The sequence below is a fragment of the Bubalus bubalis genome, chromosome 18 (genome assembly GCF_019923935.1).
Source record: "Bubalus bubalis isolate 160015118507 breed Murrah chromosome 18, NDDB_SH_1, whole genome shotgun sequence".
Lineage (NCBI taxonomy): Eukaryota > Metazoa > Chordata > Mammalia > Artiodactyla > Bovidae > Bubalus > Bubalus bubalis.
In genome coordinates, this window is record NC_059174.1 from 61,445,190 (window position 1) to 61,506,137 (window position 60,948).

General features: G+C 51.1%; 2 protein-coding genes and 1 long non-coding RNA gene across 6 annotated transcripts; 2 read left to right on the forward strand and 1 right to left on the reverse strand.

The window, feature by feature from the left end:
• Nucleotides 1-19,141: 19,141 nt before the first annotated feature.
• LOC102398188 lies at nucleotides 19,142-30,268 on the reverse strand. The gene is made up of 3 exons (XR_006640278.1): nucleotides 29,993-30,268; nucleotides 29,348-29,752; nucleotides 19,142-19,525 (listed from the first exon to the last, which is right to left on the reverse strand). It is a non-coding gene; the product is annotated as an uncharacterized LOC102398188 (long non-coding RNA).
• MYADM (myeloid associated differentiation marker) lies at nucleotides 29,720-38,117 on the forward strand. 4 transcript variants are annotated; one of them, XM_044930898.2, is made up of 3 exons: nucleotides 29,720-29,738; nucleotides 33,796-33,873; nucleotides 35,756-38,117. In XM_044930898.2, exon 3 carries the CDS (start codon nucleotides 35,758-35,760, stop codon nucleotides 36,724-36,726), a length of 969 nt encoding a protein of 322 aa, XP_044786833.1. In that variant the 5' UTR covers nucleotides 29,720-29,738; nucleotides 33,796-33,873; nucleotides 35,756-35,757; the 3' UTR covers nucleotides 36,727-38,117. The 4 variants fall into 4 exon arrangements, with proteins under 4 accessions (XP_044786833.1, XP_025125399.1, XP_006063925.1 ...); XM_025269614.3 differs by lacking the exon at nucleotides 29,720-29,738 and adding an exon at nucleotides 30,421-30,494; XM_006063863.4 differs by lacking the exon at nucleotides 29,720-29,738 and adding an exon at nucleotides 31,666-31,798.
• A 3,060-nt stretch (nucleotides 38,118-41,177) lies between these two features.
• Nucleotides 41,178-60,619, forward strand: PRKCG (protein kinase C gamma). Its single transcript, XM_044930899.2, has 19 exons — nucleotides 41,178-41,402; nucleotides 41,498-41,705; nucleotides 42,082-42,113; nucleotides 43,110-43,192; nucleotides 47,304-47,415; nucleotides 47,580-47,711; nucleotides 48,502-48,658; nucleotides 49,273-49,407; nucleotides 49,696-49,783; nucleotides 50,287-50,316; nucleotides 53,683-53,835; nucleotides 54,135-54,323; nucleotides 55,355-55,446; nucleotides 55,543-55,605; nucleotides 55,741-55,879; nucleotides 56,869-56,949; nucleotides 58,072-58,179; nucleotides 59,487-59,627; nucleotides 59,724-60,619. The coding sequence occupies exons 1-19, from the start codon at nucleotides 41,219-41,221 to the stop codon at nucleotides 59,910-59,912; spliced, it is 2,316 nt and encodes a 771-aa protein (XP_044786834.2). The 5' UTR covers nucleotides 41,178-41,218; the 3' UTR covers nucleotides 59,913-60,619.
• Nucleotides 60,620-60,948: the final 329 nt, after the last annotated feature.

Below are 60,948 nucleotides of genomic sequence, written 5' to 3' on the forward strand. Positions count from 1 at the left end.
ATCTTAATTCCTCAGCCAAGCATCAAAGCCGCAGATTTTTGGCCACTCGATGAGGCGTATGAAGTTTTTTTAATACACTGATAAGTATCATACAATTTTTAAGCACTTCCTCCTGAAACACAGTACTGTGGTAAAAAAATGTGCTGCTAATCTGATTTCCTTTCCCTTCTAAATTAACTCGATCTGTTGCTCGGATGTGCAAATAATTATTTTCCCCTAAAAACACAAATGAATAGTTTTCCTAGACTGTGAATTACTGACGAGTCTTCTTGGCCAATTTCCTACTTACACACTTGGCTCTTCAATTTCAAATTCTTTCTTTCAGGAAAGTTGGTTAGATTATGGTTTGTATTACTTGTTCTGTTCCATTGTTTGGGTTTTCTTCTTCAGCTATTTCTATTGTGGTATTTCAGGTCTTCTCTGTGTCTCACTCATCCCTATAACTTTTCATCTCCATTCAAACCAGATTTTTTTTTCTTCTTTCCATCATCAATTTCACTTGCTCTGTTTTCTGTGAGTCTGTTCATTCTTAAGCTTAACTGGCATTTTGTAAATGCCTTTTTTTTTTTTAAGTTTCTAATCCTTTTTTGACCCTTGTCAGCTCTTTACATGTCATCTTTTCCCTCATTCATCTCTTTTCTGAGATTTCCTAACTTTAGATGTTGGTTGGTTGGTTGGTTTTTCTTTTTTTGGCTGTATGCAGCCTGTGGGATCTCAGTTCCCCAACCAGGGATCAAACCTGCGTCCCTTGCATCGGAATTGCAGAGTCCTAGCCACTGGACCCCCAGAGAAGTCCCTGTTTGTTGTTCGTTCATACAGCTTTTGTTTTATTACTGTGATTTAGAATAAGAAATATATGTTTGGTTGAGCCCATCTGGTTGTATTCTAGGGTTCCCTGGGATTCACTTAGTTTTACCAAGAGTATTGTCTGTAGGTATTTTTCATTGCTGTATTTGCTGGGTGGGCTCTTTTGTGGGGAGAGTGGGGGTGTTTAGTTTGTGTTTGGTTTTAAATAAAGGAATTAAGGAGATTCTAAAACAAGTCATCCTTACTTTTAAATATTTTAAAATTATCGAAATACGGTTCATGTATAATATTGTATTAATTTTTGCTGTACAGCAAAGTGATTGAGTTATACATTCTTTTTCATTATTGTCCATTATAGTTTATCACGGGATATTGAATGTGGTCCCCTGTGCTGTACAGTAAGACCTTACTGTTTATCCATTCTGCACATAATAGCTTACATTTACTCATCCCAAACTCCCAGTCCGTCCCACCCCTTGGCAACCACCGAGTCTATTTCTGTGAGTGTGTTTACATTTCATAGATAAGTTCATTTGTGTCATATTGTAGATTCCACCTATACGTGATATCATATAGTATTTGTCTTTGTCTGACTTACTTCACTGAGTAGTATCTCTAAGGGGACTTCCCTGGTGAGAGACTCTCGCTCTCAATGCAGGGGCGACCAGGTTCAATCTCAGGTCAGGGAACTAGATCCCACAGGCCACAACTAAGACCCGGAGCAGCCATGACAATATTACAAAAATGAATATTTTTAAAATAATAACCTCTAGGTCCATCCATGTTGCTGTGAGTGTCGTTTTTAAAAAGTCGCTCTTACCTCTCTCTAAATGTATTCATTATTCCTCGAAAATGTATTCATGATTTCCATTCATCCATTCAATTGTTTATTCATCAAATGCCCGTGAACCTACCACATGCACAGACGTTCATATAGACACATACGATTCGATCGACAGGCATTCATGTAGACACGTGTGATTTGATCAACAAGTCTGTATCAGATGCTAACAAGACCGAGCCAGGAGCTGGGAACATACAGCAGATGCTGCCTATACATTGCAGAGCAAAACAATTACTCATGTTTTCTCATCAAATCAAAGGCCCGGGAAGAGGAGTATAAACAGTTGGCACGTGGTTCCGCTCTTTCTAGAGCTTTACTCACAGTGCATTTTGAACATCTGGGTGTTGAGTCAGCCAGTTATATCAGATTATATGGCTCCCTCCGAAGTCCATCCCATTTGTATCCACCCCCGTCTTCCGTTGCAGGGTCTGGAACAAGAAAATCTACTGAACCAGGAAACTGTTTAATTAATCCACTGTTAACTGGGGGAAATAAGGCTTTGCATTTTGCTCTGAACCAGAGTTTCTTGGCTTCCCAGGTGGCTCAGTGGTGAAGAATCCGCCTGCCAATGCAGGAGACATGGGTTCGATCCCTGAATCAGAAAGATCCCCTGGAGGAGGAAATGGCATCCCACTCCAGTATTCCAGCCTGGAGAATCCCATGGACAGAGAACCCTGGTGGGCTACAGTCCATGGGGTCAAAAAGAGTCGGACACAACTTAGAGACTAAACAGCAACAAAATCTCCTTAGGCTGCCTCACTTGTCCCCTCCCATGGAAACCACAGTAAGGACTCTGCCCCCTCATCGTGTCCTCACTCCTCTCTGCCTCCTGGCTGAGCTGGTGCTGCCCTGGAGCATGGTGGGCTCCCCCTTCTTAGGATCTGAGAATGTAACCCTGCTGTTTTCACTGCCCGCATTTCTGACACCAAACATGTGTTGTTGTTTTCCCTCACCAACCACCAGTTCTCCGATCCTCCAGACCCCTAATGAGTGCCCCCAGGCACCCATCATCTTACCATCATTAACATACAGAAAGGCATTCTCAGGACTCTGGAGATTCCAGGGTTTTCTGAGCTATCTTGGATGAAGACCAAATATTGAAACAAATGATGCTCTTCTCACTTCCATCACTCAGGAAATGACAAGCGTTTCAGAAACTCTGTCAGAAACTGGGGACAAAGATCAAATACATATTTCTTACTGCATAATAAACATACTATAATAATAAACTATGTTTTCAATGGCAGTGGTCCCCTGATCTGGTGGCTTCACCATACCTGCTGCTGCTGCTAAGTCACTTCAATCGTGTCCGACTCTGTGTGACCCCATAGACGGCAGCCCACCAGGCTCCCCCGTCCCTGGGATTTTCCAGGCAAGAACACTAGAGTGGGTTGCCATTTCCTTCTCCAATGCATGAAAGTGAAAAGGGAAAGTGAAGTCGCTCAGTCATGTCCAACTCTTAGCAACCCCATGTACTGCAGCCTACCAGGCTCCTCCATCCATGGGATTTTCCAGGCAAGAGTACTGGAGTGGGGTGCCATTGCCTTCTCCTCACCATACCTGGATAATAGCAAAGCCTCTATTTTTAAAACAAGGAGCAAGGACTTCCCTGGTGGAGCAGTGGATAGGAATCCACCTGCCAATGCAGGGGACACAGGTTAGATTCCTGGTCTGGGAAGATCCCACATGCCGCAGAGGAACTAAACCCATGCACCACAGTGACTGAGCCCACACACCTAGAGCCCGTGGTCCTCAACAAGAGAAGCACCGCAATGAGAAGCCCGCAAATCGCAAAGAGTAGCCCCACTTGCTGCAACTAGGGAAAACCCAGGCAAAACAGCAAAGACTCAGCACAGCCAAAAATAAATTAAATGAAGGAAGTTGCTAAGAGAGCAGATATTTAAAAAAAAGGGGGGGGGGGGACAAAATTATCCTCAGTTGAAAAACCATTGTTCTAAATTTGCCTGTCAAAGTCATTTACTTATTTTAAACACAGAATAGCTTTGCAAGGAAGAATGACATTATATATGTTCCAAATTCTAAAATAATCTATGCAGGCTTCCATCCTGATACCTGTTAGAGTCATTTATTTATTTTATGCACAAGGTAACTTAGCAGGGAAGTGTGACTTTATATTTGTTCCAAATTCTAAGATAATCTATGCAGTCTTCTATACCAGTTAAGATACTTACAACTATATAGCAGGATTATGTAACAATCAGTGGTTCATTATCACAAGCTTGTTTAGGAAACTTTTCTCCATTTCAAAAACATGGTTTGCAGCTTTCCATCAGCAGAATTTTTCACCACAAACATACTCACATAGTTGCCTGTTACTAACCACTCCAGTGTTCTTGCCTGGAGAATCCCAGGGACGGGAGAGCCTGGTGGGCTTCCATCTACGGGGTTGCACAGAGTCAGACACGACTGAAGCGATTTAGCAGCAGCAGCACCAACAGTCATCATTTCAAGTTTATAAACCTCAAAACTATTTAAAATGATTTAAAGATGTTGTAAAAGTGTTATCTTTTGTGATGGCGGTTTATGGAGGAAATGTGTTTGGACTCTAATTTTAAGACACTTAGTGTGTAAATATCTGCTGACTTTTTTTCTTTGCTGTCCACACAAATGACTATCCCAGTGTTCACGTGGGTCACCCATTTCTGTACTTGGAAACTGTCTGCCAAATGGGGAAAGAATCTGGAAAACAGTGGATGTATTACTCTGGGTGTGGCCATGAAGGTGTTTCTGGGGGAGATGAACATTTGAACCAGTAGTCTGAGAAAAGCAGATTGCCCTCTGTAGGGTGGGCCTCATCCAATAGGGTGAGGGCCTGGCTAGACCAAGGCTAAGTAAGAAAGAATTCCTTCTGCCTGCCTGCCTTTGAGCCAGGACATTGGTGTTTTTTTCCCTGCCTCTGGACTCAGATTAAAATATTGGCTCTTCCTTGGTCTTGAGCCTGCCAGCCTTTGAACAGCCTCTGGGGGCTTCCCTGGGGGCTCAGATGGTAAAGAGTCTGCCTGCAGTGCTGGAGACCCAGGTTCAATCCCTGGGTTGGGAAGATCCCCTAGAGAAGAAAATGGCAACCCACTCTGATATTCTTGCCTGGGAAATCCCAAGGATAGAGGAGCCTGGAGGGCTACAAGCTATGGGATCGCAACAGAGTAGACACAACCTAGTGACTAAACAACAACACACCGTGTTATCGTCATCCTAAGAGCTATGTCCACCGGATGAGCAACCTTTCAAGCGTAACAGCACAAACTCCCAAATGAGTTCGTCTGCTTCCCAGAACACCTCTAGCCCAGATACCCTAGCTGTGTTCACTGGCTCTCCAGAAGATCCACAGATGAGCCCATCTTCCTTTAAAGTATATATTTGCATGCCTCCATAACAATGATTTAATAACCCTAAGAAGAACAGTGCCTTTCCTCTAACCTTTTTCCTGTGTTCCAGGCATTCTTCCAAACCTTTCAGAGGCTGAGTTCTGACCTCTGAACGGGAGCTATGACTCTATCACTCCCAGTCTGGAATGTAGAGCGTCTGAGTCCACGCCCACGGGAAAAACCTCTCTGAGATTGTAGCAATCCATTTCTCAAGAGCATATTGACCAGACCCAGGATTTTACGATAGTATAAATGAGTAAGTCAACCTGTTCCTGTTTCATGGACGCTGATGAGAGATAAGAGACTCCTGGGTCAGAGACAAAAAGACGTATCGCTCACATCACAGCAGGCAGCAGGCACATCATGTTCACGTCCGTTCTTGTCCCCAAATCCCGCCTGGGCGACACAGAGGGGCCCACCTGGATTCCACACACACAGTCGTTTGTGTCATAACTGAAGGACACTGAGCTCGGGGGACTCCACCTCTATTCAAGCAACCCTGCTCTTTGTTTGAGAAGGAGACGTTCCCTCATCCTCTGAGGTTGCTTGAGGCAAATGCCAGCCTAAGAAATGGCCAGGTAACGAGAGGCAAGTCCTTGGATTCCTGACATACCCAAAGGCAACACGTGGGGATGTTCAGGTTCACAACGGATTGCTCTTGGGAGAGCAGTGGAACAACACTGTCTTCCTTGTGTGTGTGTATGTGTGTGTGTGTGTGTGTGTGTGTGCGTGTGCATTCAGTCGTGTTGTTGCAGAAACCAAACCACACTTGAACTCAGGTTTATTATGCCAGCGGGCCTGGAGGAGTTAACACTCCAAGCTCTGAGCCCTGAACAAAGGGATTACAGAGTTTTTATAGACAAGACTGTAGTGGGCAGCACTAGCTGTTAATAGGCTGGTTTAAACTAAGGGGTTTCGTGCGCGGGAACAGCAGTCAAGATGGGGAGGGGGATGTCTGACCTGGACAGGCATGATTAGGCAGGTTTGCAGGGGCCGGGTGATTGCAAAGAGCAGGACAAGGGTGCGTAAGATAAACTCCAGTTCCTACACTTTTTGAGACTACGTAACCTACGTGATCTAGACTTTGCAAAGGGCAAGCTGAGTTACAGAGGCAGAAGGAGAAGAAGGTTATGTAAAGTTTTAACTTTTCAGTGTCTGACTCTTTGCAATCCCATGGACTGTAGCCCACCAGGCTCCTCTGTCCATGGGATTCTCCAGGCAAGAATACTGGAGTGGGCTGTCATTTCCTCCTCAAGGGGATCTTCCCGACCCAGGGGTTGAACCCGCTTCTCCTGCATCTCCTGCATTGGCAGGCAGATTCTTTATGAGTGTGCCACCTGAGAAGACTGTTTTATCTTCCCTCGTTGCATAATGTCTTTGCTGATTGTCCCAGGCTCTCATTTTCTTTGTGGTTTTATGTGCAGAGCCCATCACAGGGCACAACAGACTCTATAAATATGGGGGGAGTAAAAGAATCTCCTGTCAGCTCTCCATCCCCTGCAACCATCCACCGACATCTTTCCCCAAGACCTCAAAGCCTTTCCCCCACGTCTGCTCTGACTCCTCACCTGGCTTCCTTCCAGGCTTCAGCATCACCACTGTCTTTTCTCCACCCAGAAAGACTCTCAGAGCACAGAAATCTGATGATTTCATTTCCAGTTTTAAAAGCATCTAATCGCTTCCCCTTCCTCTCTGAACAAAAGCCAGAGTCTTCATCATGTTCTAAAAAGGCCTCAGGTCATCTGGCTCCTGCCAGCCCGGGATGCTTCATTTCCTGCGTCCTGGTCCATTGTCCCTCCAAATCCATGACCCTAGCCTTGGGGCTGTTTTTCATATACTTAGGTCTTTTAATTTGGGTTGTGGTTGTTGTTTAGTCACTCCATCAGGTCCGGCTCTTTGCAACCCCATGGACTGTAGCCCACCAGGCTCCTCTGTCCATGGGATTCCCCAGGTAAGAGTACTGGAGTGGGTTGTCATTTCCTCCTCTGGGGGATCTTCCCAACCCAGGGGTTGAACCTGCATCTCCTGAGTCTCCTGCATTGGCGGGCGGGTTCTTTACCACTGAACCACCATGGAAGCCCTCTTATATAGGGTCCTCGTGCTGATTCTCCCTGTGTTTTAAATGTCCAGACTCGCTTAGGATCTGTGGGGGGGCTGGCTCCTCCTCCTCCTTCAGTTCTCAGCTCAGATTCACTGTCTCAGACAGGGCTGGTGCCTAACCTGGTCAGTCTAAAGAGGGGCTTCCCCCACCCCCCAGCTCCCTGGACCCACATGCATCCTTACATTTATTGAAATTTTCATATTTGAGAGCATTTTATTCATGTCTTTGCTTAGGTATTGTCTTTCTGTCTCCTTGGAATGCAGCCCCTGATGGACTGTGTCTTTTTTTTGTCCTTCTAGTTCTATTGAGATATAATTAACACACAGCACTGTGTAAGTTCAAGGTGAACAGTATCATGATTTGACTTCCATACACCATGAAGTGATTATCACAATAAGCTTAGTGAACATCCACCGTCTCCCATAAATGCAAAATTAAAGAAATAGAAAATAATTTTTCCCCTTTAGTGAGAACCCTTAAGATTTACTCTCTTAACAACTTTCTTTTTTTTTATTTATTTATTTGGCACCTGGTGCAAAGAGTTGACTCATTGGAAAAGACTCTGATGCTGGGAGGGATCGGGAGCAGGAGAAGGGGACGACAGAGGATGAGATGGCTGGATGGCATCACCGACTCGAGGGACATGAGTTTGAGTGAACTCTGGGAGTTGGTGATGGACAGGGAGGCCTGGCATGCTGCAATTCATGGGGTCTCAAAGAGTCGTACACGACTGAGCGACTGAACTGAACTGAACTGAACTGGGCTGTGATGGGTCTTAGACTTTGCCATTTATGTGTGCTCTCTTTATTTGAAAGTGAAAGTCTCTCAGTCGTGTCCCATGGACTATACAGTCCATGGAATTCTCCAGGCCAGAATACTGGAGTTGGTAGTGATTCCCTTCTCCAGGGAATCTTCCCAACCCAGGGATGGAACCCAGGTCTCCCGCATTGCAGGTGGATTCTTTACCAGCTGAGCCACCAGGGAAGCCCAAGTTAATATCCACCATCTCCTATAAATACAAAATGAAAGAAATAGAAAATATTATCTTTTCCCTTTAGTGAGGACCCTTGGGGTTGACTCTTGACAACTTTCTTTTTATTTATTTACTTCTCTTTGGCTGTGATGGGTCTTAGTTTTGGCACTCGACGTCTCTGTTGTGTCAGGTGGGATCTCTCCTTGCAACACACGGACTCTCTAGTTGGGGCTCATGGGCCCAGTAATTGCAGTGCCGGGGCCCAGCTGCTCCACAGCTTGTGGGGTCTTAGTTCTCCGGCCAGGGATCGAACCCAAGTCCCTTGCATTGGAACGTAAAGTCTTAACCACTGGACCACCAGGGAAGTGTCTCCTAATGACTGACACATATAATATAGAGCAGGGTTGATCATATCTATCATGTTGTGCATGACACCCTACTACTCAGGAATGGAAATCTGTGCCTTTTGAGGCTCCTCGCCCCACCCCCACCTCTGGTGACCACAAACCTGATCGCTTTTCCTCTGAGTTTGTTTTTGAAGTATAACTGACCTACAACACTATGTGAGTTCCTGTTACTCAACATAGTGATTCAATATTTCTATATACATCAAAATGATCACAGTCTAGTCACAATATGTTACCGTGCAAAGATATCACATAGTTACAAACTATATTCCCCACACCATACATTCCATAGCCATGATTCATTTCTTTCTGGCCAAGCCACGCAGCATATGAGATCTTAGTTCCCCAACCAAGGATCAAACCCTTGCCCCCTACAGTGGAAACTCAGTGTCTTAGCCTCTGGACCACTGTGTAATTCAAAGAAGATTGCTGTTGTTCAGTTGCTAAGTCATGTCCAACTTTTGTGACTCCATGGACTACAGCACACCAGGCTTTCCTGTCCTTCAGGATCTCCCTGAGTTTGCTCAAACTCATGTCCATTGACTTGGTGATGCCATTCAACCTTCTCATCCTCTGTCACCCCCTTCTCCTCCTGCCCTCAGTCTTTCCCAGCATCAGGGTCTTTTCCCGTGAGTCAGTTCTTTGCATCAAGTGGCCAAAGTATTAGAGTTTCAGCTTCAGCATCAGTCCTTCCAGAGAATATTCAGGGTTGATTTCCTTTAGGATGGACTGGTTGGATCTCCTTGCAGTTCAAGGGACTCTCAAGAGTCTTCTCCAGCACCACAGTTTGAAAGCATCAATTATTCAGTGCTCAGCCTTTTTATGGTCCAACTCTCACATCCACACATGACTATTGGAAAAACCATAGCTTTGACTAGATGAACCTTTCATCAGCAAAGTGATATCTCTGCTCTTTAATGTGCTGTCTAGGTTGGTCACAGCTTTCCTTCCAAGGAGCAAACGTCTTTTAATTTCATAGTCGCCGTCACTGTCTGCAGTGATTTTGGAGCCCAAGGAAATAAAATCTGCACGGTTTCCATTTTCCCCCATCTATTTCCACTTTTTCTCCATCTGTCCATGCCTCGTCATCGCCCCCATCTGCTTCTTTCCACCGTAGCCCTTTTCCTCTGGTGACCACTTGGTGGTTCTCTGTATCTATAACTCTGTTTCTGTGTTTGTATTTGTTCATTTGTTCTGTCTTTCTTTTTAGATTCCACACATATGTGAAATTATACAGCATTTGTCTTTCTCTGCCTGACTTATTTCACTTAGTGCAATACCCTTGAGGTCCATCCATGTTGTCACAAATCGCATTATTTCATTCTTTTTTATGGCCGAATGATATTTCATGAGACCGTGTCTGTCCGATCCCCTGCCGTCTCCCCTGTACCTATGACCCTTATGCACAGTCAACAAATCGCTGCTGGAGGAAAGAATTGTTATCATCTTAATCAGCGCTTGGTTGCCTCAGTCATGTCTGACTCTGTGTGACCCCATGGACTGTAGCCCGCCGGGCTCCTCTGTCCATGGGATTCTCCAGGCAAGAAGACTGAAGTGGGTTGCCATTTCCTCCTCCAGGGGATCTTCCTGACCCAGGGATCAAACCCACATGCTCTTAGGTCTCCTGCATGGCAGGTGGGCTCTTTACTACTAAATGCATTTTTCCATCACTAGAGGGAGATCTCGGCATGCGAGAGCCTGCACACGTCTCAGATTTGCATAGAAAACTTGGCAAGATCCTGTAAGTTTCTGTCCTGAAACTGCCTCCCACAGACTCCCACCCAGGAATAGACTGAGAGCGACCCCAGGGTGAGAGCCCCCGGGGCCAGCACAGACTCTCACTCTCCAGTTCATCTGGGAAATGACGCATCATTCTGGAAACCTCCAAGGATCCTCATTCCAGGAGAGGAACTGGGCCTGGTGGCAGCCCCGAAGCAGCTTCTGACCCACCGGGGTGGATGCAGCCTGACTCAGATGCCAGATCCCAGCGAGAGATGCCGGAGGACCCACGTCTGGAGATAAGGACCCTTGGCTCCAAGCTCTGGCCTTCCTTCCTGCTGCCTGTTTGGCAGGTCAGCAATCACTGATTGATTGTTATCGCTAACTCTATCTTTGCAGCGAGGCTCATGTTTCCTCCCCAGGGACAAGCTCTCTAAGTCTCCTTCCAGATTCCAGGTTACACAGTGCATCTGCCTTCATTTCCAGTCATAAGGCTCCCTGCTGCATGGTGTGCTCAGGCGCTCAGTTGTGTCCGATTCTCTGTGACCCCATGGACCCCAGGCTCCTCTGTCCATGGGATGCTCCGAGCAAGAATACTGGAGTGAGTTGTCATTTCCTCCTCCAGGACATCTTCCCAACCCAGGGATCGAGCTTGCATCTCCTTCATCTCCTGCATTACAGGTGGATTCTTTACCACTGAGCCACCTGGGAAGCCCAAGGCTCCCTGCTAGCCAGATGAAATTATATACCCAGCTTCTGACTCGGTAATAATTTACATGGTAGATTGCAAAGGAAAAAGGACAAAATGGTGGCCATATCAGAAAAAAAGGTTGCAAATTGGTACCAACTTCTAGTTATAAAATAAGTCAGTCCTATAAAATATTACATCTGTGTAAGGAGGTATGGGGCTTCCCTGGTGGCTCAGTGGCAAAGAACCCGCCTGCCAATGCAGGAAATTGCTGGTTTCAGCCCTGGGTGGAAAAGATCCCTGGAGAAGGCAATGGCAACCCACTCCAGTGTTCTTGCCCAGGAAATCCCATGGACAGAGGAGCCTGGTGGACTGTGGTCCATGGGGTTGCAAAGAGTCAGACTCGACTTAGAGACTAAACAACAACAAAAAGTGACCAATGGTAACCATAGTCAATGACACCACATTATATATTTGAAAGTTGCTAGCAGAGTAGATCTTAAAAGTTCTCATCACAAGAAAGAAAGAACAAAACTGTAACGAGTTCACCGATAGTCCAGCGATTAGGACTTGGCGCTTTCACAGCCATGGCCTGGGTTCAATCCTAGCTGCGGAGCTAAGATTCCCCCAAGTCACCCAGTGTGGCCAAAAATAGATAATTTTTTTAATAAATTTTTTAAAAATTGTAACGATATGGTGATGAACGTTGACTAGACTTATTATAGTGATCATTTTGCTATATATACAACTATGAAATCATTACGTTATACACCTGAAACTAGCATAATGTAGTATGTCAATTATGCTGCTGCTAAATCACTTCAGTCGTGTCCGACTCTGTGTGACCCCATAGACGGTAGCCTACCAGGCTCCCCCGTCCCTGGGATTCTCCAGGCAAGAACACTGGAGTGGGTTGCCATTTCCTTCTCCAATGCATGAAAGTGAAAAGTGAAAGTGAAGTGGCTCAGTCGTGTCTGACTCTTAGCGACCCCATGGACTGTAGCGTACCAGGCTCCTCCATCCATGGGATTTTCCAGGCAAGAGTACTGGAGTGGGGTGCCATTGCCTTCTCCGATGTCAATTATACCTGAATTTAAAAAAAAAAAAAAAAAGGGAATTCCCTGGTGGTCCAGTGGTTAGGCTTCCATGTTTTCACTCCCAAGGACCCAGGTTCAATCCCCGATCAGAGAACTAAGATCCCACAGGTCCCTCAGGGTGCCCCACCCCCTCGCCAGGAAAATAAAAGAAAAAAGATTTCAACAACAGGGGTAGCCCCTGAGGGCATTATGCTAAGTGAGATGAATCAGACGGAGAAGTACTGTAGACCATCACTCATATGTGGAATCTAAGAAGCTGGAAGTCATGAAAACCAAGCAGAAGGGTGGCTCCCAGGGCAGAAGGGTGGGGAACACCACCACCACCACAACAAAAAACATCCCAAGAATATGAAAAGGAACACCTTTTCAAAAGTCTCATCTCTGCTGCTACCCCTAAATACTCGATGTCTCTTTCTTCCTTAGATGCCACCATTGGATAGGCTTCTTGGGCACGCTTCCAGTGTTTATGCAAAAACCCAGAAAATAGGAGCATCTATTCCTCTCTTCCAGCCTTTCCTCAGACAAAGGATGGCACAGTTCTTCAGCTGCTCTGCATCTCGTGGTTTTATTGAACAATAGATCCTGGATGTTTTCCTAGGCTCTGGTCACACCTCTGTAAACAGACTCTCCTCCAGTTACCCACTGGAGCCGGCTGTCTCCTGATTCAAAGGGAGACTAGTGGGCCTCCCTGGTGGCTCAGTGGGAAAGAATCCACTCATCAACACAGGAGACTCAGGTGCAATCCCTAGTCCAGGAAGGTCCCACATGCCTCGGGGCAATAAGCCCATCGCCACCACTACTGAGCCTGTGCTCTAGAGCCCAGGAGCCAAAAGCACTGAGTCCACCGGCTGCGGTTACAGAAACCCCGGATGCCCTAGAGCCTGTGCTCCGCAGCAAGAGCATCCATCGCAGTGAGAAGTCCAGGCATCATAACTAGAGAGTGGCCTCCGCTAACTGCATCAAGAGAGAGCCAGGGCGCAGCAACAAAGACCCAGCCCAGCCAAAAATAAGTAAATTTAAAAGGAATTTTTTTAATGGCTGATTGGTACATTGGGACATCTGGAAGCCGCACAAACTGGGTGGGCTACACACACCCTGGAAGCCAGACGCTTGGTGTTTTCTTAGGGATGATAAGCCCCAGAGGCTGTGCAGAGGGTCTGGACGTGAGAGGTCATTTTTAACTCACAGTTGCCACACCCACATTCCTGTCAACACAGTCTCAATCCCTACACTCCCCTGAGGTCCTCCAGATGTGCCCAGGGTCCCCCTAACAGATGCTCCACATTTTCTTTTGGGAGAGACTCAATTTCCAGCACCCACTTTACTGTCGTGGGAACCTAGGGGTGAATTCCAATTCATGAGCAGGTTCCAGAGAGAAAGTGGGTTCTTCTCTCCTTGTATCGATTCCCACTTCTTCTTCAGAGACTCTTTTGTGCCACAGCTCAATTCAGTCGCTCAGTCGTGTCTGACTCTTTGTGACCCCGTGGACTGCAGCACGCCAGGCTTCCCTGTCCATCACCAACTCCCGGAATTTACACAAACTCATGTCCATTGAGTTGGTGATGCCATCCAGCCATCTCATCCTCTGTTGTCCCCTTTTCCTCCTGCCTTCAATTTTTCCCAGTGAAAGGTTGTTGCTCAACTGTGAAAGATACCAGGAATCTTGGCCTCTGGAGGAGAGGAATTCAACCCAGGGCCAGTGACAAGGCTTGATCACTCAGAGCTTTTGTGTGATAAAGATTTATTAAAGTATAAAAGAGATAGAGAGAGCTTCTGACATAGACATCAGAAGGGGGCAGAAAGAGTGTCCCCCTGCTAGTCTTTAGCCAGATATTTCATGTCTGTTAGAAAGCTATTAATCAGATAAGAGAGACACCTCAAGGCTGAGGGAGTTTCACCAGCCCCTCCCCAATCCCCCCCCCACCCACCCACACACACACACAATGTGCATTTTTGAGATAGGATGGAACGAGGTGTGTCATCCCCCAGCCATACAACAAGTGATACAAATACTGGTTTGTTGAGCTGTTACCAGCCCAAGGTTTGAGGAAAGGAAAAAAGTTAGTCTTAGGTGGAACCATTTTGAAGAAAGGCAAATTCCAAAGCAAATGCATAGTTTCATTAACATAGCTTAAGAAAAACATTTCCATAAGAAAAGCACATTGGTGAGCTCAAGGCTGAAGAAAAGTTAAGTTCAGGTGGAACCCGGTGTCATCATGGCAACACAGACTCTTAAGAGGAACCTCCTCCTAACTTTGTATAGAGAAGGGAAAAAAAATCTGACACTTTGTTTCCTCCTGCCACTTAATGGAGAGGTAAAAAAAGGTCTGACCCTTGTAGCCTGTTTCCTCTGTGTGGAGATCCCTGGCCTTCCTGCCTGTTACCCTCTCACAAGTATCAGGGTCTTTTCAAATGAGTCAGTTCTTTGCATCAAGTGGCCAAAGTATTGGAGCTTCAGCTTCAGCATCAGTCCTTCCAGTGAATATTCAAGGTTGATTTCCTTTAGGATGGACTGGTTGGATCTCCTTGCAGTCCAAGGGACTCTCAAGAGTCTTCTCCAACACCACGGTTCAAAAGCATTTGAACTGTGACTGAGCCACAGTGATCATCAAACATGACATCACTCAGCCAGAAGAAGGAATGAAATTGGCTCATTTGTAGACATGTAGATGGACCTAGAGACTGAAACAGAGTGAAGTAAATCAGAAAGAGGAAAAGAAATATTGTGTATTAACACATATATGTGGAATCTAGAAAAAATGGTAAAGATGATCTTATTTGTAAAACAGAAATAGACACACAGAGGTAGAGAGCAAACATATGGACACCAAGGGAGGAAGGAGGTACTGGGGGATGAACTGGGAGATTGGGACTGATAAAGACGTTGGGGAGTTTGTTATTTCCTCGGTTCTATCGCGTCACAACAAAAATTTGAAGTGATGGATGGACCAGCATTACAGCCCTTGGACAGACCAGTGTTACAGCTCCGGATTACAGCTGTAAAGGATTATAGAAAGTAAAGGAAAATAACATTCTTGGGCATGAGGGAATGCTGTGTTGAGAAGAGGTCCCCAGCCCAATTTTGGTTCCTCTTTTTACATGTTTTTTCTCCTCCCCCTGGGCCTGCCCTATGTAAATTGGGCTAGCCAGGACTGTTGGTTTTACCTGAGGTCTTCACTACAGATCTCAGACCTTCCTTTGTTCATTTACGTGCCTTTTCCCTTCCTTGTCTTTTAGCCACTGACATTCTGGATTCCTTTTCCCTATTCTAACTACCTAATATATTAGGTAGTTAGAATATATATATATATATAGTGCTGCTAAGTCACTTCAGTCGTGTCCGACTCTGTGTGACCCCATAGACGGCAGCCCATCAGGCTCCCCCCTCCCTGGGATTCTCCAGGCAAGAACACTGGAGTAGGTTGCCATTTCCTTCTCCAGTGCATGAAAGTGAAAAGTCAAAGTGAAGTCGCTCAGTTGTGTCCGACTCTTAGCGACCGCATGGACTGCAGCCCACCAGGCTCCTCCATGCATGGGGTTTTCCAGGCAAGAGTACTGGAGTGGGTGCCATCGCCTTCTCCAATATATACTATTGACATTGATATTATGTGTGAAATAGATGACTAGTGAGAACCTACTGTATAGTTCAGGGAACTCTCTGTACTTAGTGCTCTGTGGTGACCTCACTGGAAAGGAAATCCAAAAAAAAGAGGGGGCTGGCTGTATGTATATCTATAGCTGGTTCACTTTGCTGTACAGCAGAAAGTAACACAACATTGTAAAGCAATTATATGCCAACAAAAATTAACTTAAAAAAAACAACAAGAACGTGACTTGGGGTGAACAGATGTCTTATGTCTTATTTCATTTGTGCTACTGCAATTGAATACCACGGAGCAGGTAACTTACAAACAAGACATTTATTTCTTACTGTTCTAGAGGCTGGAAGACCAAGATCAAGGCAGCAGCAGTTTTGTGACTGGCAAGGGTTTGCTTACTGGTTCACAGATGACTCTTTTCCCGCTGTGTTCTCACATGGTGTAGGGTCTAGAGGATGCGCTGATGAGTCTTTTTTTTTTTTTTAATTGGAGTATAGTTGATATACAATGTTGTGTTAGGTGTACAGCCAAGTGAATCAGTTATACATATACATAGAGTAGTAGTGTAGTGAAAGGCGCTCAGTCATACCCAACTCTTTGCAACCCCATGGACTGTAGCCTGCCAGACTCCTCTATCCAGGAAATTCTCCAGGCAAGAATACAGGAGTGCATTGCCATTCCCTTCTCCAGAGGATCTTCCTGACCCAGGGATCAAATCTAGGTCTCCTGCATTGCAGGCAGACTCTTTACCATCTGAGCCACCAGGTAAGAGCCACCAGGTAAGTAATTATTTATATATATATATATATATATATATATATATATATATATATATATATAATCTCCACTCTTTTTAAGATTCTTTTCCCATAGAGCTCATTACAGAGTACTGAAGAGAGTTCCCTGTGCTAGTTGTAGCTTCTTATTAGTTATCTATTTTATACATAGTAGTGTGAAGGGATCCTGTATAATGACAACCACCCCATTTACAAGGGCTCCACTTTTATGACCTAGTGACCTCCCAAAAGCCCCCACTTCCAACCACTTATGTTAGGAGTCAGGATTTCAAAACAGGAATTTCAAAGGCCATAGACATTCAACCTATAGCGACAGAAGTTCCAGTTCAGTTTATCACTTTTCATTTGTACACGATGATTCTGTGTCCTGTTCAAGAAGTTGTTGCCAATCTCAGTATCACAAAGATGTCTTCTTCTTGAGTATGCTCTATTTTATCTTCCTCAGTTAGACCTAAGAACCCTCTGGAAATTTATTTGGGGATATGGTAAGAGGGGGCTTCCCAGGTGGCATTAGTGGTAAAGAACCCCACCTGCCAATGCAGGAGACATAAGAGATGGGAATTCGATCCCTAGGTCAGGAAGATCCCCTGGAGAAGGAAATGACAACCCACTCCAGTATTCTGGCCTGGAGAATCCCAGGGACAAAGGACCCTGGTAGGCTACAGTCCACAGGGTGGCAAAGAAGCAGACAGGGCTGAGTGGTTGACAACAACAGCATGGTGTGGGGTAGGGTCACTGGCTGAGCAATACAACAAAACAACAAAAAACAACTTCATCCTTTCTCCCCTGCAGTGCTGCGTGCGTGTGTTCACGTATCGGTGGCTTTCAATGTGTGTGCATGTGTCTGAAATCTGTATTCTGTTTCCTCCGCCTGTATATCTGTCTTTGTGACAATACCATGTTACCTGCCCCATTTCCCTCTGCAGTCCCGGGTTCATCCACGTGGGCTTTTCTGCTCTTTCAGAAACACGTCGACGGGGGTGGGGGTGAGGAAAGTCCCCTGATGGGAGGGGGGCAAGGGGTTCCCTCTCCCTCAGGCACTTGCTCTTTCCCGCGCCCGTCCAGCCTTCCTTGGCCTCTGGCTCATCTTCGTCCTTCAGCTCTGAGCTCAAAGGTCACACCCTCCAAAGGCCCTTTCACTCAGCCTAAAAGAGACTTGAGCGGATCCTCCATACCCTTTGATTTCCTGCGCAAAAAGGACAACTAGTCTAGGGGTTTGGTTCCTCCCCGTCTCTCCTCCAAAGTGCGAGGCGGAACAGCGAGCTTCTTGGCGATCTTGCGCACTCGCCCCTGACACTCAGCCCTGAAAGGAAGACCGACGCCCTTATACCATTTCCAGGCTGAACGTGCTTTACCCTCGCCGTCCGCTAGAGGGCGACCCACACTGATGCGCCCTCCCCGCCCCCCCCCGCCCTCTCTGCAGGGCCCAGACCGTCTTGAGTTGTTTTCGTGAGTTTTGGCCTGGCTCAATGCCTTTTCGCTACAGATTTAGAAAGACAGACCGCAATTGAAAACTTGGGTTCAGCCCCAAGATGACCTGAAACGAGGTCTTTCTATGGAAGCTGCCTCTGTTCTGAGGTCCCAGAGGGTATGAAGAGGTTACCTGGCCCAGGTAACTCGTCCGGCAGGTGACCCCAGTCTCCAGGCCACAGAAACCGCCCCCACTCAAATCCCCAATAGGTATGGGATAAATCCCATGCCGTGGACCATGGTTTAATCAGTCTTGGCCTTCAAGCCTTCGCAATTTTGTATGTTAGATTCCCCACTATTTTTTTTTTTTTTTATCTCCACTTATTTTTATCTGTGAAGGCGAACTGCGACATTCCTCTAGTCTCCTCGTAGAAGCTCAGGAGAAAAAGTCATCTGTATTCATTTGTCATCGTAAGGCTCCTTGCCTGGCAGATTATAAATAGCTCGTTAAAATGCATGCATCCTTCTGTGGTTGGACTTGGTAATGCATTTACCAGGAGAGAGGACTCAGAAAACGCACCAAAAAGGGTAGATAAAGTTCCAGTTGCCCAATCCTCCTTTCCCTTTGGTCTGAGCCCATTTCTTGTGTAGCTTTCCAGAACTTTCCATGGCATATTTTATATCATATTAATATGCACTATGCATCATATAATAATTAGCATATACTGACATGGAGTCATTGTCCTAAGTATTTTCTGTGCCTTGAGTCATATAATCTATATATAGATATGATTTAAGTGAGTAATGTGTTCATGTGTTTAGAATTTAAAATTTATACACATACAGAAAGAAGTTTCAGTCCCACATCTCAGTTTTCTGTTGCTGTTGGTTTGTGTTGTTTCTGCTTTGGGTTTGTTTTTTGTTTTTGTTTTGTTTTGTTTTGCTACACAGCAGGAGGCATGTGGGATCTTAGTTGCCCACCTAGGGATGGAACCTGAGCCCCCTGCAGAGGAAGTGTGGGGTCATAACCACTGGACCATCAGGGAAGTCCCTACTTGTTTTGTGGGGGTTTTTGCCCGCTCTTGGGGAGGTCACCACTTTCCTGAGTCTCTTGTGGCCTGCTGCAGTGTTTATACAAACACGCACAATAAAATAGAAACACATCTTCTTATTTTTATATTTTCTAACGCAGAAGGTTCAATCCTTGTAACAGGGTTCCGCATCTTGCCTTTTTCACTCAAGACTGTTGTCCTGGGAAATCTTCCATTTAGGTACCTAGAGCTTCCTAATTCTTGTTTTTTTTTTTTAAGATATACATCTTGTCGCATTATCTGGAGGTGCCAGAGCTTATTTATCCAGGCCCTTATAAACAGAGACTTGATTTATTTCCATCTGATAAGTACATTTAGCAGGGGAGTTTTACAAACCAAATAAGATTTCCTTCCTTCCTTCCCCACCCCCCAGCCCCTCCATCAAAGGCAGCCTACGTCTTCCAAACAGAAGACTTCAGTCTATTTTGCTGAAGAGATTACGATGAAAATCACCATCTGTTAATCCAATCTGCATCTCGAGGAGAAAAAATCATCTCATGGGGGTGAAACCTCCTCTCAGAAAGGTGGGGGGAGGTTTCCTGGGGGTCTTCAGCAATGGTGAGAGATGCTATCCGGGTTCTGATTTGCAAATGAAAGGCGTTGCTTCTGCATGTGGGAAGCAAAGGAGGGGCTTAAGGGCAGGACACAGAAGGAGTAAATGGCAGAGCTCAGGGGACGGCTGGAGAAGGTAAATTGGCCGAAAGCCAAGAATACACAGTGGAGAGCATGCTCTTAAGTCACGTGCACCCAGCCACCCAGGCCAAGAAGCTGCCTGGCCACCGGCCCCCCGGTCACTCCCTCCACTCAGCACTCAGCACCTCATAACTTCATACTTGAAGCTGCGCTCTTAATTTCCAATGCCCTTGCTTCTTTCCTGCCCAATTCAAAGCCCCAGAAGGAAGCATTCAGCTAAGAGAGGGAGAAGAAGGCAGGTCTTGGTCCCTTTAGTCTTCCTAATAAGTCGGACAATAGTGGGACTTCCTGGTGGTCCAGTGATTAAGCCTCTGCCTCCCAATGCAAGGGGCATGGGTTCAATCCCTGGTGGGGGAACTAGATCCTAACCAAAAAAAAAAAAAAAAGTCAGACAATAGCTCCCACCTGTGTGTTTACAAGAGGTTTGAAAGTGAAAGTGAAGTTGCTCAGTCATGTCCGACTCTTTGTGACCCCATGGACTATAGCCTACCAGGCTTCTCCGTCCATGGGATTCTCCAGGCAAGAATACTGGAGTGGGTTACCATTTCCTTCTCAAGGGATCAAACCTGGGTCTCCCACATTGGAGGCAGACGCTTTAACCTCTGAGCCACAAGAGGTTTACTGCTGCTGCTAAGCCACTTCAGTCATGTCCGACTCTGTGCGACCCCATAGACAGCAGCCTACCAGGCTCCCCCGTCCCTGGGATTCTCCAGGCAAGAACGCTGGAGTGGGATGCCATTTCCTTCTCCAATGCATGAAAGTGAAAAGGGAAAGTGAAGTTGCCCAGTCGTGTCTGACTCTTAGCGACCCCATGGACTGCAGCCCACCAGGCTCCTCCGTCTATGGAATTTTCCAGGCAAGAGTACTGGAGTGGGTTGCCATTGCCTTCTCTGACAAGAGGTTTAACTAACCCCAATAGAGGGTCCTGTGCTGGGAAGTTCCCATGGCACCAAACCTGGTCTGTTGTATTTATACATGCTGAAGCCTGGAGAGGAAATTCTAGAAGCAGTAGCTTTCCACAGCCACCCTGACCCCAAAGACCAGAAAAATTCCTTCACAGAGCAGGAGCCCTGGAGAGCCACAGATGTCTAACAGCTTTAGGAACCCTGACTTCCTGTTTATTCAATTTTTTTTAATTGCATTTTGTCAGATATTCTTTTAGTGCATATGGGATAGTCACATGGTTTTTTTTCTACTTGGCTCTGTTCATGGGATAAATCTCATTAATGGTTTCTGAATATTAGCCATACTTCCATCTCTAGAATAAACCCCACTTAGTCACAAAGTTTTGTTTTGTTTTGTTTTAATACTGCTTGGATCTGTATCTAGCACAGGCTGAAAGTGAAAGTGTGCAAGGGTTAGTGGCTCAGTTGTGTCCAACTCTCTTGCAACCCCATGGACTATGGCCCACCAGGCTCCTCTGTCCATGGGATTCTCCAGGCAAGAATACTGGAGTGGGTTGCCATTTCCTCCTGCAGGGGATGTTCCTGACTCAGGGATCGAACCCCGGTCTCCTGCATTGCAGGCAGAGTCTTTACTGTCTGAGCCACCAGGGGAGCCCAGTACAGGCTTCCACACTCCAAAAAACTGAGAGTTTCAGATTTCTGAGTTTAAGAAACGAACACACTTCAGTCCATTATGATGACCCTGCTGTGTGCTTGATATGTGGCCAGTGGAACTACAGAACTGAATTTTACATTTTATTTATGTATTTTTATATAATTTTTTTCTATTTCTTTCTTTTTTTTTTTTTCTTGACTGAGCCATTAGGCATGCGGGGATCTTAGTTTCCTGACCAGGAATCGACCCTGCACCCCACGCCCCCACATCCACACCCACCACACTGGAGGTGCAGAGTCTTAACCACTGACTGCCTGGGAAGTCCCATCTTCTTTCTTTGAACTTGTGTGGTAAAACACACATAACACAAATTTACCTAAAATTTTCCATTTTTGAGCATACAGTCCGGTGGCCTTCATTCAGTGGTGGTACAACCATCACCACTCTACACGTCCCAGAACTTTTTTTTCTATCATCCCAAACTAAAACTTTGGGCCCCTTAAATATTAACTCCCATTCCCCCTGCCCCCAGCCTTGGGTAAATACTATTCTACTTTCTGTCTCTAAGGATTTGGCTACTTTAAGTAGTGGAATCCTATAGTATTTGTTACTTGGTGTCTAGCTTATTTTACTAAATGTAATGTCTTCAAGGTTCATCCATGCTGTAGAATTTCATTCCTTTGGGGAAATGTATTACCCAGCAACCTGTGACTAATACAGAGATGTATAGAAGTTGAAGGATTTGAAAGAGAATATAGGGGACTTTCCTGGTGGTCCAGCAGTTAAGACTCTGTGCTTCCACTGCAGGGGGCATGGGTTAAGATGACTGAATTAAGGGGGCTGCAAAAAAAAAATTTTTTTTTTCAAAGTGATAGGTTAGTTTCCATGGGGCTGCCATAACAAAGTGCCACAGGCTGTATGGCTTAGACAGACATTCATATTCTCACAATTCTGGAAGTTAGAAATCCTAGATCAAGTTGGAGGTTGGTTTCTTCTGCATTCTCTCTTCCTGGCTTGTTGACAACCATCTTTCTTTCGTGTCTTCACGTGGTCACGGCGTGAACATTCTTATCACCACTGAACAGTACATTTCCCCAAAAGGCAAGCTTAAAAGGTGTTTTCTGTTATGCATATTTGACCACAATTGAAAACAACGATTATTTCTGAAAAAGCCAGTCAGTGAAAGGTTCTGTGAGCAGGAGAGGCCGAGTATTAGCTGCAGAGTATCCCTTGTTAAGATTGATAGTAAGTTGATGGGAAGAAGAATGTATTTAAGGGTCAAAAAGACAAGTAGAAATTTTTTGAATCAAAAACTAAAAACAGAACTACCATATGATCCAGCAGTTCCGCTCCTGGGTCTATATCCAGAAGCAACACAAGCATTAATCTGAAAAGAGACATGCACCCCAGTGTTCACGGCATCATTACTGCGACTATCAAGATACGGGAGCAATCTAAGTGCCCATCGACAGATGAATGAAGACAGATCACACACACACATCCAGTGGAGTACTGCTGCTGCTGCTGCTAAGTCACTTCAGTCGTGTCCGATTCTGCGCGACCCCATAGACGGCAGCCCACCAGACTCCACCGTCCCTGGGATTCTCCAGGCAAGAACACTGGAGTGGGTTGCCATTTCCTTCTCCAAGTGGAGTACTAGTCAGCCATGAAAAGAAAGGAAATTCTGCCATTTGCAACAACATGCTAAGTGAAATAAGTCAGACAGAGAAAGACAAATACTGTATTTTATCACTTACATGTGGAATCTAAAAAAATACAAGAAAATAGTTAATATAACAACAGTAAAAAAGAAACAGACTCGCAGATGTAGAGAACAAACCAGTGGTTACCAGTGGGCAGAGGTAAGAGGGGAGGGGAAGTACAGGGGTAGGGGATTAAGAGGTACAAAGCATTATGTATATAATAAGCTATAAGGATATATAATACAACACAGAGAATATAGCCAGTGTTCTAGACTAACTGTAAACAGAGTATAAGCTTTAAGAAGTGTGACTCACCATACTGTACACCTGTAAACTTATATAATATTATACATCAGATCTACTACAATTTAAAAGACAAGAAATGCAAAAATAAAAGGACAAGAAGGATTAGCGTGAGATAGAAAGAACTTCACTATTATTCAAGAACAGTTCTGGAAATATTGTCACATTCTGGTTTCAGTTTAGGGAAGTTGAGGAACTGACCTGCCAACGACTTCTGTTCTCTCTCTAAATACAGAAGGTAGGTCATAGACTGAGAATGCAGGCTGAGGGCAGAGATCAAAGAGCTTAAAAATAGTGTGCTTGTCACCATGACAATGAGAAAGAGCCAACCAGAGGATTGCAACAGGGCTGTAGGTAACACTGTAGGAGCGCGGTACTGAGTTTGGTCGCCACGTCTTTGTGGCTTCCTTGGTGGCTCAGATGGTAAAGAATCATCTGCAATACAGGAGTCCTGGCTTCGATTCCTGGGTCAGGAAGATCCCCTGGAGAAAGGAACAGCTACCCACTCCAGTACTCTTGCCTGGAGAATTCCATGGACAGAGGAGCCTGGCAGGCTGCAGTCCATGAGGTCACAGAGTCGGACATGACTAATACTTTCACTTTTTCACTTTCACCATATCTTTATGCCTTGTAATATGACTTTCTCCAGTGATGTTCAATTGCTTAGGGATAAACACATGCGAGGGAGAAACCCTGATAGATGGGCTTTTTCTTTTCTTTTTTTTTAATTTTTATTTTATATTGGCTTATGCTCAGATGCTCAGTTGTGTCCAATTGTTTGCGACTCCATGGACTGTAGCCCACTAGTCTCCTCTTTCCATGGGATTTTCCAGGCAAGAATACTACAGTGCGCTGCCCTTTCCTCCTCCAGGGGAACTTCCCTACCCAGTAATCGAACCTGGGTCTCCTGCATGGCAGGCAGATTCTTTACCAACTGAGCCAGCAGGAAACCCAATTTTATACTGGAGTACAGTTGATTTACAATGTTGTGTGGGTTTCTGGAGTACAGCAGAGTGATTTAGTTATACATATACATGTAGGCTGCAGTCCATGGGGTCGCTAAGAGTCAGGCATGACTGAGCAACTTCACTTTCACTTTTCACTTTCATGCATTGGAGGAGGAAATGGCAACCCACTCCAGCGTTCTTGCCTGGTGAATCCCAGGGATGGCGGAGCCTGGTGGGCTGCCGTCTATGGGGTCGCATAGAGTCGGATACGACTGAAGCAACTTAGCAGCAGCAGCATACATGTATTGGAGAAGGAAATAGCAAAGCACTCCAGTATTCTTGCCTGGGAAATCCCATGGACAGAGGAGCCTGGTGGGCTGCAGTCCACGGGGTCACAGAGAGTCAGGCATGACTGAACAACTAACACTTTCATACATTATCTTTTTTTTTTTTTCAGATTCTCTTCCCATATAGGTTATTATAGAGGATTGAGTAGAGTTCCCTGTGCTCTATGGTAGGACCTCGTGGTTTATCTATTTTATATATAGTAGCATGTTTATGTTAATCCCAAACTCCCAATTTATCCCTCCACCCTCAACCTTTCCCCTTTGGTAGCCATAAATTCATTTTCAAAGTCTGTGAGTCTCTTTCTGTTTCATAAATAAGCTCATTTGTGTCCTTTTTGAGATTCACACGATCGTTGTCTTTGTCCCACTTAACTTCGCTTTTTATGTTCATCTCTAGGTCCATCCATGTTGCTGCCCGTGTGCACGCTGAGTTGCTTCAGTCGTGTCCAACTGTTTGTGACTCCATGGACTGTAGCCCACCAGGCTCCTCTGTCCATGGGATTCTCCAGGCAAGAATACTGGAGTGGGTTGCCATGCCCTCCTCCAAGGGATCTTCCCGACCCAGGGATCAAACTCACGTCTCCTGCATTAGCACATGGATTCTTTGCCATTAGCATCTCCTGGGAAGCGCCCTGTCGCTTCATGCCTTCTCTCTATGGCCGAGTAACATCCCATTGTATATATGGACCACATCTGCCTCATCCATTCATCTGCCAGTCAGACATTTAGTTGGTTTCCATGTCTTGTCCTTTGTGAACAGTGCTGCTGTGAACGTAGGGGTGCACACCCCTTTTCAAAGTATGGCTTTCTCTGGATGTGTGCCCAGGAGTAGGATTGCTGGATCATATGGCAGCTCTGTCTTTAGTTTTTAAGGCACTCCACACTGTTCTCCATACTGGCTGCACCAATTTACATTCCCACCTACAGGGTAGGAGGGCTCTCTTTTCTCCTTATGCTTTCCAGCATTTGTTATTTGTAGACTTTTTTGACGATGGCCATTCTGACCAGTGTGAGGTGATTCCTCATTGTAGTTTTTTTTCCCAAGTGTAGGCATTTTTTTTTTTAAATAATCACATTTAGTGTCTAACACTCTCCACTTTAAGAAGCTATCTGAGCCTAAACTCTATTTGTTCATTTATTTTATTTTAAAATTTTGGCTGCACTGGGTCTTAATCTTGATACGTGGGTTTTCACTAGTTGTGGTGCATGGGCGGGTGGGGAGGGGATTTCTCTTATCGAACCCATGTCCCCTGCTTTGGATGGGAGATTCTTAACCACTGGACCACCAGGAAAGTCCCCTCATTGCAGTTTTGATTTGCATTTCTTTAACAATTAGCAATGGAGAAGGCAATGGCACCCCACTCCGGTACTCTTGCCTGGAAAATCCCATGGATGGAGGAGCCTGGTGGGCTACAGTTCATGGGGTCGCTGAGAGTCGGACACGACTGAGCGACTTCACTTTCACTTTTCACTCTTATGCATTGGAGAAGGAAATGGCAACCCATTCCAGTGTTCTTGCCTTGAGAATCCCAGGGACAGGGGAGCCTGGTGGGCTGCCCTCTATGGGGTCGCACAGAGTCGGACACGACTGAAGCGACTTAGCAGCAACAATTAGCAATGTTTAGCATCTTTTCCTGTATTTTTTGGCCATCTGTATGTCTTCTTTGGAGAAATGTCTATTTAGATATTCTGTAGGTAGGCTTTTCTTTTTCTTTTTCAAGACTGGGGTAATAAAAAGACAGAATGGCAAAGGAGTGTTAAATATCCTAGTGTGAAAAGAGGGTCATTGAAATGATAGACTGTGGAAGCATATCTGAAGAAGAAAGCAAGGAAAGAGCATGCCGATGGACTGGGGGCTCCTATCAAGTTAAGGCAAGATCACAAGTGGCTATTGCTAAGGAAGCAGGATGGAAGAAGAAATCGTTGATGTCTGAGAGGCATGGAGAACCCAGTGGAGAGGTGGATGCTATGGTGTGGAGGGTAATGTTCACATAGGTCTTCTAAGTCAGTGCCTCCCAAACATTGTCACATTGTGGGGCAAACAGAAACATGACAATATTCTCTGCAGCTCATGGAGATGAACAAGAGGAGCCTGGCAAGAGCCAGGGCCAACCAGACCACTCTGAGGGTGGGGGGATCCATGCAACCTGTTCATGGCGTATTTATCTAGAAGGATGCTCTTTAGAGAATTTCAGGAAACTATGTGGGAAATGAGCGCAAGGGACCGGGAAGTCCATAGACACCAAAAAGGGGATAGTTACGGCCAGAGAACGGACTAGGGGGAGATATCCATCTCAGTAAAGGGAAGAAAGAATACAGACGCTCCCACACTTATGATGGCTTGACTAACTTGTTCAGTTTTATGATGGTGCAAAAGCGATTCACACGCAGTAGACACTGTACTTCAAATTTTGATCTTTTCCCAAGCTAGAGATATGCTCTATCTCTAGATACTATCTCTAGATACTGCTCCAGAATCACCAAATTTTCCACCAACTTCTGCTTTCAGTACCCTATAGACTCTGTCCTGGCCAATCGCAATGCTGATAAGACCTCAAAAGCAGGAGAGAGCAGATAACGTACTACATATGTCTTACTAAAATACACATGCCAGAGCATGGGAGATAAAATCCCATAAAAACTGGTAAGTTTGTCACTCAGGAACTTTCCTGAGAATCCAATAGTCTGAGGACAGTGGGAATATCCCTTCCAAGTAAAGGAGTTATTACTCCTTGAACCCTTTCTGATGGTTTAGTTGCTCAGTCATGTCCAACCAACTCTTTGTGATCCCATGGACTGCAGCCCACCAAGCTCCTCTGTCCCTGGGATTGTCCTGGCAAGAATACTGGAGTGGGTTGCCATTTCCTTCTTCAGGGGATCTTCCCAACCCTGGGATCGAACTGGCATCTCTTTTATTGACAGGCGGGTTCTTTACCACTAGCACATCTGGGAAGCCCTGGTTAGCTCTGAATGGGGGCTGGTTGCCCAAGGAACCAATTGTGTGATTGGCGGTTGAAACTCTCAGCCTCACTCCCTGACCTCCAGACAGGCCCGGGAGATGGAGCTTGTACACTGATGGCCAATGATTTCACCAACCATGCTTCCATAATGGAGCTTCCATAAATACCCTGAATAGCGGGATTCAGAGGGCTTCCAGGCGGGTAAATGCATCACAGTGCTGGGCGATGACATGCCCAGAGAGGGCCTGGGAGCCCTGCATCCCTTCCCCATATCCTCCCCTGCATATCTCCTGTTTGGCTGTTCCCAAGTTGCATCCTTTACAATAAATCAGTAATACCCTGGTGGCTCAGATGGTAAAGAATCTGCCTGCAATGCAGGAGACCCAGGTTCAAAAGATCTCGGGGTTGGGAAGATCCCCTGGAGAACGGCATGGCAACCCACTCCAATACTCTTGCCTGGAGAATTCCAAGGACAGAAGAGCCTGGTGGCTACAGTTCATGGGGTCACAAAGAGTCAGACATGACTGAGTCTGACTTACACTTTCAATACTAAGTGCCTCCTTGAGTTCCACAAGCCATTCTAGCAAATGATAGAAGCCAAGTCCTGGGAACACCCCAATTTCTAGCCAGTCGGTCAGAAGCAGGGGAGGCCTGGGACTTGTGGCTGGAGTTTGAAATGGGGGCGGTCTTGTAGGACTGAGCCTATTACTTGTGGTGTCTGACGATAGTTGCAAGAGGTTACTGTGCCCAGATTCACAGAAGGCAATGGCAACTCACTCCAGTACTCTTGCCTGGACAATCCCATGGACGGAGGAGCCTGGAAGGCTGCAGTCCATTGGGTCGCTAAGAATCGGACACGACCGAGCCACTTCACTTTCACTTTTCACTTTCATGCATTGGAGAAGGAAATGGCAACTCACTCCAATATTCTTGCCTGGAGACACCCAGGGACGGGGGAGCCTGGTGGGCTGCCGTCTATGGGGTCGCACAGAGTCAGACACGACCGAAGCAACTTAGCAGCAGCAGCAGTGTGTCCAGATTCAGACACTCATCAGACACTCAGTTGCTGTCTGAAATTAGAGATTTAGTGGCTGATGTGGAAAACAAACACACAGGCACTTGTCAGAGGTGTCAGGAGCAAAAACCAGCTCATAATCTGTCCCCAAGGGTTTCCCTGGTGGCTCAGTGGTAAAGAATCTGTGTGCCAATGCAGGAGACACGGGTTCCATCCCTGATTCGGGAAGATGCCACATGCTGCAGAGCAAGTAGGCCCGTGTGCCACAACTGTTGAGCTGGTGCTCTAAAGCCCAGGAGCTGAAACTACTGAGCCCACGACCCTCCCTACAACCAGAGAAAAGCCTGAGCAGCAACGAAGACCCAACACAGCCTAAATAAAGTTTGTTTGTTTTTTAAATCTGTACGCAGGTCTACTCTCCCCCAAAACCCTCCATTACAGACAGTGCTAGTAAGACTTAAGTAGACCAGATGGCCACCCTGCGGCTCTCGGTTGGTTTCTTCCCCTGCTAGTCTCCCCAATGCCTGCTTAATGTTCACCAGTGCCTGCTGATGAACAAAGCGGCCGTGGTGGGCTACGCATGGATCTGCCTCATCACAGCTACAGAGCTTTGTCACCGACGGAGGCCCACCTTGCTGTTGTCAGCAAGCAGTGCTATGGTTCTCTAGGGAGATCAGCCAAACACCTGGTCACCCAAGGAGAACCTTGGACCTCTTCCATCGTGGACTGGGTGCTGACCTTTTCCTGCCTGGAATAATGAACTCTGGGTTCTGTTTGCTTTCCTAGCCAACAGCAGCATCTGTGTACAAACTGAATGGCCCCATTCACCGTCAGGCACACAAGTCTGCTTCTGATCAAAGGGCCAGGTTTGTTAGGAAGTTAGGGGGTGGGTCCACGTACCCCAGCAGCAGAAAGCAGCGGCTCTCACTAACAGAGGAACGGCCTGCTGGAGGCTGGGTTTCAGTGCCCGGTGGCAGACGGCATCTCTGGGGTGTGGGTGTTGTCCTGGCAGGATGTGGGTAAACACTCTGAACCAGTGGCACATACCTTTTACCAGCTTACACAAGACCCAGGAGCCCTCCGAGGTCACGTCTCAGGATCACACCTGATGACTCCCTCTTTAAATGTTTGCTTCCTGTTCCTGCTACCCTGCACTCTGCTGTTTTGAGGTTTCAGTGCCTTAAACGGGAGTACAGTGCTGCCGGAGAGCACACCGGCAGTAAACTGTGAGCGGTGACGGCCTCTTTACTATTTGGCGGCGCATCTCAGGAGTTCCCTGGTGGCTCAGACGGTAAAAGAATCCGCCTGCAATGCAGAGACCCGGGTTCGATCCCTGGGTGGGGAAGATCCCCTGGAGTAGGAAATGGCAACCCACTCCAGTATTCTTGCCTGGAGAATCCCCACGGACAGAGGAGCCTGGCGGGCTACAGTCCATGGGGTAGCAGAGTTGGACACGACTGAGCGACTGACTTCATAGCTTCAGGAGTGCCACTTTGGGGTCAGGCAAAGATCTGGGCAAGAAGGGAGTAAGAGATGCTTCTTTACCGGGGGTCAAGGAGGTGCGTCCCTGGAGATCCTCCAACGAACACCTTGTCCTGGCTTCCTAGACATCCCCACGCGGGGCTCCTAGAGACCTTTCCCCTATGCAGGGCACATAAAGACAGACAAGGTCTGCCGCCTTTGCAGGACACAAAAGGGGGCGTACAGGCTCCACAGGCCTTCAGCCCCCACCTCTACCCTCCCCAACTGCAGAGCGCACAGCGTTCAGGTGCCCCCCCCCCACCCCTCCCACCTCCGTAGAGCACGCAGCCCCGGGCTCCGAGCTCCAGCATCCTCTCGGACCCCTCCCTTCGCGACGCGCTCGGCTCCCACCCTGGGGCTTGGCCTCAAAGCCTCCTTCCTCAGTCGTCGGCCTGGAAGACACCCGGCGGCGGCGGCGCGGGCAGCGCCCGGGGTAGCGCGGCGTCGCGGAGCAGCCGCAGTCCCGCCGGGCCCCGCCCAGCGGCAGCCGCGAGCCAGGCCGCGCCGGGGACCAGTGCAGAGCGCGGTGAGTGAGCCGGGCCAGCAGGGAGGGACCCGGGCGTCCCGGTTCCGCTCCGCCTCAGCCGCCCCAGGCCGAGCATCCCGACCTTCAGCTCCTGCTTGCTTCTGGGCTCTGTCCATTCGTTTCAGGGCCCCGGAGCGGACCCTAAAAAAGGACCCCGCGGCCCCTCCCTACTCTGGGCCCCGGGCTGAGCAGTCCTTTGGCCCCCTCCCTCCCTGCAGCAATCAGGAATCTGGCATCCCCAGCCCCCAGCCTCGCCCTCGTTAAGCTTCTGAGCCCCTCCCTTTTTCCAGGAGCCAGGAATGCAGGCCAAAAATATCTCTCGCTTCCAGACCCAAGAGGCCCGGCTTGCAACCCCATCTGCTCCGAAAACCCGGGAGTCTGAGCCGTAATTGTTCCTAGGAGCCAAGAATCTGGGCCCACAGCCTGGGACTCCATGTCCCCGTCTCCCACCACCCTGATCCCAGAAATCTTGCTACCAACAACCCCCACCGACACATGGGACTTTGGGGTCCGGCCCATCCGTCCCTTCCACCGCGAACCGCATTATAGATAGAGGATTAGGAGGGCCCACTTTACTCCTCCCCAAAATTCCTTAAACACTGCAATCCAACCACTGTTCTTTTGGGGACCCAGGAACCCCCTAAAGTCTAGAGATCGGCACATTTCCCATTTCAGGGACCCTGGAGACAGAGACCCTAGCAAGCAGACCCCGGTAAAGAGAGACCCACTCTCCCCAGCCGCTTTGCGACCCAGATGTCCAAGATTTCATCCATCCTGGCAGAGGAGGGAGACGAGGAGGGAGGGGGCTGGAAGGGGAGAGGGAGAACAGACCGAGGTGAAACTGGGGTGAGGACCCGAGCTGGGGGGTGGGGGGGCAGCTTCGTCCTAAACAAAGGCCAAACAGACGGGTTGCCATGGCAACGGCCTTCCCGGGCCGGCTCTGGAGAGTTCTCCATCCAGCGCTGGGGCGAGGAGGGCAGCCCTCCTGAGCCCAGACCCCGCCAGCTGTTGTGTCTTCCTGTTTTGTCACCACGGAAACAGTGACCTCAGCCCTCCACCCCACCGCTGGCGGGGCGGGACCACTGCGGCGTTATTCGCCGGAGGGGGTGCGGCCTTGCCTCTGGCCCCGCCCTCGGGGCGGGACTGGGATAGCCCTGGCCAGGGAGTCCCTTATCCGGCTCGAGCCCGGAGTTCCGGCCCCGCCCACCCTCACTCCCGGGCCGGCTAACCCCACCCAGACCGCAGACCCTTCTAATCTGCAGCTGTCGCCTCTGCTTCAGCCGCAGCGGTCGCTGGCCCGTAAGGTGAGGCTCCGGGAACCCCCAAGGGTGGGCGCAGCGTCCAGGACTCTGGGTGCGGAGGGATTCCAGTTGTCTCAGTCCCGAGAAAGGTGGTCTGGCTCAGGACTCGGGTCCTGGAGAGGAGACGGCTGGGGGACTGAACTCACACAGGTCGTACATCTGAAAAAGGAGGTGGGGTGGGGCCTGGACTCCTGGATCTGATGGAGGAAGGGCTGGGGGCCTGGACCTCTGGGTCTGGGGGAGAAGGGGCTGGGGGCCTGGACCCCTAGGTCTGAGGGAGGACGGGCTGCGGGTCTAGACCCCTGGATCTGAGGGAGGAGGGGCTGGAGTCCTGAACTCATACAGGTCTTACATCTTTAAAAGGAGGTGGAGTGGGGCCTGGACTCCTGGATCTGATAGGGCAGGGGGCTGGGGAGCTGGGAGGCTGGACTCCTGGGTTTGATGGGAGGGGGACCTGGATTCCTGAGTTTGAAGGAAGAAGGGCTGGGGACCTGGACCCCCGGGTCTGAGGAGGAGGGGCTGGGGACCTGGAACCCTGGGTCTGAGGGAGTAGGGGCTGGGGGCCTGGAACCCTGGGTCTGAGGGAGGAGGGGCTGTGCTCCTGGAGGGGGTCGGAGTTGGGAGTCCCGGGTTTGACAAGGAGAGTGGCTGGGGTCCAGAATTACGGACCTCCTCTCCATCCAGGGTGCAGAATCCGAACTTTGGACGCAAAGGGCCAGAGAGTGCGCTTCAGTACCCATGCTGCCAAAATGAAGATGGAGCTGGGTCCCAGGGCGTTGAGAGGCCAGGCTGGGGTTTCAGGGCGCGATTCTGAGTTTTGGAGTGATGGGGTGTGGTGTTCGGCGCGGAGGTGGGGACAGGACTGGGGCGTGGCCGGGGACGTCCTGAGCTGGGTTCGGAAGCCAACTGGGTGTTTCCTCTCCCTGCTTGGGTCTCCTGCGGCTCATTCCTGAGCTCTGACCTCAGGCCACGGCTGGGGGCTCGGAGAATGGGGACGGACCCCACCCCTCCAGGTGGTCCGCGCGCTAACTCACCTTCCCGGGGAGCCTCACCGAGGCCCCGCCCTCTGCCTCCTGGGCGCGCCCCACTTCCTCCTAACGGGTCAGGGGGACGGGAGGTGGCAGACTCCTGCGGGGCACCTCCCTGGTGGCCCAGGAGGCCCAGCTCCGGCCGGGGAAGACCAGCTCTCCGGGAGGTGGCAGGAGGTGTGGCCACTGTCTCCGAATTGGATTCCAGTACGGTGCAGTTTCCCGCCCCCATCCCTACCCCGAGATGCGAGGCGTGCACAAGGCGAACCCAGGGGTTCAGGTACCCAGCCCCTCCTCCTGGGGCTCCGGGCTCCCGGCCCTCCTTTTAGGGACCCAGAACTCACATTTAGAAGGACCCAGGCATTCGACCTAGCAGCTTCTCCTCCCGGGACCTGCAGTCCGGGCTCCACACTCCTCCCCCGCACCCAGCATCCCTCCTTCCCTTCACCCTTCCCCTCCCCCGCCAGAATCCCAGGAGCAGGGCGCGGGTCGCGGCGCCGCCTCCCGGTCCTCGCCACATTCCGAATGGCTGGGCCGACTTGCAGCCCTTATAAGGACGGAGACGCGGCGCTGCCCGGGCGGCCCGCCCCGGCAGCCACCGCCCAGGGCCCCCCCTCCGCCGGCGGCCTCCCCTAGCCCTCCCCTCCCCCGGCTCTCGGGCCGGGGCAGGGTTAAGATCGCAGCCCGCCCTCGCCGCCCCGCGGGGCGTGCACTTTTCCCCACTTCCCTCCATTCCCGCCCGCGCAAGGTTTTTTTTGGGGGGGTGGGGGGGGGGTGGGAGGAAGGAAGGGGCGGAGCTTCCCTCGAGGTCACCGTCCGGGGTTCCCGGGCCAAGTCCCTGCCCTGGCTGGGAGGCGCGCCCGGGGTCCACCACACCGCCTCGTCGCGTGCTCTGGGCCAGCCCGGGCGGCGGGCGGCGGGGGCAGGGTCTGAGCTGGACGCTGACGTCTTCTCCCTCCTCCCCGCGATCAGCCCTTTTCCAGGTGTCTGACCCAGTCCGCCTCCAGGGCCGGATCTCTTTCTGGTGGGGGTTCTCCGCCAAGACCGCTGGTGAGTGGGGCTGGGGGGCACAGACTTTTGGGTCCGAGCCGGGGAGGGCTTCTGGGGTCTGGACTCCTGGATCTGAAGGAGGAGGGGCTGGGGAATTTGGCCGCCTAGATCCTGAGACCTGAGGAAGAAGTATGTTTAGGAACTGGTCTCCTGTGTCCCCAGGAAACTATTGTGAGGGACAGCTGGGGTGTGACCCTGTCCTCCTACAATGGAAGGAGGAAGTTTTATTGCCCGGGAGTTAAGAGAGGCCTTTTGAGCTTTCAGGGGGTGCTTCCCTGGAGGCTCAGTGGCAAAGAATCTGCCTGCAATGCAGGAGACTAAATTAGAGACCGAGGTTCTATCCCTTAATCACGAAGATCCCTTGGAGGAGGGCACGGCAACCCACTCCAGTATTCTTGCCTGGAGAATCCCATGGACAGAGGAGCCTGGCGGGCTACAGTCCATGGGGTCGCAAAGAGTCAGACATGACTGAAGTGGCTGAGCAGAAGTAGCCAAGAGATTAACTATTTTAGGGCCTGAGTGAGGATCTGGACACCTGGTCAGGAGATTGAGGCCGGGCCTTCATTCCTGAATCTTTGGGACAAGGACGCTGTCTTTCTGAATGAGAGAGACCCAGAAATTTCAGTGGCCTGGGTCAGGGGAGGGAGCTGAGGTTCCCAGAAATTGGGGACTAGCTGGCTTGGTTCCTGAAGGGGCCTGGACCTCATGTTGGGGAAAGGGGAGAGGCAGGAGGAAACTTGACTTTCTTTGGGTTGAACTTCCCCAGGCTTTGCAGGTGGGTGCAAGTTCCCCAGGCTTCCCAGGTGGCGCTAGTGGTTAAGAACCCATCTGCCAGCTCAGGAGACTCCAGTTGGATCCCTGGGTTGGAAAGATCCCCTGGAGAAGGGCATGGCAACCCACTCCAGTGTTCTTGCCTGGAGAGTCCCGTGGACAGAGGAGCCTGGCGGGCTACAGTCCATAGGGTCACAAAGAGTTGGACACAACCGAAATGACTTAGCACACAGGCACCCCAGACCTAAATTCCTGTGGCCACAAGAGGGGTGCTGCTGAGGCTGGTAATACTCAGTTCCAACTGGGGACAGACTACCCTTCAGTAAGAGGCAACAGGCTGGAAGATTGGGAGCTCTGATCAGATGTGGGTCCCTGAGAGGGTTCCCGAGTGATGGCTAGACTCTTGAATGTGTCTAGAGGCTGGAAATGTTTGTTAGATCAAAGAAAGTCCTGGCTGCAGATCCTTGGGTACCCAAAGGGAGGATGTTGCAACCATGGGGTTTTTAAGAGATCACAGAAGACAGGGTCTCTTCTTCTGATGGGGGGTGGTGGGAAGGGCACAAGACCAGGACACTTTAGAGCAAAATCTTTTTATTTTTGGCTGGAACCCAAGGCATGTAGGATCTTAGTTCCCCAACCAGGGATTGCCCCCTGCACTGAAAGTGCGGAAAGTCTTAACCATGGATCCACTAGGGAGGTCCCTAGAGTAGAATCTTGAGTGGGTGGGTTGCTGAGTCCCAGGGGGAAGGAGAGTAGCTTTGTGTGTCTGGAATGGAGGGGGAAAAAAGAGACATGATTTTACAAGAGTTGGCTTTCGGGGCAAAGAAAGAATGGTCCTGGGGAAAAGAGAGACAGGGTACCTACCCTCCTGAGCTCTGACATGAGGCTGGAGGTGGGGAGGGGCTAACACCTGGACCACCGGCATCCCGGTAGGCCTGGGACTGGCCGGGTTTGAAAACTCAAAGGCCTAAATCCTGAGTACCCCTCCAGCTAGAGTCCAGACTACACCGTCCACAACAGCCCCTCCAGGGAGGCAAGTGCCCCAGGGTAGGGGGGACCCTGGATCCTCCAGTTTGGAATGTTCTTAGGATCTTCTCTCCCCTCCCCCCAGCCATGCCGGTGACGGTAACCCGCACCACCGTGACGACCACAATGTCGTCATCCTCCGGCCTGGGCTCCCCGACCATCGTGGGGTCCCCTCGGCTGCTGACCCAGCCGCTGGGCCTCCTCCGCCTGCTGCAGCTGGTCTCCACCTGCGTGGCCTTCTCGCTGGTGGCCAGCGTGGGCGCTTGGACGGGGCCCATGGGCAACTGGTCCATGTTTACCTGGTGCTTCTGCTTCTCCGTGACGCTCATCATCCTCATTGTGGAGCTGTGTGGGCTCCAGGTGCGCTTCCCGCTGTCCTGGCGCAACTTCCCCATCACATATGCCTGCTACGCCGCCCTTTTCTGCCTCTCCTCCTCCATCATCTACCCCACCACCTACGTGCAGTTCTTGTCTCACGGGCGCTCCCGGGACCACGCCATCGCCGCCACTGCTTTCTCCTGCATTGCCTGCGTCGCCTACGCCACCGAGGTGGCCTGGACCCGGGCCCGACCCGGCGAGATCACCGGCTACATGGCCACCGTGCCCGGACTGCTCAAGGTGCTGGAGACCTTCGTGGCCTGCATCATCTTCGCCTTCATTAGCGACCCGGGGCTGTACCAGCACCAGTCGGCCCTGGAGTGGTGCGTGGCCGTGTATTCCATCTGCTTCATCCTGGCGGCCGTGGCCATCCTGCTGAACCTCGGCGACTGCACCAACGTCCTGCCCATCGCCTTCCCCACTTTTTTGTCGGGCCTGGCCCTGATCTCCGTCCTCTTCTACGCCACGGCCCTGGTCCTCTGGCCACTCTACCAGTTCGACCAGAAGCATGGCGGTGAGCCGCGGCGGCAGATGGATCCCGGTTGCAGCAGAAGGCACGTCCACTACGTGTGTTCCTGGGACCGCCGGCTGGCTGTGGCCATCCTGACAGGCATCAACCTGCTGGCTTACCTGGCCGACCTGGTATACTCAGCCCGCCTGGTTTTTGTCAGGGTCTGAGCCTCGTCCCCGGGGTGGGGCTCTCCCTAATCCCCACTTCTCCCTAGAGGCCCTTCGCAGAGCTCTGGGCCCCCCTGGTGTGCTCTTCCCAGCCTGCTCCCACCTACTTTTCTCACGTCCTTCCCAACCTTTCCTCCCTTGTCTGTGTCCCTCACGCCGCCTCCTGCATTGCCTCCCTTCCTGTTCTGTTTGATTGCCACATCCTGTTTTACTTCTGCCTGCTCTCTTCTCCGACCTTCTCTGCTTTGAGGCTCTCTTCTCTTTTTATCCTGTGTGTTTCCGCCTCTGCCTCCTTTCCTGACCCCTTGGGAGCTCTGAGCCTTCTTCCTTCTCAGCCCACCAACCCCCCATCCCACCTCCAAAGGTGCTGAGCTCCACATCACACACCCCCTTTTGCAGCTGTTCATACCCTGGGCCTCTGGAGGGGCCTCCTTGCCAAAGCATGCCTGCCCGCCCTGGCTGTGCCTTAGTTGATGTATGTGTGTTATGTGTATGTGTGTGTTTGGGGGGGTGGGGGTGGGTAGTTAGGAATCGAGCCCCCTTTCTCCCAGTGGGGTTGGGGGTGTTTGTACAGTGTTCCTCCCCTTTAAGTTAAAAAAAAACAAAAACAAAAAAACTCTGGCGGTCAATAATTTCCAGTGGGCTGGAGGTTTAAAGCATAGACCCTGGGTCCCTAGGCCCCGCCTGGTGCTCAGCCTCACCTGAGATTGGCTCCAGAATTTTTGCCAGGCTTATTAAAAACCCACTGCCTAGAGGCCATGTTAAAGGAAACAAGGGATGGACGTATTCCATCCCAAAGACTCTTTGCAGAGTCTTTGCGGCAAAGAACCACAGGGTCTTGAAGACAACTGTCTCAAGTATTTGTGAGGGACAGGGATATGGCCCTCCAGCTTCAATGTTAAAAAGTAGCATCTCCTGCCTTTGCTGGGAAGAAAAGAAAATGGCCACTGCCAGCCTTCAAGGTGATGTTAGCCTGGGTTTGTTTTTTTTTCCTGGTCACTAGGGCAACAATCACTGGCTGGCCCTGTTCTTAAAAGGGAAGTTTCTTTAAAATTTTTTTTCCTGGAGTGTGGGGTGGGGGGATGGGAATTGCTACTATGCCATAGTCAAAGGAATTGCATTGCTTCAGTGTGTGTGGTGCACACACAGGTGTGTTTCTGTGTGCTTGTTGCTTCCTGCTGCAGTTTCCTGCTTCTCTGGGACTCACGTGTATAACATGATCTATATAAATGTACAAATATATTTTTTATTTTTTTTTAATTCCCTGGAGCTTCTGATTCCCATCGGCCCCTGCTGTCAGTCAGTCACAGGAGAGAAGCCTTGTCCCTTCTCCCACATCCATAATGTTCATTCTTTTTTTTTTAAACCTCAATATAAAGATAAAAGAAAGACTTGTGCCTGCTTTATTCATGGGGAGGGCTCCAGGAGAGAGGGCAAGGCCCAGATTTCTGGGTCTGGTAGGAGAAAGAGGCTGGGATCAAAACAACCTTGGCCTCATCAGAAATGAGTCCGGATCTTCTAGATTTCTCCCTCAAATGAAGGGAGCTAACTAGGATAGACATGAACAAGATTTCTCCCTCTTTAGGACTTAGCTGATGGTTCAGTGGTTGGGAATCCACCTGCCAATGCAGGGGAAACAGGTTCTATCCCTGGTCCGGGAAGATTCCACATGCCACGGAGCAACTAAGTCCCTCTGCCATGACTACTGAGCCCGTGCTCTGCAGGGAGAGAAGCCCCTGCAATGAGAAGCCCACGCACTGCAGCAAAGGGTAGCCCCTGCTCCCCACAAATAGAGAAACTGAGTGCAGCAACAAAGACCCAGCACAGCCAAAAATAATTTGTAAAAAAGAACAAAGATCCCTCTTCGGAGTCCCACAAGCATCTGAGAAATACCATGTCTCATTCTGAGTGCGGCAGAACCCAGGCACCACTTCTTACCATCTCCCCTTTCAGTCATCAAACACTGTATTCTCCCTAAATCCGACAGAGGATGAGATGGTTGGATGGCATCACTGACTCAAAGAACAGAGTTTGAGCCAACTCCTAGAAATGGTGGACAGAAGCCTGGCATGCTGCAGTTCATGGGGTCGCAAAGAGTCGGACATGACTAAGCAACTGAACAACAACAAAATCCTGTTTATATCTGTCTCATTCTCCAAGTTCCTTTAGTTTTGCTTCACCCAAGCTGTTGTTCCAGCCTCCTCCTTGGACTACTTTACCTGCAGCCCACCTTGACCCAGGAGGGTGCCTTGCTTTCAACATCCAGATCTGGTCCTGTTCTCTTCTGTTCAAATCCTTCCATATCCCGCTCCACATTGCCCAAAGGTAACACCAAACCCCCTCCATCAAGGCCTTCAGGATCTGACCCTGCCTGAATTCCCACTCTCAGCTCCATTTTACCCTCAGTGCTAAGCTCCCTGACACACATGGTCAACAGAACACTTCCAAGATGAAATGAATTACTCCTGCCACGAATCTCTGTCCCACAGAAGGTCATCTTGTCAGGTTTCTCCAAGACGATCACAAATACATAAGTAGCATGATTTGGGAGTAAATTCAAGGATCGTGCAACCCATTTTCTCCACCTACAGCCGCAAAAGCAATTGGGAAGAGATACTGCAAAAAGAGGAAGGGCCCTGCTGGAGGCGGGGGAGGGCTATCTAGAGCAGGCTTACGCCCTTTTGGGGAGGAAAAGCCTCCACTGTCCACCCCGGAATTCGGACCTAAATCAATCCCCACCTTCTCGAACTGCGTCTCCCTCCCCACCCCACGCTTGACCCTCTTCTGGAATGCACCAGGACAGCTGTCGGACCAAGGGTGATATGCTGGCAATTCGAGAAGAACCCAAGCCGAACTAGAACAGAGCGTGGTGGGGTTCCTAGGTTCGTTTTCGGGGCCACCCCCCGCCCCCTGTCCTCTGATCCTGGGGGACGGCGAACGCCTGGAAGGGGCTGGAAAACCCCCACGTTTGGGGGTTTAGTACTCGGATTCGCTGACTCCCCGACCCCCACGAGTCCCAAGGAACGTGCAGTGGGCGTCTCGAGCCCCAGGCTCGCCGCAGCGCCACGCCCCATTTCGCGGATCATGCCGGGAGAAAAAGTTCTCAGCCGCGATGCCAGAACAGCCGATCCTCAGGCCCAGACTACAAGTCCCAGAGTGCATTGCGCCTCGCAACCCCGACCCGGCCGTGGTTGCCCTTGGCAACAGAGCCTGTCACTCCTCCCCTCCCACCCCCAAGGAGCCGGAACTGGGAAGCGCTCTGGAGCCGGGGGAGGGACAGACTTCCACCAGAGAGAGGCAGAGACTCTGGTGGGGAGACGGAGGGGAAGACAGGAGGAAACCTGACCGGGCCAAACGTTCGGAGAGACCCTCCCAACCCCCGGACGGAGATGCCCAGGGCATTTCAGAGCCGGTGGGGGGCGACAGACTGAATCAGTGAGAGACGTGGAACGAAGGAAAGACCTTCCACCCACCCCCCGTCCCCAAGCTGAGAGGGATTCACAGAGACACAGAGACATACAGAGTGGGTGAAGAAGGGACAAAAAGATAGAGCTGGAGAGGGGAGAAGGAAAAGGAGAGAGATCAGCTTATATATTCAGAGAGAGACCCCCAGCGATGGATAGAGATTCAGAGTCAGAGAGTGGTCAGAGAGGAACAAGCACAGAGGAACGGAGAGGGACAGAGAGAAAGCATCTGCAAAGACCAGGGGAGAGAAATGCAAAGAACCAGAAAGAAGAGAACATAGAGAATGAGACAGGGAGAGAGACACGGAGGAAAGGGGAAACAGAGCTCCATAGAGACAGAGACAGGGAGGAAGAAGAAGAGATTCAGGGAGACAGACTTGGAGTAAGAGGGAGAGACACCCCAAGACCCAGGAGGGGGGGCGGTCCACAGGAGGAGTGACAAACGTAGATGGAGACACACAGCGAAGAAGAGAGAGAAATAAAAACAGAAATTCTCAGAGACAAGGAAAGGAACTCAGACCCAACCAGAGACACAGAGAGAAAGCTATAGGGATACAGGGAGAGGAACAGAGGCCGAGGGAAAGGGACACTCCCGGAGGGAGACACAGACGTACAAAAATCACAAGAAGCCCAGAGGGAGAACTCGAGACTTGGGTGACATCCGAAAAAGTGAGACGCCAAGACTCCCTCCTGCTCACCGTTGGATCTCAGCACCAATACAAAGTTTGTGCAATGAAACGGAGACACAGTCAGACGGAGATCCTAGCGGAGTTGCGGTGGGCTCACAGGAGTCGCCGCGGCACCCTGGAGGGGGTCGGAACGGGGCTTGCGGCAGATTGGGGAGGGGGCAGGGCACAGCTCAGAGGATGCCCCCCCCCCTTCACCCGGCCTCCGGAGTGGGTGTGCGCACGTGTGTGTGTGTGTGTGTGTGTGTGTGTGTGTGTTGGAGACGGAGGGAATAGTCCCTGGGCTCTCCAGGAAGGGGGTTGGGGGACGCCTTTAAGCCGAAACCCCGCCCCTCGGTCGTCATGGCAACGCCTCCCCCCGCCCGGGGCTCCCACATTTCAGCAGGTGCCGGAGCCGGAGCTCCCACCACCGCCGCCGCCCGTGCCTCCGGCTCCTCAGCGCCCGTGCTCTCGGCTCTCGCTCCCCCTGGCGGAGCCGGCGCGCCCCGGGGCTCCGCTCCCGGCCCCGCGCGCTCGGCTCCTGCAGGTGCCTCGCCCCTCTCACTCCCACCGCGGCATCTCCCGCCGGCTCTTCTGTCCTGCCGAGCCTCCGGCTAGTCGCCCTTCCACCTGTTTCCCCAGACAGGCAGGATCCCGGTCCCTGCTACGTTCCGGGGGCCATGTCCGGCCTGGGCCCCGGCGGAGGCGATTCAGAGGGCGGACCCCGGCCCCTGTTTTGCAGAAAGGGGGCTCTGAGGCAGAAGGTGGTCCATGAGGTCAAGAGCCACAAGTTCACCGCTCGCTTCTTCAAGCAGCCGACCTTCTGCAGCCACTGCACTGACTTCATATGGTGAGGGAGGGGGCTGAGGCCCCGGGGGATGGGGCCCCTTATTGAGCAGGAACGAGGGGGTTTCGGCCCTGGCTCCTGGCCCCAGGCTGGGCACGGGTTAGGGGCAGGCACTCCTGGGTCAGAGAGAGCGAGGCGGGGGTCCTGGCCTTCCGGGTCCGAAGGAACAGGCTGGGGGCCTGGGCTCCTGAGTCTGAAAGAAGAGGGACACGGACGAAGGGGACAGGATTTCGGGGTCCTGAGAAGAGGAGGCTAGCTGGGGTTCAGACTCCCGGGTCCGACGGGAGGGGGTGGGAGTACTCGGGCCTCCCACGACCTGCAGAGGAGAGGGGGTCCAGCACCCTTTTCTGCACTGACTTCAGATCCTTGACTCTCACAGGGGGATTGGAAAACAGGGTCTGCAATGTCAAGGTAAGAGCAGGGGACCTGGACTCCTGGGACCCTCGGGAGGGTGGAGGCTGGGGACCCGCAGCCTAGGCTGCTTGACACACGTGTTCGCTGGTCCCCAGAGAGGCGCGGGGGAGCCCGGGGCGGGGGGTGTGGCAGAGACATTGCCTGCAGTGGGGGGGAGCTCTGACGGCGGGGCCACCGCGGAGGTGGCACTGGGGGCCCCTCCCTCGGCCGGCTCCAGGTGGGGACAGATATTTGGAGAATCTGTTGCCATGGGAACAGGGAGATTTGGAAAAGGGGAGCTGAAGGGGGGGCTGGAGATGCAAAGTCAGAGCCCCCCCCCCCAGGCTGCCATTGCCATGACAACACCACCCGTCCTAGGAAGGGGCAGGCCGGGTGGGGTCACCGATGGGCGGGTGGGGGCTGGGTGGGGCCGGCAGATATGGGGGCCGGGGGGGGGGCGAGTCCTAAAGTACCAGCTGCTACTGCTGAGAGCAGAGTGAGTCAGGGAGGGGGGCGGGCCGTCGGCGTCGCCCCCAGACTCACTTCTGCCCAAGTTGATGCTCTTTCTCCGTTCTGTTGAAGGACCTCTCTGTGTCTCCTCCGTTCTAGTCTGCCTGCCTCTTTCTTCACTTTTTAATCTCTGTCCGTGGATCCTGCTTTCTCTCTCTGTCTCCATTTCTTGCCCTCTCTGTGTCTCCCTCTCTCTCTCTCTGTCTCTGCCTCTGTGTCTCTGTCTCCTCTTTGGCTGTGTGTAGGCACTGGGCGCTCTGTGTTTCTCTGTTTCCGTGATTCTCTGCATCTCTGTTTCTCTGTCTGGGTCCACCTTTAGAATCTTTGTCTCTCAGTGTCTCTCTGTCTCTCTCTGCCTGTCAAGGTCTCTTTGATTTTCTCTGTATTGAACCCTATGGAGATCCCTGTCTCCTGGGTTTCTTTCTGTCTGGGTCTCCCCTCTTTCTGATTTTCTGTCCACTGGGGTCTCTCTCTGCTCTGGGTTTCTATGATTTTCGCCTTCAGTCTGCAGTTTTGTGGTTCATCGACGATGCCACGAGTTTGTGACCTTCGAGTGTCCAGGCGCTGGGAAGGGCCCCCAGACGGACGTGAGTGCCCGGACACCCGGTTCTCCCTCCTCAGGCCGAGCCCCCGCCCTCACCCCCTCGGCGTCCGTCCCAATTTCTCCTGCTATTTTTAAGGCTGGGAGGGGAGGGGGGCTGGAGAGATAGGGAGAGCTAGTCTGGCCCAGATTCCCTGCCCTTGGCCTGGAAAGGGGGAATGAGAGGGGACCGAGACTGGCTGGGACCCAGGTGGGGGACAGAGAGGAGGCCTGGTGAGGGGACCTCAGCACTGGAGGAGGTCGGCTGTGATCCAGGAGTCAAGAGATTTAGAAAACAGAAGGATGAGGGGCAGAGAGAGGGACAGAGAGGGAAATTGATGCAAGCACTGAGATCCTGAGATAAGACAGAGAGAGAACGCCCAGAGATGCAGAAAAAAAGAGACCCAGGCAGATTGGGGGAGGGGGGAGAAAGCAAGAGCAGTGGAACAGAGTCAGCAACATGGGAGGAAGAAAAGGGAACCCAGAAAGACTGGGAGAGACAAACTCAGAGACGGAAGGGCAGACACTCAGAAAGGGACACTAGGATAGAAAATGGTAGATACGGGAAACTGCTTAGCAGGTACTGAGAGAAGGAAGCCCAAGAGATCTTGTCATATACATGCACACACATATACGCACTTATAGACGCCCCCTGTGTGTGTGCCGTGCACACACAGATACCCATGTGCACACACACGGATGCATATTAGACCCCTGTGTGCACACACACACACACACACAAATTCCCCCATGTTGCACACACATTTGTGCATGCACACATCCCCCATGTACACACACACAGATACAGACAACCATTCTCTCCCTCCTCTCCACCCCCAACATCAAGGGGCTAACAATAACTGTCCACCCTCCATGCCCACCCCTGATCCCTCCTTCACTCTCTGTCTGGCCCTGGGGCTCTTCTCTGTGAGCCTCAGTTTCACCCTCTATAAAGTGGGGTGACCATCTAGTGCTGACCTGGAGAACTTTCCGGCATGATGGAAGCATTCTGTATCTTTGTTGTCCAGCTGCCAACCACCATAGCTAGCCGCCGAGGGACGGAAGTTTAAAATCCTGCTTGGTTTAGTCACTAAGTCGTGTCGGGCTCTTTGCGACCCCCTTGTACTGTAACCCACCAGGCTCCTCTGTCCATGGGATTCTCCAGGCAAGAATATTGCAGTGGGTTGCCATTTTCTTCTCCAAAAAATCCTGCTTAATTTGAATTAATAAATAGCCACCTGTAGGATTTCCCTGATCCAATGGTTGACTCCACACTCCCACTGGAGATGGCGCAGGTTCAATCCCTGGTCAGGGAACTAAGATCCCACATGCCACGCGGAGCAGCCAAAAAAAAAAGAAAGAGCCGCCTATAGTTAGGGCTCCCATGTGGGATAGGCATCAATCTAGACGCCCCCAGGCTTGTTTTGACAGTTTAGTGAAGTCAGGCAGCATGAGACTAGCCCAGGGTTTGACACAGAGTTGGAGACGGTTTTATGGTTAGCAGATGGAGAAAGAGGCGGATTGAGAAAGAGAGAGAGCACACCACGGAAGTCCACGAGGCATTTTGCCAGCTTGTCAGGTCAAGAAAACTGAAGTTTAGAGGATATGACTTCCGAGAACATAGGTTGAGCTCCACTGTCTCCCAGCACCTGTATGTATTATTTGCTGCCTTCACCTGTCCACCTCCACCACCACCAAACACTCCCATCTGATTTACCCAGGGTTCATTGCGTGCATTTAACAGGGATCTTGTATCTAGCGTAAGAATGAATCTTCTCAACAGCTTAGAAAGTTAGGTATTGTTCCTGTCCCCATCTAACGGAGGCTCTTGGGCCAGGACACCTGGGCTTGAGTCCCACCTGCACCGCATGTTGGTTCTGTGACCTTCCAGAAGTTAATTTACCTCTCTGTTAATTTACAGACAGTTCCTTGTCTGTAAAATGGGGTTTAATAACCACGCCCTTATCTGATAGAATTGTTTTAAGGACTGAATGAGCCAACTCCTTGGGTATGAATACCTGGTATGTAGCAAAAGGCAAAATACTAATTTTTATCATTGTAAAATTGTTACTATTCTCGGTGAGGAAACAAAGGGAAATAGTGTGGACAAGGCCTTTCCTCTGTATCTGGCTTTCTTTTTTCTCTGTGAAGCATTAAGCTTTTATTCTTGTCAGCAACACAGATCAAGGGCTTAAGAAGTGCTCAGGGCTCAAGATGCATGATTGCATTCCGTTTGCACAAGAACCCTTTCAGGGAGGGCTCATGGTCCCATTTGATGGGGAGGCTCCCTGAATTTCTCAAAAGGGTGGTGTGAGGGAAGATCACACAGCTGGGTCGTGGGCAGAGTCAAAATCTGAACCCTAATCTTCCTAATCGGAACGCCAATACTGTCTCCTTTTTTAATAGCTACTTTCACCCTGAGAATAACCTCAGCAGCTCCCATGTCAGGTACCCTGCTGGGAATTTTCAGCCACAGCATCTCATTTCATGTGGCAGGAACACTGGGAGCTCGGGTCAGCTGAAGGTCTTTAGAGGTTCAGAGCATGCAACTGCCAACCCCTTTCCCCACCCTAGTACAATTCAATCCCCACTAAACTTCAAAATAAAATCCTAAGAAGATCTTGAATGTTCACCCTATAAAACTCTTGCAGTGCACTCATAGAAAATCGAATCTGGGTCTCCTGCATTGCAGGCAGATTCTTTACCATGTGAGCCACCAGGGAAGCTCCAAAGTGTTCGTCACTCATTTGTGTCTGACTCTTTCCAACCCCATGCACTGTAGCCCACCAGGCTCCTCTGTCCATGGAACTCTCCAGACAAAAATACTGGAGTGGATACCCATTCCTATCTCCAAGGGATCTCTCCCACCCCTAAATCAAACCCAGGTGTGATTTGCACTGCAGGCAGACTCTTTACCATTGGAGCCACCAAGGAAGCCTGCTTAGAAAAATGCAAATATCAAATTATTTCATACTCAGACATTGCTGAGGGTGGAAGGAGGAATGCTTTTCCTGGTGTCTTAAATTCCTGCTTAATTGGAATTGAGCTATAAGCACTGCTTCAAGAGATAGATTGTTTATTTCCATTGGGCAGATCAAGACACTGAGGCTCAAAATTGGGCATGTATCTGAAATCACACAACTGGGAAATGGCCCAGCTCTTGATTAAACCCAGGGCTACGTGGGGACTGCAATCAAATCGCTAGTAGTAACCATGGCCGTGATGATCGTAGTAACACTACCAAGCACATTTAAGCAGACCCTGCTGTGTGGTTTACACTTAATCTTTGGGATGCCTGGGCCCTAAAACTGAGAGGGCATAGTCTGCATCCCACAAGGGGCTCAGAGAAGGCTGGTCATCATTGAGCAGACATTGAAAGAAGCTGACCATGAATAATCCAGGGTTCATGGTGGCCCACACGTCCTCAGAGAACAGCTTGTGGAAGACCATGGGGTAGGGACTGTGGGATCTTGGAAGCCTCCACTTCCTTCAGATTCTTCCCATATTCCACCTTGTTGGTACAACCTTCCTTGATCACTCTATTTCACATTTCAATCCCCCCTGCATCCCTAATAATGTGCATTCCCTGCTCCATCTTTGTCCAGAGTACCTATGTCCATACCTCATACTATATATTCTAAGATTTTTTAATGGGGACTATTTGTTAAAGTCTTTATGGAATTTTGTCACAATATTGCTTCTGTCTTGTGTTTTGATTTTTTGGCCCCAAGGCATGTGGGTCTTAGCTCCCCCACCAGGGATGGAACAGGTACCCCCTGCACTGGAAGGCAGAGTCTTAACCACTGCACCACCAGGGAAGGCCCTATATATTTTATTTGTCGTGTTCATTTTCTGTCTCCCTCTACTAGAAAGTAAAGTCCACACGGACTGCAGTTTTTATTGGCTTTGCTCAGGGGCTGGGTCGTCGCACCAAGAAAGTGCCAGGCACACAGTAGGTGCTCCATAAATACTGGAGAGTGAATGAGTGAGGCGGAAGAGCAGGAAGCCTGGGAGAGCAGGGCTGAAGAGGAAGAGCGGTGGGGGGGTGGTGCGTGCTTGTTCAGGACCCTCTCTGGCCCGCATTCTGACCGACTCCTTCCGACCGCCGCCCACACCAGGATCCCCGGAACAAGCACAAGTTCCGTCTGCACAGCTACAGCAGCCCCACCTTCTGCGACCACTGTGGCTCCCTGCTCTACGGGCTGGTGCACCAGGGCATGAAGTGTTCTTGTGAGTCTGCGAACCCAGCGCTTCGCGGCCCCTGCAAAGGCGCAGAGTCTGGGTCTCGAGTAACGCGCGTGGTGGTGGGGGCAGCGTGGAGGAGGGGAAGTGGGGTCTGGAGTTAAAGGCGGGACCCACAGTCCCACCTCCCAGTTCTGTCCCCCCGCCACCAGGCTGCGAGATGAACGTGCACCGGCGCTGTGTGCGCAGCGTGCCCTCTCTGTGCGGCGTGGACCACACAGAGCGCCGGGGCCGCCTGCAGCTGGAGATCCGGGCGCCCACTTCCGATGAGATCCACGTTACGGGTGAGACCCCGCCTCCTAGCCTGGCCCCGCCCCTTTCATCCCAGGGACTGGGTCGAGTCCACCTGAGCTGCCCGCCCACTCTCACCGACCCAGGAAAGCCACGCCCCCTCACAAAGGTCACGCCCACACTGCTGACCCCGCTTGCACAGGCTGAGCCACCCGGCCATGCCCTTTTCTGCTCGAGGCCCCTGGTCTCCAGCCTTGCCTCTCGTGACGGCTGTTGTAGGCATCAAGGTCCTGGGGGTGGAGGCGGGTGCGGACGAGCGAAGAACTGGTCCCAAGTGAGGTTCCGATTTACTACATGGCTTCCCAAGTGGCACAGGAGACATAAGAGCCCCGGGTTCCATCCCTGGGTTGAGAAGATTCCCTGGAGGAGGGCATGGCAACCCACTCCAGTATTCTTGCCTGGAGAAACTCATGGACAGAGGAGCCTGGCGGGCTACAGTCCGTGGGGTCGCAGAGTCGGACATGACTGAAGTGATTTAGCATGCACGCACTGGTGATATGGCCAGGATCCTAAGGGAGCCAGGGGCTTTGGATTTGATTTCTGGGTCACTGGCTGGGGAGAGGGCTTCATGCCCCATCTTCTGGGTACTGGAGAAGTAAAAGATTTTTTAAAAAAAGAAAGAAAGAAAAGCAAACAAAAAACATGGGTCATGGAAGAGGAAGTTGAGAGATTGGAAGTCGTGATTGCTGGCTGGGGGAAGGCTCCAGGGCCTCTCCCTGGATCTTAACCCCATCTGCCCTCCTTCACCTACCCCCATCTGCCCTCCTTCACCTACCCCCTCAGTTGGCGAGGCCCGGAACCTCATCCCAATGGACCCCAACGGTCTCTCCGATCCCTATGTGAAGCTGAAGCTCATCCCAGACCCTCGGAATTTGACCAAACAGAAGACCCGCACGGTGAAAGCTACGCTAAACCCTGTGTGGAACGAGACCTTTGTGTTGTGAGTCTCGGCTGCAGGGGAGGCCCGGTGATGACTAACAGAGAACGGTCTGAGAGTCCTAGTGGCCCACAAGACTACAGAGAGCAGGTGTTAGGATAGGAGGAGCCCCGCAAAGGGAGAAGAAGGCGGTGGGAGGAGAAAATGAAGTGACTGAGGAAGAGGGATGGAGACACAGAAGGTGACCGTTTTAGAGCTAAGACAGAGATCAGAGAGATTACACAGACCCTGAGACTCAGAGGAAGAAACATAAACCCAGGGAGAGACACAGACGGCATGGGGCGGGGTGTGATAGGTGGGCGGCAGGAAGAGAAAGAGAAGCCAACTGAGAGAAAGACAGAAGGACGGTTCTGGAGGGAGAATAGGAGAGATCCGGAGAGAAAAGCCCAGAGGCAGAGATGCGAAAGACCAGGGAGGGGGGCTGAGAGAGCCGTCTAGGTTGACTTCGAGCCCAGGCGGGGACAGGGACCCTCTTTGGGAGGACTAGGGGTGGGAAGACACTCCGCAGAGCGGAAAGAGGCCCCAGCTCAGGAGGTTTGCCGGCTCCTCCAGCATCGAGGATAAGGAGGTCGGGGAGCCACGAGCTGGCCCCTCACTGCACCCGGCTCTCCCCGCAGCAACCTGAAGCCGGGGGACGTGGAGCGCCGGCTCAGCGTGGAGGTGTGGGACTGGGACCGGACCTCCCGAAACGACTTCATGGGCGCCATGTCCTTCGGCGTCTCGGAGCTGCTCAAGGCGCCGGTGGACGGCTGGTGAGGGGCGGGCGGGGGCGGGGCTCGGCGCCGACACCCGCGCCTCCATCCCCGGGGCTGTGGTCTCTCTCCGCCCGGACGCCATCGTCTCGGCCTCCCTGGGCTGTTTTATCCTTTTCCCCCCCGTACCTCTCTTCTTATCTCACTCTTTCTTTCGCTATCTCCGTCTCTCCATCTCTTACTCCCTTTTGATGTCTCTGCCTCTCCCTTGGGTGCCCGGCCCCCGTGCCCCATCCGTCTTCCCAACCTCCCCCCTCCCTCCCGCTCTGGTCTCCGTCTGCATGTCAGGTACAAGTTACTGAACCAGGAGGAGGGCGAGTATTACAATGTGCCGGTGGCTGACGCCGACAACTGCAACCTCCTCCAGAAGTTCGAGGTACCCAGACCCCGACTTCCCCAGCCCCCCACCCCCCAGGGAGCGCAACCTCCCACAGTTCAGAGCTGGCCTTCCCCAGACTCCATCACTGCTTGCCCACTGATCCGGGGACGAAAATTCCCAGAAGACCCTGGAGTTCTTTCTGCTTTTCTAAGGGAGTGCTGGGAATTAGAATTCCCATCCATCCCCAGGACTTCCCAGGTGGCGCTAGTGGTAAAGAACCCTCCTGCCAATGCAGGAAACACAGGAGAGGCGGGTTCAATTCTGGGTCAGGGAAGATCCCCTGGAGGACATGGCAACCGACGCCAGTACTCTTGCCTGGAGAACCCCATGGACAGAAGAGCCTGGTGGGCTACAGTCCATTGGGTCGCTAAGAGTCGGACCCGACTGAGCAACTAACAGGCACACACATCCATCCCCATGGCTTGGGGATCTCTCCCCTGCTTTAGGGCCATCGCCTACCCCTCCCAGGAGGCTCTGACTCTGACTTTCTTCTCTCTCAGGCCTGTAACTACCCACTGGAACTATACGAGGTGAGAAGAAAAGCCAGAGGCTTGGGTTGGAGGCAGCTTCAGTCCTGTGGTCTGTATCTCATCCCTCTCATATCTGTCTGCATTTCCACATGTGTGGGTGGAACGCATACCATTCCTAGGTCTTGTATTTGCTGAGTAATTGGAGTGCTCTGGAGGTCAGTCTGACCCTCAGGCAACTCCCCAAGGTAGGGACAGCATCACAGATTCCTTAGATTCAAGGGCCCACAGTCCTGAGGCTCTAGGGCCCTGTAGCTATCAATTCTGGGTCCCGTGTTTCTGGCATTCCATGGTCTGTGGGGCCTGGCTCTGGAATTCTGTGGTCTGTCATTCTGGGCCTGTGGTTCTCGGATTCTGTGGCTACACTTCTGTTTCTTCCTGGCACTGAAGGAGGAGCAGAGCTCTAGGGGATGTAGGTCCAAAACAGGGTTCTCTCTGCCACCTCCACCTCCCAAGGCAAGTGTATTTATGCTGATCGCGTTGCAGTCTTCAGCGTTACTATTGTTGGGGGATGGTAGGAGGAACACAGCCGATGGGAGGATCCTGGTAACCCTGCTGCTACTGGTACCCTTGGGGAGCTTCCATCGTGCCCTGACTCCCCTCTGGGCTGAATCAACCTTGGGGAGCAAAGGTCAGGATCTTACCAAGGCCTTACCCAGCCTCCCCACCCCCCCAGCTCCCCACCCCACTGCGCTCCTCTCCATGAGGTGGCCAGTAGCATCTGTCATTCCACCCTGTAAAGGTTCAGGAAAGGGGCTCCCGCAGACCCAGGCCCTTCTCTGTTCCTGACTTTGTGGGTGTGTCCCCCCTCAAGTGGCCCCTAAGGACCCTCTCTTGTTGGGTGAGGACCGTGCAGGGCCACCCCCAGAACAGCATCAGCCTGTGAACTGGAAAAGCCAAAGGCGTCTGAGGAATTCCCAAGGGCGCAGCCGCAAGAGCTGTGGTGTATCTGGGGGACTTTTGGTTTCACAGGTTTCCTGCCCAGGACAATCCCTGGGTCGGGAAGAGAAGATCCCCTGGAGGAGGAAACAGCAACCCACTCCAGTATTCTTGCCTGGAGAATCCCATGGACAGAGAAGGCCTGGCGGGCTACAGTCCCTGGGGTCACAAGAGTCGGACACGACTTAGCGACTAAGCTACCAGGGCACCCAGGAAGCACAAGGTTAACCCAGTCTGGCAGGGGCCGGAGGAGGTGATCAGGGAGGACTTTCCTGAGGAAGGGACACCTGAATTGCTCTTTGAGTTTTTCTGTCCATTTCTCACTGTGGCCTTTCTCTCCTCCATTGGTTTTTGGTGGTGTTTTTTTTTTTTTTTTCACTTCCTGAACACCTATTTCCTGAAGTTTTACGTAAGTCATGCCCTATTCTGGGAGTAGAATCAGGCCATTCCCTGGGGAGCTCCTCTTTCAATGAAAGTTACAGATAGAGAAGGAATGTATTTGATCATGGAGATGGCCTCCGGCACTGGGGAGTCCTAAACCTCTGGCAAGACTTGAGCAAGTCAGAGAAAAACTTCATCAACAGGAAGTACAGGATTCCCTGGGTAAAGGAGAAGGACAGATTTCCAGGCCAAGGAAGGAACAGGTGCTCTCTCTCTCTCTCTTCCCTGGTTGCTCAGACAGTAAAGAATCTGCCTTGCAGCACAGGGGATGTAGGTTGACCCCTGGGTGGGAAAGATTCCCTGGAGAAGAGAAGGGCAAACCCACTCCAGTATTCTTGCCTGCAGAATTCCATGGACAGAGAAGTCTGGCAGGCTACAGTCCATGGGGTCCCAAAGAATCGGCTATGACTGAGCAACTAACACTTTCACTCTGGCATTGCTTCTTTCAAAACAACATATTTTTACTTGAGCCCTCTGTGTGCCAGTCATGGTTCTAATCACTGGGGATATAGCAGCAAACAAGAAGAGAGGGGGGAAAAAGTACACTCCTGCTCTCCTGGGAGGAAGACATTAAACAAAATAAAGGTGCTGGTGATCCTGTTAGACGATGATGAATGACAATGGAGAAAAACAAGCGCTAAAGATAGAAAGTGCTGTTCACTGATATTTTACAGTAAGCAGGGAAGACTTCACCGAGAAAGTGACCACTGGGCAAAGATGGAAAGGAGATGAAATAGTAAGCCGTAAGGATGGCAGAGAGCCTTCCCAGTGGAGGGAAGGTCACATGCAAAGGCCCTGAGGTGGGAGTAAGCCAGCAATGTCTGGGTTCAATCCCTAGTCAGGGAACTAGATCCCATGTGCCGCAGCTAAGACCTAGTGCACCTAAATAAGTTCATTTTTTAAGTAATTAAATAGACCAAGTGAGATGGGAGGCCACTAAGGTGGCCCAAGATGGTTTTGATTTGGACAAGAGGACTGCCTCTGTGTCGAGAGCTGACAGTAGGAGGAGGAAGAAGGCATCGGGGAGGTCCAGAGGTGAGTTCCTGGCAGCTTGGCCCAGGGAGGCAATTATGGTAAGCGTGTGCAGGTTCTGGATGTGCTCTGAAGTTAGAAGTACTGGACCTGCATTCAGCACTCGACTCCAGACCCAAGCCACCTGCTGGGTGATGGTGGAGAAGCACAAAGGAGGGAGACACAGTCTCTGGCATTAATGAGTTTTGATTTCTGGCTCTGCTTTTTACCTGCTGTGTGACTTTGGGCAAGTTACTTACCTTCTCTAAAATGGGAGATCGGGTGGTGGTGCTGATGGGGAGGATTGATGGCATATAGTAAGCTGTCTAAGTGCTAGCTGAATACCAAACTCTCCAGGCAAGCGTACTGAGTCTCTTCGGTCATGTCCGACGCTTTGAGACTGAAGCCTGCCAGGCTCTTATGTCCATGGGCTTTCCCAGGCAAGAATCCTGGAGTGGGTTGCCATGCCCTCCTCCAGGGGATCTTCCCGACCCAGGGATTGAAGTCACATCTCTGATGTCTCCTGCATTGTCAGGCAGGTTCTTTACCACTAGTGCCGCCTGGGAAGTCCACTGTTAACCATTCAGTCATGTCCAACTCTTTGCGAACCCAGGGACTGTAGCTTGCCAGCCCCTTCTGTCCATGAGATTCTCCAGGCAAGAATACTGGAGTGGGTTGCCATTTCCTTCTTTAGGGGATCTTCCTGACCCAGGGATCAAACCCAGGTCTCCTACATTGTAGGCAGAGTCTTTACTCTCTGAGCCACAAAGAAAGCCCAATAAAACCTGCAGGCTATGGGAAGTCAGAAAAAGTCCCTAAACCAAAGATGGGTGTGGAAACAGCATTTCTTCTCTCTCCATCTTTCCATTTCTGTCTCTCTCCCCTTCTCTTTTTTCCCTGGATGCTATCTCTCTGAGGGGCACCCCCTTACCCCCTTCCGGGGTCTGACTAGCTCTGCATGTCTTCCCTTTCTCACAGAGGGTGCGGACGGGTCCCTCTTCGTCTCCCATCCCCTCCCCATCCCCCAGTCCCACCGACTCCAAGCGCTGTTTCTTCGGGGCCAGCCCTGGACGATTACACATCTCCGACTTCAGCTTCCTCATGGTTCTAGGAAAAGGCAGTTTTGGGAAGGTTGGATTCCTGGGGCTCTGGGGGAGGGGTCGGGTTTCTTAGAGATGAAATCAGGGTTGGGGCGGGGGAAACTAGGCTTCTGAGCCCCAAAGATGGTTTGATGGGGCCTCTGAGTTCCTGGAGAGGAGAGGCCTAAAGATAGGGATACTTGCCCTGAAGGAGTGGCTGGCCACGTCAGGGCACCTGGTCCCCCGTGAGTGAGAGGGAGGACCCGGGATTCTGTTTCTTTGTCTCCTTGAAAGGGAAGGCTAGGGACCAGCGCTCTGGGTTCCCAAGATGGACTAGGCCTCTGTCCCTAGGTGATGCTGGCCGAGCGCCGGGGCTCCGATGAGCTCTACGCCATCAAGATCCTGAAGAAAGACGTGATCGTCCAGGATGACGACGTGGACTGCACCCTGGTGGAGAAACGCGTGCTGGCTCTGGGGGGCCGAGGCCCGGGAGGCCGGCCGCACTTCCTCACCCAGCTTCACTCCACCTTCCAGACCCCGGTGCGAAAGGATGGGGCCCCAGGCTGGCTCAGGGGCCCTGCCTCATCTCCACTCCACCCCACCCCACCCCACCCCCACCCCCGCCCCGCCCCGCCCCGCCCCGCAACCCCTCAGATACATTCAGCATTGGATTTGAGAGTCTGAGTTTGGCGGAGGGCAGAAGACCTCAGTGGACTCTGAAGGGGCGTGGCCGGCTCCTCAGTGGGTGTGGCCAGCACGCAGGGGGCTTGGAGGGCGTGGCCAGAGCACCGGGAGCCTGAGTGGGCGTGGCCTGAACTCCCTAGGGGTTGAATGGGTGTTTCTGGAGTACTGGGTTCTGGAGTAAAGGAGTGCGTGGAGAACGTCTCCTGAGTGAGCTTGCCTACAACTGGGCTCTGCGTGGTGAGGCTGTCACTCGTGGGTTCTTAGTTAAGGAGTCATCAGAAATAAGGCGTTTCCGAAGACTGAAATGGGACAACAAGTCAGAACTGTCAGAGGTTAGAGAGGGCGTGACTCTACTTTGAAGAGCTCTGAGTGGGCGAAGCCAGCTTCCTGGATTTTTTTTTTTTTTTTTTAATTAGTATTGGGAATTCCCTTCTGGTCTAGTGGTTAGTACTCCATACTTCCACTGCAGGGGGCCTGGGTTCGATCCCTGGTTGGGGAATTAAGATCCCCGCAAGCCGGCAAGGTGCAGCCAAAAATTAAAAAGTAATTTAAAAATTAGTATCATTCACAAGTGAAGCCTGAACAGCTTTGGTCCCTAGCAGGTGGCCAAGACTGGATGTGTGAGTGAGTGGATATGGAAAGAGGTTTCAGTTTTCCTGAGATTTCAAGCAAATGGTGGACCTCAATCTTAAATCCTGGGAAGGGAGGAGGGGAACACCCAACAGTTCAGAGTAACAGAGGATGGAGTGGGTGGAGACAGTTGCTCTGGATTTCTAATTGCATGGGCCCAGAGCCTTCTACGTTGGTCTGGAGTGGGCAGGAATGGACGTTTCCCTCCCCTGGTGGGCGTGCCCTTGCCTCTAAGCCCCCGTCCACCCCCTCCCCAGGATCGCCTGTATTTTGTGATGGAGTATGTCACCGGGGGCGACTTGATGTACCACATTCAACAGCTGGGCAAGTTTAAGGAACCCCACGCAGCGTAAGTCTTGGCCAAGAGAGGAGGGTGGGGGGAAAGCGAAAGGGAGCGGTGTCCCCCTTCTGGCCTCCTGACCCCGCCCCCTGTCCCCTCCTCCAGGTTCTACGCTGCAGAAATCGCCATCGGCCTCTTCTTCCTCCATAACCAGGGCATTATCTATCGGTGAGCAGCCCTGGGCTTTCGGTGGAGGGAATCGGACCCCCTAGAAGGGAAGGGATTCAAATTTCACGGCTCCAGGCTGTTGAACTCTCTTCCCTTCCTGCAATTCCTACCCACTGCACCCCAACCCACCCACAGGGACCTGAAACTGGACAACGTGATGCTGGATGCCGAAGGACACATCAAAATCACTGACTTCGGCATGTGTAAGGAGAACGTCTTTCCTGGGAGTACCACTCGCACCTTCTGCGGGACCCCGGACTACATAGCCCCTGAGGTAACCCCACCTCCGCCGCTCTTAGCACTCTCCATGCTCGCTGCGTGGATATGCCTGGGAGGCTAGTGTTCGTAATGTGGGGAACTGACCCCGGGGTCTTCACGGGAGTCATGGACTGTTCCAACCCTGTGAGTGTTGTAAGTGTGCAGGGCTGGGTCTCTAAATAGGCAAAGTGGGCAGGACTTGTGGCTGAATGTTCCGAAAGAGCAGGACCCCCTTTAGGGATTCTGGAGAACAGGACCTATTATTGGACCGTTCTAAGAAGCTGGGGGAAGAGTCCCAGTGTACTCTGAGGGGGTGGGGCCCATCCCACTAGAACATTAGGCTTGTGGAGGCTGTCCCCTGAATATTTCAAGTGGGCAAGTATCTGCTCTTTGTTGGGGAGGTGGGGCTAATGATCTGACTGAATATAAGCAGACCCTAACCCTCCTTGGGAGAGGTGGGGTTGATGGTGCTGTCCTTGATCTTTCCTGGTGACTCTGTGCTACTGCCTGAGTAACCAGTGCCAATGGTTTCAAAACATAGCTGCTGATCAGCATCACCTGGGAAGATTTTGAAAAATACACACACCTTCCCGCCTCTGACTCTGGTCTGTTGTGGCTGGAATTCTTCAGGGCTGGCAACAACTATCTTTAAGCAATCAAGAATCTGGTATGTGTCCAGATTTAAGACTCTCTGGACTCTGAAGTTCTGTGCTGTGCACCTGACATTGTAAGGAGAGAGTTCAGTTATCTAGATATTCTAGAGGGTGGGTGGAACTTGCAACTTAGTGCTTAGCTCATCTTTATATTGGAACCAAGGGAATGTTCTGAGTAGGTAGAATCTGCTTCTCAAATGTTCCAAAGGATGGAGCCAAAGCGTTCTGAGTGGGAAAAGTTTGTGCTGAAAGCATTTAAAGTTGGGTAGGGTTTCCAGGTGGTGAAGCTAGAGGGGCCCACGTTTTCTTAAAGCACAATGACCGTTGCTCACCTTCCTCCCTCTCTTGCTAGATCATTGCCTACCAACCCTATGGGAAGTCTGTGGATTGGTGGTCCTTTGGGGTTCTGCTCTACGAGATGTTGGCGGGACAGGTAAGGGACGCTGGGGAGAGGCTGGTTTGGCTAATGGCAACACAGAAGGGGTGCCACCTGTTACATGGCCTGTCTCAGGAGGAGCAGGTCAGGAAGGGTTGTCTTTAGGCTGAGTGTAGGAAGCTGTGGGGACGTCCGTCAAATAGAAGAGAGCTCTCCATGGTTCTGAAACATTAACTTCCCACAGGCTGGGGGGTTCTTCCCCCTTTTTGTGTCTTGGACCCCTTTCTCAGAACAATGCTTTTAAATACATGAAATAAGACAATAGCATTATGGAAGAAGTCAATCATATTGAAATCTGGCTATCAAAATGTTAAAGGCTTAATTGAATCTAATTTAATCAAGTAAATAAATTTAACTGTGTATGGTTGTCTAAGGGTATTAGAATATGGACTTATATGTGACTTCCTACTAATGCATTAAATGGTATTAAATAGCAATATCTCACAGAAATAGGAAGTAAGTAGGAAGGCCTGTCAGTAATTTTAAAGTAGAGATGACTGGTTTTGTTTTTTTTGTTTTTTTGAGATATCTGCAACTCTTATATGATAAGAAAATATCGATGATTTCCATCAGTGATAAAGTCACATCTACTACTGCTGGGGTTTCTTTCCTACATTTATAAGGCTGAATTTCAATTTTAGATTCCAAAAAATAAGGATGCATGTTTTTTTCCTATCCAAATTCAAGGACGCCCCACTCAGTTGTAGAAACAGACTCCCTAGACCCCACATTAGAATCTTTGTCTGGATACTGCTTTTCCAAATCCGAGAAGACTGGAGGCCACTCATCCAGCCAAGAAAGTGCTTTTACAGTTTTTTCCTGCAGTTTTTCTCTCTTCTATTTAAATGACACATTGCCTAATTAACACCTTGCTGATTTACATAGCAGATAAAGAGAGACAGAGCAGCAAAGAGGTGCAGAGAGCTGAAGCATCTGAGATAGAAAACAAGAGCCTCTGAAAGTGGGAAAGACATAGCTTTAGCGGTCTGGTCACGTTCTTCTCTAGCAATTCGGGACCCCCCCACCCCAGGGCGGGCTCTGCTTGTGGTGGGCAGTGAGGGCAGAAAGGTGGGGCCAGGTAGTCAGGCCTCTGACTCTTTAACGCCTTTACTTTCTTAGCCCCCCTTTGATGGAGAAGACGAGGAGGAGCTGTTTCAAGCCATCATGGAACAAACTGTCACCTACCCCAAGTCGCTTTCCCGGGAAGCTGTGGCCATCTGCAAGGGGGTGAGAGCCCCCTGACTTCCAGATTCTCCAGGCCCAGCACCTACACGCCCCACAGCTGCCATCCAGGACTGCCCACGCAGTGTCTCTGCACATTAGGAAAAGGCTCCCACTCCTCAAGTTGGTTTACTTCCATCTGCTGAAAAAGTTTATATAGCACACTGATCTTGTTAGAATAATCACATCCTGCCTTGCTGCCCCAGGCAGTCCAAGGGCGGCCTCTACCCTGTCCTGTGTTTCCCCCCTGCCCCCCAGCTCGGGGCAGGCAGCGCTGAGCCGAGCGGGTCAGTCGAACCTAACTCCTGCCATTTTTCCTCCGGTGGGATCTGTGGCAAGTCACCAAAACTCTGGGAGCCACCGTCTCCTCCTCCGGGGTTGTGGTGTTAAGGCAGGAGAAGGAGCCTAGCCTACAGCAATTGTTAGCAGGCTTCTGCTTCGAGCTCCTGTCTCCACGTCTCTCTGACCACGTCTCTCTCTCTCGGCTTTTGTCCCATTCCTCTGCCTCCATCTGCACATGATGGGGCTTTCTGTGTCATTGCCTTGTTTTTTTTTCTTTTTCTGTGTCCTTCGGGATCTCTGTTCACCTTTTCCATCTTCGTCCTCCTCTTTCTGGGTCTCTATTACCTTCTCACCAACCCCCCTTCACACACACACACACACAATCCTCCTTCTGGGTCTCTCTCATCTTCTTTTTCTGGGTCTCCATCTTCCCCTTTCTCTGAGTCTCCTCCTTCATATGGGGTCTTCATCCCTCTCTCTGGGTGCTTGTTTCCTGGGTCTCCACCCTCCTCTCTTTGTGGGCTTCCGTCTCCCCCACTCCTTCCCATCTTCTCCCTTCTCTCTTCTCCTACCTCCTCCTCCCTTCTCTGTTCTCCCCGCTGAGTCTTTCCCTCTTTCTGGGTCTCTGTTCCCCCTTTTCTCTGGGTCTTCTCTCTTCCACCTTCTCCTTCTCTGCCACTTTCCCTCTGAGATGTTTTCCCCGATCGTCTTCCTCTCTTTCTGGGTTCTCTGCCGCTCACACCTTCACATCCTGATCTTGCTCCTTTCTTTGTCTGTCCCTGGGTCTCTGGGTTTGAGTTTCATTTACCCCATCTCATTTATCCCCCCTTCTCCTCTTTCTCTCTTCCTCTCTTCACCCCCTCATCTCTGCACCACGCCCTCCCCCCACTGTTGGTTCTTCTCTTTCTGGATCTCCGTGCTTGTCTCTCCCTATTCCTCCTTCCTCATCTTCCCCCCTACCCCCGTCTTTCTCTGGGCCTCCTTGTCTGGGACTCTGTCTGTCTGTCCGTCTCTCTCTGTGTTCCCTGCAGTTCCTCACCAAGCACCCGGCCAAGCGCCTGGGCTCGGGCCCCGATGGAGAACCCACCATCCGCGCTCACGGCTTTTTCCGCTGGATCGACTGGGACAGGCTGGAACGATTAGAGATCGCGCCTCCGTTCAGACCCCGCCCGGTCAGTCCCCTCCCGGGAACACCATGCTGGCCCCTAAGAGGGTGGACCAGCCACGCGTTCCGACGCTTCACGTTTCCCTCCCGGTGTTTTCCACAGTGTGGCCGCAGCGGCGAGAACTTCGACAAGTTCTTCACTCGGGCGGCGCCGGCGCTGACACCCCCTGACCGCCTGGTTCTGGCCAGCATCGACCAGGCTGAGTTCCAGGGCTTCACCTATGTCAACCCGGATTTCGTGCACCCGGATGCCCGCAGCCCCATCAGCCCAACGCCTGTGCCAGTCATGTAATCCCACCTGCCGCCACCGGGCGTCCCCACGGCTCCCTCCTCCGCCCCGGCTTTGGCCCTCGCCTCACCATGCCACCCCCCTTTCCAATTCTAGATCTGGCTCCCCAGCGTTCTGGCCTCTGCCCCGCCCCCCGGGTTCTAGCCGCCCCGCCCAAGCGTTCCTGGCATTCCGCACTCCCAATACAATCTCTAGAGTCTTACCGTGTGCTAGATTCTGCTGCTGTTGAGCCCTAGATTCTGACCTGCCTGAGCGTCCTGGACTCTGTTCCATCAACTTACAGAACTGCCAACACCATCCCAATTCTCCTTTTTTTGTTTTGTTTTGTTTTTCCTTCTTCTTCTTCCTGGGAAATAGTCTCATGGGGTGGGCTGTTCTAGACTAGGATTCCAGAACATCCCCCCACCTCCGAGGCCCCTCCCACCTCCGCTCCAGTTCCAGAGTAAGTGGGAGGCTGTGCCCCCTTGCTCCAGTGCCCCTGTTCTGCGCTCTAGGGATTCCTGGGACATACGGAAGATATTCCCCGCCCCTGTTCTCTGTCAGCTTTTGTCCCAGGCTCCCCCACCCCTAGACCCATCACCGCATGGCTCCTCCAGTCCTGCTCGGAACACCACCTCTACCCAAATGCCTGCCACTCTCGGGACTCTCCGTGCCCCCTCTTCCGCCCAGCCACAGCTGCTGGAGAATAAATTTGGGATGCTGATGCTCAAGTGTTTGGATGTTTTTCTTCTAAACTTGGAGAATGAAGGGGGATGGAGGTGGGACAATGACTGTACATAGAAACACACACACACACATACAGAGGCTGAGTAGAGGCTGCAGAGAGAGAGGAGGGAAACGCAGAGACCCATAAAGTGAGAGAAGATACCCACAGCATGACAGCAAACAGCAAAGACCCAGAGAAAGCAGAGACACAAAGAGAGGACCAAAGTGGACATGTGAGGGAAGAGGCAGTTGTACGCACAGACAACTGAGCGTGTCAGGCAGAGATCGGGAGCACAGAGACACAAGCACGCACCCATTTGCCCAGAGCAAGGTA

Excerpts from the sequence above, each read along its gene's own strand:
- MYADM (XM_044930898.2), top strand. The coding sequence starts at position 35,758 with ATGCCGGTGACGGTAACCCGCACCACCGTGACGACCACAATGTCGTCA.
- PRKCG (XM_044930899.2), top strand. The coding sequence starts at position 41,219 with ATGGCAACGCCTCCCCCCGCCCGGGGCTCCCACATTTCAGCAGGTGCC. Across the intron at positions 55,447-55,542 it reads TTTAAGGAACCCCACGCAGC|GTTCTACGCTGCAGAAATCG; the intron begins GTAAGTCTTGGC and ends CCCCTCCTCCAG. Across the intron at positions 56,950-58,071 it reads ACGAGATGTTGGCGGGACAG|CCCCCCTTTGATGGAGAAGA; the intron begins GTAAGGGACGCT and ends TTACTTTCTTAG.